The 70726-nt window shown below is 57.3% G+C and overlaps 2 long non-coding RNA genes across 3 annotated transcripts; both read right to left on the reverse strand.

Annotated features, from left to right (window-relative positions):
- Window positions 1-2544: 2544 nt before the first annotated feature.
- On the reverse strand, window positions 2545-9531 carry LOC144282918 (uncharacterized). The gene is made up of 3 exons (XR_013351332.1): window positions 9010-9531; window positions 7329-7409; window positions 2545-4252 (listed from the first exon to the last, which is right to left on the reverse strand). It is a non-coding gene; the product is annotated as an uncharacterized LOC144282918 (long non-coding RNA).
- A 13063-nt stretch (window positions 9532-22594) lies between these two features.
- On the reverse strand, window positions 22595-41711 carry LOC144283404 (uncharacterized). 2 transcript variants are annotated; one of them, XR_013351970.1, is made up of 4 exons: window positions 40854-41711; window positions 37568-38093; window positions 23783-27272; window positions 22595-23653 (listed from the first exon to the last, which is right to left on the reverse strand). It is a non-coding gene; the product is annotated as an uncharacterized LOC144283404 (long non-coding RNA). The 2 variants fall into 2 exon arrangements; XR_013351969.1 differs by having other exon boundaries at window positions 22595-27272.
- Window positions 41712-70726: the final 29015 nt, after the last annotated feature.

Here is a 70726-nt window from a genome sequence, read left to right on the forward strand (position 1 = left end):
ATGAGCCCCCTGATTTCTCCAGCTTGCTGCCTGCAGTTGGTTCTCAGGCCATGGCACAGGAAAGGGACCAAGGACAACCCAGGAGACTCTCTAGGTTGAGGAGCCGAGAGGAAGACCTAGTAGCTGGTGTTCACAGCTCAGGGTACCAGAGGGGAGAGGGCTACATGCAGGGTGAGCCCTGGCGATGAACAGCAGGTTCCCTTTGTACACTCAGTGGTCATTGTGTGCATGACAGGTAACTGCCCAAGTCCGGGAAACATCAGAAAGAATGAGGGGTAGCAGCATCAAATGCACCCAGGACTAGGAATAGCTGTTGCCACCAGCGAGACAGAAAACCTCATGATTCCTTCTAGCTGGGCAGAGCACTCGAGACTGGTCTTGTCTCAGGAGTGCAGATTGATTAGCACTAGGTTAAGTGCTACTCTGTTGATGCCTTAACAAAGGAAGACATGAACCTGTTTCCTCATAACCTGGGTCCCAGAATAAACCTAAGAATGTCTATAGGGATACAAAACATATCTAGCACCCAGCAAGGTAAAACTCACAGGGTAGTAAATTTGACCAAAAATTATGAGGCAGAGAAGTATGATCAATAAGGAAGAGAAAATGAATCAATTGGCTCACTCCAAACTTACACAAATATTAGGAAAAGCTGATAAGGGGGCACCTGGGTGGCTCAGTCCGTTGAGGATCTGCCTTCAGCTCAGGTCATGATCTCAGGGTCCTGGGATGGAGCCCCATGTTGGGCTCCGTGAGGAGTCTGCTTAGCAAGGTGTCTGCTCTTCCCTCTCCCTCTGTCCCCCACCCTTCCTTGTGTGCTCTTTCTCTCAAATAAATAAATAAATCTTCTTTAAAAAGCTGATAAGGATGTTAAAATAACTATTATACATGTATCCAGCATATTCCAAAAGTATAGAAAGTACTGAGTGTGCCAACAAAGGCATGAAAGGTACAAAAAAGATCCAAGTCACATTTCTAGAGGTGAAAACTGCTTGAGATGAAAAATACACTGTATAAAATGAACAGGAGATAAGACACTGCAGAAGCAAAGATTAGTGAGCTGGAAGACAGAGAAAAGAAATGCAAAAGAAAACAGAGGTTTTTGGTTTTCTTTAAAAGACTGAAAAATTTCACAAAGCCTCAGTGAACTGCAGGGTGATATTGAGCAGCCTGATACACGTGTAACTGGAGTCCCTGAAGAAGAGAAGAGTCAGGCGAGCATTTGTAAAACAAATGCCTGCAGATTTTACAAATTTGATGAAACTTGTAAAACCCACAGATCCCAGAAGCTCAATGAATTTCAACAAGATGCATGAAGAAAACAACACGTTATAATCAAATTGCTTAAAACCAGCCATTAAGAGAAAAATCTCAAAAGCAGTCAGAGAAAAAGGACACATCACATACAGAAGATGAGTGTGACAGTGGACTTTTTGGAAATCATGCAAGCAATGAGAGAGTGAAGCAACATTTTTGAATTGTTGATAAGAAAGATCAAAATAAAATTTTATACCCAGCAAAAATATCTTTCAAAAATGAAGGCAAGAAAGACCTCCACTTTCTGCTCGGAGATGTAAGATCTGGGAAGTGTTGCTCCCATTTGTGCCACAAGGAAAAAAAAAGAAAAGCTTGAATAAACAGAAAATCAATGACTTTTCTTAGATGTGTCAGAAAGCTGACATTACAGGACAAGCTGCAACCTGCCTTCCCCCAAAACTGAGTCACTGAGTCAAGTGAATGCAGGGACCCTGAAGAGAAGTCATTGGAGCTCGCAACTGGTAGGAACACTTAAATGGAACTTCAGGAAATTCAACATTCATTCATCACTAAAATTCATAGCGAACTGCAGAAACACATTTGATGGTTACGTGGATAGAGCATTCCTTTTGAGGCCCAGAGAAAGACATTTACACATGGCATCACTGTTCTGTTCAAGATTATGCTGGAGGCTGAGGTCCATGTAGTAGCCAAGAGAGGAAGTAGAAGGTGTGCAGATGAGCAAGGGAGAGTAAACCATGTTGGAATACTGGGGAGGTCCGAAAGAACCTGTGGAGATGTCATTAGACTTAGTATGCTCTCTTAACGGTCTTTCTAGATACAAACCAGTTATCAAAACTGATTGCATTCCTACATACCAGCAATACAACCAAAGATGTGCAAGGACTTTTTGGATAAAATTTGGAGAAATGCCTATACTTCGGAGAAAATTGAACCAGCTTCCTGCGAGTCTTGGAAGTTCGAGTATGGAAAATACCCATTACCCAAAACCGATTTAATTATTCAATGCCATAATACAAATCCTAGTAATTTTGGGGTGTGAGGCATGATAAACTAATTCTAAAATGCATATAAAAATGTGAAGAAAAAAAAAAAGAAAATGTGAAGGGCCAGGGATCACCAACGTGTCTGAAAGCTGATAACATAGATGAACTTGTCCTTTTAGTCAACAAGGCTTTTATATTCTAGGTTAGGACACGTGGCTACGGTGCACGACTGGACAACTGCACACAGAGGACAGAATGAGGCCACGGTTGTATAGACATCTCTGCATATCACCATTTTTATTGAAGACCAGAGGGCAAAAATTGGGCTTTCCAAGAAATCGTGCTGGGAAATTAGGTGTCCAGGCAGAAAACAAATAAGATTGAATCCCCATCTCACACTACATGCAAAAATAATTCTATGTGGATTTAAGACTTAGGAAATGCAAAGCTATAATGCCGTTGGAAAGTGTTAAGAAGAATTTTAAAATAAGCACAAGACACACAAACCCAAAGGAAAAGTCTTATTAATTTGCTTGCATAAAATTAAAGAATTCTCAATTATTGAATCAAATCATCAAAAATAAAATAATAAGTCACAAACGAGGAGCCCATTTGCATTACAGTTAATCCAACAAAGTCACGGTTCTACACATAGAAAGAACTCCTCTCAAACAGAAAAATCGGGCGGAAGACTCTAGGAGACATCTCATCCATGCACACAAATCCCCAAAGCCTCATAAATATGAAAACATGCCCTCGTAACCAGGAAAATGCAAATTGACCACTACATATCTCCTAGGTTGGCAAAAAATCAAAAAACAGACAATGTCAAATAATGGATGAGGCAGGGATGAGAAGCCATGAAAATCTCCCCCCGTTTTGGAAGGCAAGCCTTTTGAAAAATAACCCAGACTTCCTGGGAAATCTGAGCACGCCCATACCGTGTAGGATTGGCAATGCCACGGGCAGCTCTGGGAACTCAGAACGTGGGGCGCCCGCACCGGGATGCCCCCCCTGCAGCGTTGTTTATAGTAGCCCCAACCCTGACAACCCCAAGCTTCCATCAAAATAAAGTGAATAAACACAGTATGGTGCATTCACATCGGGGACCCGCTCTGTGCCTGGGTCACGGCTAACACAACCCAAGGTCAATCCCACAAGCATAATGCGGGTAATGCGGGGTGAAAAAGCACGTCCCCAAGAAGGCCTGTGTGGGCTTCCAGAGCAGGGAGGAGGCAGCAACATATTGTTCAGGATGCACGTGCGGACGCTAAAGTCAGGAAGGGGCGGAGGAAAACGATTTCAGAAAGGGGGGGGCAGAGGCTCCCTCGTGGGTGGGCGGGAGAGGCTGGGGTGAAGGAGGGAGCCCCCCCCTTCCGCCGGCTGCACTGAGGCGGTGATCCTCTAGAGACGCTCGCTTGTCGCCACCACGCACACATGTGTGTTTCACGCATCTCTGTGCATTAATTTTGCGATTGTTACTTCGATAAATAGATAGCATCCTCTGGAAGATTCCAGAAGAATTTAGGAAAAGAATTGCCACTTGAGCCAGAACATACTGGGAAACTGGTTGGGTTGGACGCAGAATGTCACGGAAGCACCTAGAAAGCTGGATAAGACGGCGAGCGGGGTGGGGTGGGGGTGGGGAGCACCAAACACGCCTCCTGCACCGCAACCCACGCGGGCTCAGGGGGGCCAGGGTCATCGCATCCATGTCCACCTTCAGGTGCTTCCCCCAAGTGTAAAGAAAAATCCTAACTCTTTGAGTCTTGTGTGAGAAGAGCTGGGAAGATGGAGACTAGGAACCCAAACTGCCAAAGCCTGGAAATGTTTCTAAGGAAGAAACCCGATAGCCCGGAGCAGGAGCAGGTGTCCGAAACCTCGCTGACGGCGCGCCCGGGGCCTCCGGCGGCTCTTGATCTCGGCTCAGGTCGGTCGCATGGTTGTGAGTTCGAGCCCCACGTCAGGCTCTGCGCTGGGCGTGGAGCCTAATTAAACAAACAAACAAACAAAACCTCACTGGGGAAAGCTTTCCTGGATGAAATAAGAACAGAGCAGGGAGGTCAAAAGGACACCCTTTCCCCAAATGAAATCAGAGAAACAGCTACGGGGTCTGGCAGTTATGTTTCCGTTTATTTTATTTCAAGACTGAAAATGTCATCTTTCAGCTTTCTGGCAGGAGAACATTACAGGGACAAAAATCAGGCTGTCCTCCGGTTTCTCGCCGGCAGTAATGAATGCAGAAGACACGGGAGCCAGGTGCGCACGTATTTGAAGGAAATCTAGGTTCGAGTTCGGGAAAGGTTTCCAGGGGAGATGAATGAAGTCTGGTAACCCACAGACGGGTCAGATGTTGTGGGCAGAAAGAACATGCCGGAAGCTCCAAAGCACACACTGGCCAGCGACTCTAAGTGTGGGGTGGACACAGGAGCGGTCCTGGGCTCCAGGAACCCACAGGCCAGAGGGAAGCAAGCTCAGGTCAGCATTCAGGGGGGCTTGTGACCCCACAGCCCCCTCCATCCTTTGGAGCCATGCAAGCAGCGTGCACAGGAGACCCTGCAAGGAAAGGCGCGCTCCTGTTGGCGCTGACCCCCCCCCCCCCCGCCCCATGCAGGCCCTGGGCCTGGCAGCTGGCCCCGACCCCCCCAGAGGCCCGAGGACGCTCCGAGCCACTGGCCTAGGGCCGCGGAAAGGATGCGAGGACGCGGCCGCTTCCCACCTGCTGCGTCCGGCTTTGCTGGGGGACAGAGACAGGCGCTTCCCACCTACTCTGCCCACGGAGGCCAGGCGGCCGTGCCCAGCTCAGCAGGGGACATGGCACAGCAGGACACCGTGTGTCCTGCTCCTCGGCCCCATCGCACCTCGCACATGGACCCTCTGCAGTGACTTAGGCGGGCCTGCTCCCGAATCAGGCGAGGCCCTCCCGGTCCCCGGAGGAGGGGAGGGACCCCGCTGTCGCTTCTGGGGAAGAGAGCAAGGCGGCCGGGGCGCTGAGTCATAGGACAGCAGGCTGTGAGGACGAGGAGCCCAGCTCCTTCAGCCAGTGGCCGGGGTGACCTGCCGTGGAAGGGGACAGAGAGCTGAACAGGTGTGGGGGTGGGGGTGTGCGGGGCCAGCAGAGGCTCTGGGCGGGCGGGGGCTCCAGGGAGGGGCCCTGGGCAGGGAGAGAATGGGGCGGGGCCACGAGGTGAGGTAGGGAGCCCAGAGAGACCATGCAGGGGCTACAGCAGCTCCCCTGGGGGAGAGGGAGGGGGCGAGTGGATGTGCCTCTTTCCCCCCCACACCCCGCTTTGGGGAGGAATCCAGGAGCTCCCTGAGGACCACTGAGGAAGAGGAGAGGCAAGCAGGGCCCAAGCCCCGCAGAGCACGGATGGGGGGGCAGGCTCTGGAGGTGGGATGCTGAGTGGACGGGGTACAGGGCACAAGCCAGCAGAGCCCCACAGTCTCCGGTACTCAGGGGGGGCCCGGGTGTCGCCCCACAGCGAGGACCATGGATCGGCTGTGGGGACGAGAAAGTTGTCCCTCTTCTGCGCTAAAGTCGGGGGAGCCACGTCCACGTCCCAGCCAGAGGGAGCGCTCAGCCTCAGGACAGTGTCCCGGGGAGCTGTCCAAGTGGCCAGACCGGCACAGGGGGCCACCCAGGAGTGACCCAGTGCACGCCTCATTGCAGCGACACAGACCCTGGGGCTTGTGTGGGGGACACCCTGGGTAGTGGGGTGTGCTGCCCCCTGGACCCGACCCAGGAGTAAGCCCGGGGGCTCCCTACACCCAGTGGAGCTGTGTCTCCCTAGCTCTGGGTTTCCTGCATCCCCATGCCAGCCCCCAGCTCCCACCACCACCCCATAGCCCCCAGAGCACCCCAAGGTTCTCACAGTGCCCCCATGGCTCCCATGGCTCCCCCTGGACTCCCACAGCCCCTCATGACTCCCATACCCCCCATGGCTTCCATACCCCCCCCATGGCTCCCATGGCTCCCCCTGGGCTCCCACAGACCCCTCATGATTCCCACGGCCCCGCTAGGCTCCCACAGCCCCCCATGACTCCCATAGCCCTCCATGGCTCCCAGAGCCCCCCCATAGCTCCCACAACCCCCATGGTTCCCACATCTCCCCCTAGGTTCCCCCATGGCTCCCACAGGCCCCTATGGCTCCCACAGCTCCCCCATGGCTCCCAGAACCCCCCCCCCAGCTCCCACATCCCCCATGGTTCCCATGTCTCCCCCTAGGTTCCCCCATGGCTCCCAGGGCCCGCCCATGACTCCCACACCCCCCATGGCTCCCACATCTACCCCTAGGCTCCCAGAGCACCCCCATGGCTCCCACAGCCCTCCTATGGCTCCCACAGCTCCCTCATCGCTTCCAGAGCCCCCCATAGCTCCCACATCCCCCATGGCTCCCCCTAGGCTCCCAGAGCCACCCCTAGGCTCCCACAGCCCTCCATGACTCATTTCCACCATTCCTTAGGTGATTACCATAGTTCGCTGTGGCTCCCACAGCCTCCTTGGCTCTCACCCTCGTTCCCAGCAGCCCCCCTTGTCTGGAGCCCCTTGGACTGATTTTCCAGGTTCCCTCCCCAGATTGGCAGCAGCAGACAGACTTCACTGAAGGGCTCTGGGGTGGGCAGGAAAGGGCTCTGCTCATGGACCACCCAGCTGGTGCTGAGTTCACCACCAATTACTGTGTCCGCTTGGCTGGGTTTCCTGTCCTGTGTAGTCAACACTCCCAACCTTTCCCGGGGACCAGAGGTCACAGCTGAACCAATTAATTTGAACCAACCCATTCCACGCTTAATAACTCCCCGCACCGAGCCCCTCTTGGTGTCAGCAGTCTGTCTTCATTGCGAGGCTGATGGATTGGTGATGTTCTATTTTATTTTATTTTACTTTATTTTCCGCCTGCCCTCTGCAGGGTTTGGGGTAGGGAGGGGAGCACCAATTTCCCCTGGGGGAATAATTAAAGCTCTTTGCTTCTGAGCCAGATTTAACAAGGCTAATGGTCCAAGCAAGCCAAGTCTCTGTGTGCAGGATTAGCAGAGGGTGGAGGAAGCCCGGCCATGCCCACCCACCTGGCTCAGCGCCGCTCCTGGCCGCGCTGGTCACAGCGAAGGCAGTGGAGGCAAGTGCCTTCCCTCCGAGACTCATCGTGTCTGCAAACGGGAACAATCATGGACATTTACCTGTGTCCAAGGTTACATGGAGGATGAGCACGGGAACCAGCCTCTGCTGACGCACAGCTGCCTACCGGACAGGCAAATTCAGAGAGTTTGTCCCAACATCATATTTAATGATCACTTTAAGGGTTTTAATACTAAATAACATTAATTAAAATGTTTTATTTTATTTTTTAAGATTTAAAAAAAAATTTATCTATTCATGAGAGACACACACAGAGAGAGAGAGAGAGAGAGACAGAGGCTGAGACACAGGCAGAGGGAGAAGCAGACTCCACGTGGGGAGCCTGACGTGGGACTCGATCCCAGGACCCCAGGATCACACCCTGGGCTGAAGGCAGTGCCCAACCGCTGAGCCACCAGGGATCCCTATTTCTTTAATTATTCACTGAGGTCCAGGCCCATGGGAAGGAGCCAGGCCTCAGCCAGGGACCTGTCCTGTCCCCTGTCTCGGTCACTGCTCCCGGGGTCACCCAGGCTCTGTGATAGGCGGCTGTCAGGACACCCCCAGAAACAGCACAAGCCAAAGCATAGTTCAGGAGGCTGGAAGTCTCACTCTTGATGCCTTGGATGTGATAAAGTAAAATAACATGCGCGGTGTTGTACTGTCCTAGTGCATAAAACCTGCCATGGTCCTCACAGGTCTCATTTATGCAAGGACCTAGGGCCATTTGTGCAGAATGAAAGAATGAAAATATGTTAGCATACTGTTAGAAATAAAACTTTCCTTTTTTTTTTTTTTTTTGCTTATTTCAGCAAACAGACCTTAAGCTCCGGATTTGCCCTAATTTCTTCCTTCTGTAAAACCTTAAAGATGATGAACTCATTTATTTAAGAACTGTATTCAATTTCCTTATACTGGTCCGTCGGCACATTTTCCATAACCGTGAGGGTGTGCATCCCTGTGGTTCTGTCTCCTTTTCCTCTCCTTGTTTGTGTGGTGCTCCAAGACGCTCCCTTCCTCTCTTATGCCACAGGGTGATGCATTTTACGGTTAGAAATCATGATTTTGGGGCCCCTGGGTGGCTCAGTCTGTGAAACATCTACATTTGGCTCAGGTTGTGGTCCCGGGGTCCTGGAATCAAGCCCCACATCGGGCCCCCTGCTCAGTGGAGAGTCTGCTTCTCCCTCTGCCCCTCTCCTTGCTTATGCTCACTCTTTTTCTCTCTCTAATAAATAAATAAAAATCTTTACAGAAATCATGATTTTTGCTGAGCCCACTTGCAAAGTGCTCCGCAGTCCCATGGGCTTGCACTTGCCAAAACTTATTTGGTGATTCTCAGTAAGTGCTTCTAGGCAGGACGTGAAGCACACTCCCCGGAAGGGGAAGGAGCCCCGAGTCCCCCCAGCAGGTCCCAGGAGCCCTAGACAGCGGGGTCTGGAGCATGGGGTTCCTTCCAGCCAGCATGTGAAATGGACTGACCCACTAGAAGGGCACTAACTTCACAAGATCCTGGGACCAGCCCCCAGATGCCCAGAGCCCAGGTCCTACACGGTTGTGAAGACAGGGAGGGGTGGGGTGTGTGCGGCCAGCACCCGACACGGGACCTCGGGACCCCAGGATTGTTGATCTCACCTCCTTGCTTCCTCTGCTTGTCTGCACGGGAGAGCAGGATCCAGCCCATCCATCCTGTCGTGCCCCCGGCGTGGCGGCTCACACGTTCAAGGCACTTAAGTCCTGTGCAATTACAGCTTAGAGTAGGAAACAGCCGCTTGGTGAGCTGACTAGTTACGGTTCTCCTTGTGCTGCGGTCTTTTCTCATCTTCCCTACTCAGTTCCCCGTGCATTAATTCATTGGCACGCCGCTCCTTTCTTAGCTCACTCTGTCTCCCAGCAGGAAGAGATGGCGAGATGGCTGGGGATCTGGATCCGGAGCCCCTGCATCCCCACCCGCTGCCCGCCGCGGTCCCCAGCAGACGTGCACAGCAGAGGGTCCCTCGAAACAGGTGCCCAAAGCATGTTTCCAGCTGGGACCCGACTCCAAGTGACCAGTGGAGTCTCGTTCTCTGGGTGATGGGAGGGCACCATCAAGGACCCCGTGTGACCCCTAACCCATCCTGCCTGAGCGACCTCAGTGGACGCGGCTGTGGGGCTCCCCAACCTCCCCCAGGTGCGGTCCCAGCCCTTCGCCTCAGGTTGTCCTACTCAGACGGTGAGCAGGCCAGGAGACTATGAGCCAGAGGGGAGTTTCCTCTCCAGGAAGTAGTGAATGTCCCCAAGGCCAGGGTGGAGCGGGGCTGGCCACCCCGGTGGCAGAGGCAGGGCCGTCTTACCGCAAGGCGTACACATTCAGTTTTATTAGAAGGGATTAGACGCTGAAACGGGCGAGCAGGTGCCGTGCAGGAGCTCGTGGACTTGACGGCCACCCCGTCCCGTCTGTTGGGTCTACTATTGGGGTCCCCAGGGGCATTGCCGGGGTGGACAGGTGGAGAACTGATGGCAGGTCCCCATTTCCTGCTCGTCTCCATGCTAGCCCGGGCTCCCTTTCCCAGCGCGCACTGGGCTGTTGCCCATCTGTCTCCCAGCCTCCAGCGTCCACTCGGGGGTGGGCGCAGGGTGGATGCTTGGCAAGTGCTCGCTGACCAACGTCCATCCCAGGAGGTGCCCCTGGACTTGGCTCTCCCAGACCGCACCCCACACGGCCCGGAGCATAAGATGTCCACTGTGAGCCGCCCCCTCCCTCGATGCCCTCCTGTTGGGTCTGGAACCGTCCGTCATAGCTCGGGCTACCCGAGGCAGACTCATCTGTAATCTTTTGGATGCCGGCGGCCTCCGCAATTGAGCACACGTCACGGCAAAGGCCGTTTAAACCCACAGTTAGACGGCACGGTGGCGAGGAGGCCTGACGGCTCCTTTTATGCAATTGGCGCCGAATCGCTGTTGTCGTTCTGGGAGGCTCACTTCAGCTCTGTTCTTCCTTGAACTTTATAACCTACTCTGCAGACCGCGAACACCAGTCCACGGTTCTGGAAGCGTCTCCAGGGTTTCCGACCTGCGCCCCCCTTCCTGACCTGAGCTGACGGGGTGGCTGGGGGCGGCGGGGGAAGCATGGCCCCTCTATGAGCATGCCGTGGATGACACACGCCTTGTCCCCATGTGAAGCCTCTGAGCCCTCTCCACCCCCGCCTGCTCCTCCAGGCTGTTTGCAGAGCAGCCAGGTCCCAAGCCTGCCGCTTGTCAGTACATCCCACATGTCAGATTTTCTCCCCAGAGGCAGCTTGGCAGCGGGTCGGTGCCTCGGGATCATGATGAAAACCACCCCGGGGCTTTCCGTGGCTCATGAAGGCGTCGGTGGAGGAGAAGTTATAGCTGCTCTATGTGTGTGTCACCTGCGGAGGCCTCTAATTAGAGCCCCATTGACAACCCAAGAGGTTGGGGAGCTGGGGAGGCTGGGACGGGGTTCTTCTCTGGGTTCAGGCCCGGACGGCGAGCAGGGGGGAGCGGGGGTCGTCCACAGGCGTGCTGTACCCTCCTGACTCCAAACCCTCAGCTCCGCCCTCGGCCCTGACGGCTGCCCGGCCCAGGGCGGACTCCACGCGGGCTCTGACCCCTGGTCCTGCTGCACCACCCGGGCCTGGCTGGACCCCTGGCTGCTGCCGCCTTGCTCAGGGTGAGCCGCTCCCCAGGCTTCCTGAGGAGGGCCAGGTCCTTAGACACCAGTTGCACCAGGCATTCCCGGCGCCGGGACGGCAGGTACTCTGCAGAGCGTTGCTAACGGTGCGCGTCCTTACGAAGCCAGGCAGCTGCAAGCTGCACCCGCGCCCTCCGTGTGAAGGCTCAGTGTGTCCCAGCGGCCACAGGTCCTCTCGAGGCGGGGGTGGGGGGAGTCACCTGCCCCCGATGGCGTTCCCACCCCTTCTCTGTGCACGGTGCTGCCCCTCCTGACCTGTGCCAGGCCCCAGCATCCATGTCCCTGACGGGGCTCCGCTGGTGCCAGCGAGGATGGCTGGGTGGGGGGCGGGGGCAAAGGCAGCGGACAAAGGTTGCACTGGACCTCCGGGGACCCAGCTGAGCTTCTGTTTCTCGGGGGCCCACGTGTCCATCTGGCCCTTCTGTGAGGTCCAGATGTTGGTCCCAGAGGGTCCCCGTAGGAGTCAGGGAGCCAAGGGGCCTTGGCTTGTGGGCCAGGTGTGACAGCCCGGAGGGGACAGGCAAGGCCCAGGGCGCCCAAGGCCCTTGCATCTCTCTGGCTCCGGCTCTGACACGGCCCCTCCTCTTTCCGTCCTGCTACCCGCCGTCCCCCACCTCAGGGCTTCCCAGCCCTGGCACCACTGTCTTCTGGGGCCACCCGGTGCGCGGCAGATGCTGAGCCACGGCGACCCTGATCCCGACCCGCTAGATGCTTGTAGCAAGCACTTGGCAGGACTGGGCCCGCAGAGGCGTCTCCAGACGTGGCCTGGCGATCCCTGGGGGCGCAGTCATGCCATTGGGCACCCCTTGCCCCAACAGTTTGGGTGTCGGATGGTGCTCTCGGGGCCCAGGCGTGCGTGACCCTTGCACAGAGTCAGGGGCGGTGGGCCCGCCTGCTGATGACAGGAGTAAGCGCGCGGCCGGTCCCACGAGCCGAAGCCCGTGCTGGGCGTTAATGGGCGTAGGCCTCACGCCGCCCTGTGAGCTGGGCGTCACCGTCAGCCACTTCACAGAATTTGGAACCCACGAGCCATTTTGTGTGCTCTGTGATCTTAACTGCTGAGCTCCGCCAGCCTCACCCCCCGGCGTTCTGCTTCGCCAGGTCCTGGGGGGCCCAGTAGACCCCACTGCAGGGATCGGAAGCCCAGCTCCGAGAGTCACCATCCGGGGGAAGGCGCGGGGCTCCTCATGATGTCGCGGGTGAGGTGCCCTACCCCGTCCTCCCCAGGTCCGGCCTATTCCTCCCTCTGTAGAGACGCTCGAACCTGACCCGCTTTAAATAGACCTTCCCAGCCGTGCTGCATCTCCTCGAGCAGTCGTAAAGGGGAGGGGAAACCTATTTCAGCTAATTGTAGGTTCAGCGAAAGCCGAGTTGTAGCGCGCCACCGCCGAAACCAGCTTATTATCCGTCAGAACTCCACAGACCCCGGTCGGCAGCCAGACTGCGCCGGAGCCGTTGTCACACGGCACTGATGTCCCGGTGCTGGTTTTCAGCTGCTAATTCCTTAAAGACGGAGACAATAGGCATTTAATATCGTTTGCTCAAATGAACAGTTCCCAGAGCAAATAATAATAATAAAAAAAAGTCCCCGAGAAGCCAATTAGATGCTGCAGCTTGTACCAAGCGACGGCCTTCTTAATAGACGCCCTTTTTACATGTGCAGCTGTGTCACCGAGATGAAAACCCGGACCCTCCCCCCTTTGCCACTGATATGTAAATAAATGTGGGTGATTGCATATGTAACAGCCCTCTTCCATCAACGGGGCTTAGAGACCCGGTAGGAACACTTCAGATAAAGTGGCAATTTGTGGAAGAGACTTCTCTACAGACAATGAAGGATGTTGGGGGAGGGGGGCACATCCCAGAGACCTTCTGGGGTCGAGAAACACAGAGAAACCCCAAGGAAAAGCTCATGAATGAGGAAGAAAAGACCATCCATGGGCCTGTCCTGTCAAGGACCACCGGGGCCACATCGCGGGCAGCACTCCGCAGGTGCATCAACCACCATTACGGTCGGGGGCGGGGGGGGGCACTGGCTCCCCTTTTAGGGTCATAAGCTCCGGTAACCTTCTCTCCAGACAGAGGCTGTATGTTCAGGGTTTACACACAGATCCGGGGTCCCCAGGAGCCGTGGTCAGGACCACAGGCCGTGTGGCGTGGGCATTCTCAAGCCGCGGTAGCCATGCCCCCAGCAGAGCCTGGCAGTGTTTGGAGGCATGTGTGGCTGTCACGGCTGCGGAAAGGGGTGGCTGGCATCTCACAGGTGGAGACCATGCTGCTCGGCGTCCCACGGTGCACAGGTCAGCTCTTCGTGGGCATGACCCCGGCCCGGAAGTCCCTGGATGGAGGCCAAGATCAAGAACCTCCACTGTGGGTTGACCTGCCTACAATGGAACCCATATATGTCCCCTCCAACCACCTTGCATTTGTAGATGGAGAAACTGAGGTCCCAAATGGGGAAGGAACTTGCCCGGAACAGTGGTGGAGACAGCCCAGAGTCTGAACAATTCACTGGACCCCTGCCCCAGCTGGACCCCGGACCCTGCTGGATCCCTGCCTCTGTCCCAGCTGGACCCTTACCCTGCTGGGCCCCTGCCCCTACCCCAGCTGGACCCCAGACCCTGCTGGACCCCTGTCCCTGCCCCTGTTGAACCCCTGTCCCTGCCCCAGCTGGACCCCACCCCCTGACATAGCTAGACCCCTGCCCCAGCTGGATCTCAGCCCCCACCCCAGTTGGACCCAGGCCCCACTTCTGCTGGACCCAGGCTCCTGCTCCCCCAGCTGGACCCCTGCCCTCCCAGCTGGACCCCTGCCCCTGCTGGACCACTGCCCCTTCCTCTGCAGATGTTGCAAAGCCGGGGTGACCTGTGGAGGACGCAGCTCAGTGGTTTTACAATGTCTGCCAAAGGGCCTTTGGCTGGAGATTTGCCCGTGTGTCCTGAAATGAGGTGAGAATAAGCCAATGACCCCCTTCTGACTTGGTGGCTGCGGCAAGACCAGCCTGGAGCAGGGACTGGATCTTCTTGGGGCAACTCTGGAAGGCTCCAGTGGGCCATGAACAGAGTCCACGAGAAGGCTCCACCGGGAGGGCCCTGCATGCGGAGCCCTGGCCCGTCCAGCAGCGGGCTCACAGCCCTGCCCACAGGCGGCATCCTGGCCCCGGGCGGCCCCCACCCGGTGGCCTGCGCGGTCTGGGCCCAGGTCCTCCACCCACGTGGCCCTGGGAGTCCCCCGATGCCCTCTGCATTCCTGCTCTGGGGCCACGGTTCCCAGTAGCCTCCTTCCAGCCCAGCCGGCAGTCCCCCGAGTGCCCAGCCTCCTGTCCCCGTGCTCTACCCTGGGCCCCGATGTCCCCCACAACGAACTCTGCCGTTCCTCTGCCCCTTGGTTGGCTTCTCTCTGACAAAGGTCATTTGCACTCGTAAGAATCCCGACACAACAGGCCTGTGTGCAGAGAAACCCGAATCTACTCCCCGTGCTGGCCCTGCCGGCCGCCTGCGGTGACAGAATGGCACCTCTCCAGCCTGATTTTCTCCAATCCTAGACAAACACGGCCAAGTATTTATGTTTTTATTTCATGCCGCTCCTTTTGCTTTAATAAAAAACAAAAACAAAAAAGCACACTTTTAACCTTTTTTTTTTTTTAGATTTTTTAAAATTAATTTATTTATTCATGAGACACACAGAGAGAGAGAGACACAGGCAGAGGGACTGAAGCAGGCTCCATGCAGGGAGCCCGATGCGGAACTCGATCCCGGGACTCCAGGATCATGCCCAGGGCTGAAGGCAGACGCTCCACTGCTGAGCCCCCCAGGCTGCCCTCCTTTTGCTTTTTACCTGAAATGGAATCCACGCCTGTTTCCCCGACGCTTCCCTGGTGCGGTGACCGACGGTGCCGAGGCTCCGGGTGCGGCGGCCTCATCCATCCTCGCGGCGGCGGGGGAGCCCGAGCACCTGTTCCTGCAAACCCGACTCCCCCCACCTCGTGCTCCTGGAGGGAGGGGTGGGACCCCCGGGCTCCGTCACCCTGAGCACACGCACACACAGGTGCCCTCGCACGCGCCCACAGATCTCACGTGAGGCCTGGGCATCTGACTGGTGGAGCAGAGCACAGAGGGACCACCCCCACCCCACCCCCACCCCCGCCTTCCCGTCAGAGTGACCCTGAGCAAAGGGCGAGGTCAGGGTCCCAGGAACACGGATTTTTCTCTTTCCAAAACACCCAGTCAGGCTCCATCTGTCCTCTCATGGTACAGCTCAGTCGCAGCCCCCGGAGGGGAGGCGCCGTGGGGCTCACTGCCCGGGCGAGGGGGGCCCCTTGCAAAGGTCAGACCGCCCCCCAGAGCTGTCTCCAGCCTCTCCTCCCGACGACTGACAGCCCAGGTCCCCGGGGCCCAGCACTGCCGTCACTGGCTTCCAGAGTGTCGCTGGGAGCAGAACCTGCGGCACCCACGTCCAGCGTGGCTCCATCCCGCCCGCCCACTCTCATTTTCCAGACGGTGCCCCAGGGGCTTTCGGCCTTTCCGAGCCTGCCAGAGCCTTCGGGCCTCCGCTGCCAGGGGATGGCGAGGATGCTGAGCCCACGTGGGGAGGATGCGTCCGGCCAGCGGAGCCGCTGTTCCTTGCAGCCAGGGAAACTGAGGCACAGTGGTGGGCAGGGGTTGCCTCCTCTCCTGCCCTCGGGACCCCGAGTCCTGCTGTGTCACCCACCACCCATCTGTATCTGCCGCCTGGAGTCTGCAGCCCACCCACAGCCCACTCCCCAACCTGCAGGGTGGGGTCCAGCCGTCCGTCTGCAGCCTCCGCTCTGGACACCGTCCACCCGGACGGAGAGGGCCAGACACTGGCGGGAACCTGCTGTGGTCCCCTCATGGCCAGGACTGACCCGGAACGGAGGGTCATGAGCCCTGGGAGCCAAAACATGCCTGAGGTCCCGCAGCTCGGACCTGGCCTGACCTGGGACCACAGGAGGGGCTGTGCAGGTGACCCAGGGGCTGGGACCCTCCGCCTGGGGCTTGCACAGCGGGGCGCTGCTCTGGGCCGTGCATCTGTCCACCTGTAGGGAGAGGCAGGACGTGGGGGCCTCAAGGGGGCCTCAAGTTCCAAGCCTTTAGGCTGCAGAGGACAGAGCCCGGGCCCCCGTGCTGTCCCGAGGTCTGGGCAAGCCGTGCCCCTCACCTTTGCCTGGCTCCAGGATTTGGAGGGGGCCCTTCCAGTTGCCAGGCCCAGAGCCCCCCCACCTGGCCTCTGTGGACGCGCCGGAGAGCCAGGGGCTGGACAAGAGCTCAGCACCAGCCGGAGGCCCAGAGGTTGTAGGAAGCTCTGCACATCCCAGTGCGGCTGGGCCGCTCACCTCGCGGCTCCCATGCACATCGGGGAGGGCCTGACGGGTCCCCCTCACCAGCCTCCCTCCTGCCGAAGGAGACGCCCCTGGGAGGGGCAAGCCTGACTTCCTGTGCCTGGGGACTGGCCCCTCTGCCTCTGCCGCAGCCACTGGCGGTGGGGAGAACCCTAACTGCCCTCAGCCCAGCGGCCGGCCTGAGTCTACACAGCAGGGCCCCAGCAGCCAGGGCTGGGTGGCAGGTGGAGGCGCTCAGCCCTCTCTCCCATCCTCCCTGCTCCCCCTGCCCCTCGGCTCCTCCACCCCTTGCCCACAGGGAGGACTCTCAGGCCCGAGGCAGCCCTTACAGTCACGTGGGGCTGGGGGGTCAGGGTGCATGGGGAGGGGGGGCACCAGGGGCCCCTCCCCCGGGTCCTGAGCTTGTGCCGCTGCCCGGGGTCCTCGTGGGCCTGCCGCCCGGGCTCACTGCCCGGCTCTTTCCAGCACGTCTTTCCTGGCCTCACGCGGCCCCGGGCTCCATGGGCCTCCTGTCCCCACGCCGACCTCGTCACACCATCCCTCCAGCTGGACGTGCCCCCAGACACAGGGACCAGCTGGCCTCTGCGGAGCCCGCGCCCAGGGTCAGGCTGAGGGCCCCTTGCATGAACCCTCCACCGTCGCGCCGGCCCCAGGTCAGCAGGGGAGCCGACGCTCTTGGCGGTGCAGAGGACAGGCCCGAGGTCATGCAGCTTGGGAACTGCCCAACGAAGCCGCAAAGCCAAGCCGGTTGGACCCCAAAGCTTACGAAGAGGGGCCCTGGGTTAGGGGCAGGGTTCAGAGGTCAGCAAGTAAGTGAATGAAGGAAGGGGTGGGTAGGAATGAATGAGGCTCAGAGATGCATGCAAGGAAGGAGGGGGGCACCCCAAGCTGGTTCCCGGCCTCACCATCAGCTGCCCCCCGGGGCTCCTGGGTCCCTCGATGCTCATCAGGTCAGGGCAGCCACGGAACGTGCGCCGAGGCAAGGGCGTGGGTTCTGTGTGCTGGGCCGCCGAGGGGCCTGGACCTCTCAGGCCACCCGGCACCAACCACCCCCAGCCCTCAGGCCCAGCCGGTGATGACAGCAGAGAGCATCAGAGGTGGGAGGGGCAGACAGACGTGACCCCAGCCTCCCGACCCCCCCGGGGCCCTCAGCGTCCTCACCGGTGGGTCGGCGTCCCCACGATAGAGCCCGTGCTGCGTGGAGCGCCCACAGGACCTGCGGGCTTCCGGAAATCACGGGCCTCTTTCCCCGGAGCCTGGAGGCTGCCCTCCCGGAAGGCACCTGTGCTCCTAGCTAGGAAGCCTTGTCCCCCAGAGATTTGAATACTTAATAACATGTTGAAGAGACTGAAGTGTTGGCTGCATACCCCGCATCGGGGCTACGGACGTGGGCACCAGGCCAGCCCCAAGCGCCACCCCGGGGGAGGCCGCCGCTGCCCTAGGCCAAGGCCCCAGGCTGCTCGTGGGGTTGACTCAGTCGTCTGCTGTGGTCTGGCCACGCTGGCAGGAGGGCCAGGTCATGGGCTCCCTGTGCAATGGGCCCTTTCAGCCTCCAAATCCCCCCTTCCTTAGTGTCTGCAAGTCTGTGTTCTCAGTAACAAACTCACCCCTGCCCAGAGCCATACAGGAAAGATCCAGAAGGTTCTGCAGTCGGGCACCTGGTGCTGGGAGGCGGTGCTTGGCTCCGAGGTGCCACGGAGGTAGCAGTACCGCGTTTGCACACTCACTGTGCCCTGCCGCTGCTGGGGCACCGCCGGGTGCTGGCGGGGGCAGCGGGGTGCGGGGTACTTGGCTGGAGACCTGCCCAGCCTCTGGGACTCACTGCAGGTCAGGCCAATCTATCCTCCCTTTTGTGTAAAAACAGGGAAACCGAGACCAGGCAACAACGTGCTGGAGATCACAGAGCGAGTCAGGGACCATCTGGACACCACCCTGGACTCGGAATGCGTCCAGCCTCAGGGCAGCCTTCTGGAAGCTCCAGCCCTCAGGACCATGAGCCCCTGGGGCATCAGTCTTGTTGCGGGGGCGCTGACCCCCCAGAGGGCTCCGAGAGCCCAGGAGAGCACGCAAGAGTGTGCTGACTCCACACCCAGAGTCAGCCCCCAACTCCATGACCGTGCGTTGTGTCCTGTGCCCGGCACCAGGCATGTCAGAGGGACTCACATCACAGCGTCTCCTGCTGGAGGCGGGCGGCTCTGACTCCACCGGGGGACGCACAGAAGCCAGGGATCACCTGCCTGTCAGCCATGAGGACACTGGGGCTCCGGCCCCTGTTTTAACACACATGAATATACACATGCACACACATGCCCCTAAGTGTGCATACGGATGTGCACATGAGCACGCCTATGTGCATAAGCATGCATGCACATGTGGGCACGCACATGAACACACATGCACGCGTGTGCAATCCCATATGTGCACACATGCCCATGAACACACACATGCATGTGTGCATGCCCCACATGTACATGCACATGCACATGCACACACACATGTGTGCATCCCCACAGGTGCACATATGTGCCCCCCACACATGGACACGAACACACACATGCACATGAGCGTGAGCACACAGGCACACGCCTGCACACACATTCACTCCCTCAAGTATGCTCACGTCCCCCAGGGCCCCGGGGTTCCATCCTATACCCAGGATTCCTCTGATGTTAAACCAGGCGCACACTCGGGGCTTCTCCCCGTCGGTCCCGCACACCTGCCTCCGACAGCTCAGGCGGGAGGGACCCCCGATGAGCTCCTGTTCCCTGAGGACCTGGTACCCGAGATGCCCATTCAGCCCCGCCTTCTGGATGTGCAGCAGCACCTGCGGCAGACGCCCCCCGCCACCGCCCGCCCCAGGCAGTGGGAGCACAGGTGTTTGGGCATCCATCCGGGGCGAACGGGAGGATCTTAGAAAGTTCTGGACCGGAGTCCTGGCTTCTCCGCTTCTCTCTGTGACATTTATCATCTTGGAAGCAGGGCAACAATATGCTCTCACAGGAGAAGCAGACGCCCGCCCGCCGAGAGGTGCCGTGCGCGGATCAGGGCTGGCCGTTGATGCCGCCGTCCCCCGCGCACACGCCCCTGCTCACCAGGACCCCCAGACCTGCCTCCAGAAGCCTGGGGGAGCCGTCACGGCAGGTGGCGGGAGGGAGCCCGGGGGGCCTGCGCCCAGCTGTCCTCCGCCAAGCGCCCCGCCTGCCGGCCGCCCATCCACACACTTGGCCACACCAGCATTTTGTAAAATGCCAGCTCTGAGTGGGGACCCTCGTGGGCTGTCGTTGCTGCCAACTGTCTGATTGTGACATGTTCCTTTCCACCAGGGCGAGCACACGGGGACTTTATCGCGTGTACATGAACCCAGAAAACACACGGCGGGGGGACGTGCAAAATGCCCACTAAGCCACGCTGCTCCTGAGAACACACGAGCTGGGGGTGCTCAGGGGCCCTCATCCCCTCCCTCCCAGGGGTCCGGCTCCACTTCCTGTCCCGACACACCCTCCGGCCCCCCTGGAGACCCCCCCCAGGGCGGGAGCCCAGCCGCCCCGTGGAGCAGCGCCACCTCCCTGGATTCCTTCTTTCTGCCAAACCTACGCCCTGCTGGCTGTTTCCCACGAGCACAGACCTGCCCTTCCTGCCTCGCGCACCCACATAAAGTAAGGGGCACATGGTGGGGGTGGTCAGAATGGGGCCCCGGACACCCCAGCACGGCCAGGAAATGCTCGGCCTGGGGAGGGGCGGTGTGGCTGGAGCCTCAACCAGGAGCCCGTGCCACAGTTGCTGTACTTACCAGGTGAACAAGTCAAGACTCCGTCTGCCGTAAGGGACAGTAATCAAAGTAAAACCGGCTTTCCTTGCTTCCTACACGAAGGATGAAAGGCAGGGAGGGAGGGACGGAGGGACACTGTGGCTCAGACAGTGGCTGAAAAGTCAAGGATGTCCCTCCTTCAGGCACAGCTGGCTCCAGGAGCTCAGATGATGTCATCTCCCCCGTCCCTGGTTTCGTCCTCCTCCGTGTTTGCTCCACTTTTAGGATCTACGAGCGCAAGGTGCCCCAGCAGCTCCCTCCAGGCTCACTCTTCTTCAGGTTCAGATTCAACAGGAAAATAAGTAAGAGTCTCTTCCTCTTAAATGTTTGCGTCCTGAGCCTACGTCCCTGGGGCAGCGCACCTAACCCATCCCTGGAGCAGCAGCAGGGGTGACGTCGGGGCTGGTCTTGTCCAAAGCCACGCGGACCACCCACGGGGCCCTGGTGCGGGCAAAGGGCGGATCCCAAGCTGGGCCCTTGGCAGGAGGAAGCGGGAGGAGGCCGGAGGCCGTGAGCCCAGTGGGTCTAGGCGTCAGCCCCGAGCCCAGCACACCCCGATGTCACCTATGGGCGGTGGAGTCGGAGTGGCAGGATCCGTGCTCCCGAGGCATTCAAGTCCATGTCAGGTGTCACCAGCCCAGCCGGGTGTCATGTTGAGTCTCCAACCAGAAACGCTCCCTGACGCCTCCTGACCCGATGGCCGCGTGGCCGCCCTTCTGCACCTCCTGCTCCAGACCCGCCCTGTGCCTCTGCCTCTCGCAAGAGGTCCCCTGGGACGCCCCAGCCTCCGAAGCGCCAGGCTGGAGGCAGAGCCAGAGGTAGGGCTGGTCTGCGGAGGCTCCCGGATGGCGCGGCTCAGTGAGGACGGCCTGGGACGCCCAGGGCCTGGCTCGGGCAGGTCCTGGCCTCGGAGAAGATCCCGCTGCCAGGCACGGGGGCGCAGCCTGCAACCAGAGCGGCCTGCACGGCCAGCGCCGGGGCTGAGCAGGCGGGCGACAAACAGGTCCCCAGACAAGCTGCCTGGGGCTCAGAGCCACCACCATCCCAACCATGCGCTGTGAGGAAACTGAGGCAGGACTCCTCTGGTTGGCCCGGCAGGGCTCTGAAACACCCAGAGCAGGTGGGGGAGGGACACATGACCCCAGGCCCTCCTCCTGGCCTGCAGGGTGCAGGCTGGCCCGGGGAGGGACCATGTGACAACAAGGGGCAGGGGGCGTTGACCCGGGCTGGACTGAAAGACCAAAGAAGTGGGCAAACAGGGGCACTGCCCCCCCCCAGGACCCACTGAGGCAGCACCTTCTCCGGAGACCAAAGTCCCTTGGAGATCCCAGGTGGGTCCCTGGGCGCGTGTCTCAGAGCGGTTCCAGCCAGGTCCACGCTCTGGCCACGTCCCAGCCTTCCATCTGCTCAGCCGTTCCTCTAGGGGAGGGCACCCCAGTGCCCCCAGCCCCCTGCCACCCCTACAGGGTTCTCACGTAGCTGGGACGCCCGCTAGTGACGCCGACCAGGAACTGGGCGGCCGTGGCACACGCAGGCGGGTGAGCTCACAGGGAACATCCAGGTGGGTGTCGGGGCTCGGCCGGCCATGCCCTCCGCCCTGCGCACCCCTGCAGACGCTCAGCCTCCGGGCTTACCAAGCCTCTGACTGTCACCTGGCGGCCGACGGGGTGGCACATATTCCAGTGTTTCTGGTTAGTGGTGCTCACTGCCGGTTCGTCCCCACCGCCCAGCAGCCCCCCACCCCCGCCCTGGGAGCATCCTCTCCATATCCGATGCCCATAGTCTCCTGCGTTTCCCATCCTTTGCTTCTCGCCCGTCGGGACGTCATAAAGCACCTTGACACCGCCCCGCGTGTGGCCCGTGCTCTGGGGCCGGCCTCGCCAGTGGCCGCCAGTGTCCCCGCTGTCGTTCAGGGCAGGAGGCAGTTCTGATGTGAGGGAGCTCATCAGTCACTTCCCTCACGGCTTCTGCTAGGCTGGCCTTGATTAAAAGCATGCTTCTGCCCTCCAAGGCCACAAAGATATTCTCCTGCATGTTTTAAAATCATCATTTTACTGTTCTTATTTATGTACTGAATTCATCTGGAGTTAATTTAGTTAATATGGCGGCAAGTGGGAGACCTAGCTTATGTTTCCCCATAAAGAACTCCCATATTTCTCATGCTATTTAGTAACCGACCTCCCCCTTCCCAAATATGCCGCCTCCGCCAGCAGCTCGCCCACGCTGGGGGTGTCCTCCGCAGCCCCCACGCCCCACACGCCACAGCCCTGCAGCCCACATGCCTCCCCCCTGCTCCGTACCCTGAGTGCCGGCAAGTGAGCTCCCCTCATGCTCAAAACTTCATCATCCTTTTCAAAATGTGTTAAGCTATTCATAGGGTTTATTTTTCTAAATTAAATTTAGAATCCATTTTCCAAGTTCCAAAAACTCCTATTGAGGGTTTTGATCAGATAATGTGTTGAATCCATAAATGAATTTAGGAAAAGTCGGCATCTGTGCAGTCTCTGGTTATCCCGCTCCCGAGAACGGCCGTATTGGTCAGCAAAGGCTACGGCAGGTGTGCATAACGAGCGGCCCCGGCAGCTCACAGCAACAGGCCCTTCACATCCTGCTCACGTGGGGAGCCCGGGGCTCTGCTGGGCTCACCCTGCCTGGGCAGCCTGGGCCTGGCCGCTGCTGCGTTCAGGGCTGTTTATGGGTCTCTTTATTCTCTCCGCACCTGTGGACAGTCCTGGGAGGATGGAGAGAGGAGCAGGACCCCTGCGCTGCCTCTGGAGGCCTCGGCTCAGCAGGGCAGGTGCACCGTTGCTCTGCCCGCTGCTCCCGCCAGCCGAGTGGCCACGTCCACACCAGCCAGAGGGGGCGGTGACGGCAACCCTGTCCGATCTCACTGTAAGGAGCCAAGATCTGAAAACAGCCATTAATCTCCTGCACAGGTGCACCTCCTTATTTATCCAGATCATTTGCAAGTTAACCACGAGAGCCGCCCGTGACTCCTACCCTCCAGACCCTGCCCATTGCTGAAATGGCTCACCTGCTGTGGGCAGGGGCAGAAAAGCCAGCTGTCCCTGTTCCCGGCGGCTCCGGAGGCCACCTCACCTACACAGGGAAGTGAAACCCGGGTCCCTGCTCTGCTCCGTCAGCTCGGGGCCACGTTTTCAGGACCATGAAGTGAGCAGACTCGCATGGAGCTTGGTCCTGCAGTCAGGCCGCGCCCGTTCCAGGGCTCACTCTGCTCTGCTGTGCGTCCCCGCACATCCCACGTGAGCCCTGGGCCTCCAGCCCTCCTGCATGTGAGTGCCAGCTCCAGACCCGGCGACTTCCAGAGGCCCTTCCCAAATCTAGGACACTTCATGCATCTGTGGTTTCTGAGTCTTTGGAAGGAGAGTCCCAGCGTGGAAAAGAGTGAGGAAACGTGCTGCTGTGGGGTGGGGGGTGCAGAGATGAGGGCCGGCGGGGGCCTGGTTGTGCATCCAGGGAGTGGCGTGTGTGTGTGTGTGTGTGTGTGTGTGTGTGTGTTTGGGGGAGGTGGACAGGCAGGAAGGCTCACCGTGTTCAAGTTTTTAAGAGAAGTAATGGGGCGGAAAGAGCAGAACGGTCCTCTGTGGCTGGAAATGTCAGAACTCGGAACCAGTGTCTGGAAGACGTGCTGAACAGACTTCAAGTCAATCCGGGGAGCCAGTTCTCCCAGGCAGGGCTCCCCAGCGATGAAGCGGGCTCCCTCGGCGTGCGGCGAGGGCTCCGGGCCTGGTCAGGGCACCTGGGCACTGGCTCTGACCCGCAAGGTTGGTCTTATGACAAAATGCACCCTCTGGGTGACTCTTCTCCTTTTAAGATTGTACTTATTAGAGAGAGAGAGAGAGAGAGCACAGGCAGAGGGAGCAGCAGAGAGGGAGGGAGAAGCAGACCCGTCGCTGAGCAGGGAGCCCGATGATGCAGGACTCGATCCCAGGCCCCCGGGATCATGACCTGAGGGGAAGGCAGACGCTTCACCCACGGAGGCCCCCAGGCGCCCCAGGGTGACTCCTCCTTTAGGTCCAGCAGCAAAAGACATCCCGGCACCTCTCCTCACCCTTTCTCCCCTTGAATGCACCCCCAACCCTGCCAGAGGGGCCCCGCGGTGGAGTCAGCCTGATGGATCCCATGTCCCAGACACCTGGGCATCAGATTCCCCCGCACGGTCTGCCTCGAGGGGCTGCAGAGAGGAGCTCCGGGGCCAGGGCGGGCAGCAGGGGCAGGAGGGAGGTGGCAGAAAGGAGAGGGACGGAGGAGGAGACCCTCCAATCCTTCCAGCCCTTGCTGGGTTCTTGGATCTGAGCTTTTCCTTCTGGCAGGGACTCGAGGGCAGACGAGCTCTGGGGCCGACACCCTGGGACACACTAGGTGTCGGCGCAGGTGATCCGAGGAGATGCCACAGCACGAAGTAGACGCGGGGAGTGGGGGGGCGGGGAGGAAGAAGGCCTCTCCCCGGAGCCAGAGCTGGCGGGCAGAGTGTCCTAAGACCCCAGCCCGGGGCGCCTCCACGTCCTTCCCCGGCCCCGGGGTCTCCCAGGTGGGCTGGAGCCAACGGTGGGTGCGGGGCGGGGGACTCCCAGGACTTGGCCTCTGGGCCTTCCCTCTGCTCTCTGCTCCCTGCCCTCGCCGGCCCGGGCAGGTCAGTGAGCTGCGGACTGGCCTTCTGAAGGGCAATCAGCAGGGAGGGCTCAGGGCAGGGGCGCCGTGCTCACACTGCTCCATCCCCTGGACTCCCCACCCCAGCGCACGCCACTGGACTCCGCCACCTGTGCTGCCTTACCTGACCCCCCCTCTGGCGGCCAGGGGGTCCCGCCCACATGCACAGAGGCCAGAGGTGCTGAGGAACCAGCAGCCTGAGGACCAGCCCTGGGCGACTGGCCAGTGGCCGTTAGCATAGCAAAACCCCGATTCTCTGGCCCTTATGCTGAGCTGATGTCACAGTGTGTGCAGGATACCGTGGCCCAGAGTCGCGACTTCCACGGCCCCTTGCGTGGAAACACACCCTTGGCTGGCCGCTTCCTTCCCTGCCTCCGATCCCCTCTCCCAAGCTGGTTCCCAGACTGTCTCCCAAAGAAGGAGTGTGCACCCGGAGTCCTCGTCTCGGGCTCTGCTTCGGTGGAACCCCAACCAGGACACGGGCTGCCCGTGCACGAGTGTGGGTTGGACATGGACCAGTGCCCCCGCCTCGAGGGCAGCGACCCCTCCTGCCTCCTTACAGTGCCAAGGACAGAGCAGAGGAGTGACGCCAGTCCAGGGGCCCCTGAGCCTCGCTCCTGGCCCAGCACGTTCTCCTGAGCAGGAAACCAAGTGCTCTCTCACTCATGCTAAATGCTCAGGCCCCAGGACCCCCTGTAGGGTGCACCTCTGGGGCAGAGCCTGGGGGATGCCGCCCCCTTGGGAACACTGGGGTCTGATGCCAGTGTCATTGCTCTGGCCAGCCCCTCACCAGCCACAGCTACTGGCGTGGCCCCTGGGGAACCTGGGGAGGACGGGGTCAGGCTTACGGCTCTCTCTTCTGGCCCAAGGAGTTAAGGTGGTCCCATGAGAGCAACCCTGAGCGCCACGAGAACTCTCCACGCCCGCCCCCACGGAGCTCCCCGCCTGCCTCTGCTCACGGGGGCCCAAGCACAGCACGGCCTGGAGGACCCCATCCTGACCCTGAAGGAGTTCAGAGCCCCTCCCCACTGGCAGGGGGAGGTCGTGGGCCAGAAGAGGGGAGCCCTGGGGCTGCGGGTGTGTTTGTGCGCGGGGTGGGGGAGCCAGGGCAGTGTCCCCTGGGCTGGTAATGACAATGAGAAAGGGATAATGATTCTTCATAAGAAAGATGCCCAGCTTGTACTGAGGAGCCTGCGTGCCAAGTCTCCTTCGACTCCCTTAGCAACCCTCAGGAGCGCGTGCGAGTACCCGCCCGGCGTTCTCCACGAGAGACCGGAGGGTAAGGGATGAATTCCGAAGCTCAAGATCCCCTAAATAGCGTCAAGAGGCCAGCATTGTGTGGAAGACAGAAGGGACGTGGGACGCGCGCCGTCCTCCGGTGGCTGGCCTGGGACTTGGGGCTGCGGGCCGGTGCTCACACCTGAGGTTCTCGTGGGCTCTGCTTACCCGCGACTGGCGCTCACGTCCTCTCTTGATTCTCAGAGAAACCCCTCCGGATGGATGCCCACCCACCGCAGCGGGGATGTTCCCCTTCCGCCGCCCAAAGGTCAGTGCCCCCCCCCAGCACCACTCATGTTTCCATGGTAACCACATTTCCCTGGGAGGACTCACGGGCCTTTGTCCATCGCCTCTTGCATGCCTGCAGCCCAGCGCGGGGAAGGTGCCCGCCGACGGCCACAGCCCAGCCATGTGCACAAACAAGGTCGCTCTCGCCCCGCAGCTGCACGAGCACCTCCTCCGCGCCAGGCCCCCCGGCTGAGGTTGGATTGGCCCAGCCCCTGCCAGCAAGACAAGGACGGGCCCGTGAAAGCAGCTAGGGAGAGAGAAGGGAGGGGAACTGGCACCTGGGTTGTGCTGGTCACGCCTTATGCTTTGCTCATGGTCCATTTTATCTCCATGACCAGCATCCGAGGTGGGGACAGTCATTCTTCAAGGAACCAATAAATAAACGGGCACCTGGAGACGTTTGGTGGCTTCTGCAGAGCCTCTCAGGTCAGGACGGGAATTCAAACCAAGTGTGTCCCACCTCCAAGCACCCGATGGCCTTGATGAGGCTGGAAGGACAGGCCCATCGTGTGATATCAGCAGCACTTGGCTGTCTCACGAGCCCATTCACTCACCTTGGATGGTGACGCTCCTGCTTCTCGTCAGAGCCACCTCCTGGGACTCCCAGCATGGGGTGCACCGGAGCTTGGAGAGCCTGGGGTGCCCACACACGGGGACGCTCATCTTCCCGTGAAGAACAGAGCCAGCCAAGTGGAGCTCGTGTGCTGTTGGCCGTGATGGAAACTGAAAACATTTGTGTGTTGTCCGCACTCCAGGCTGCTGCCAAACGAGTCCTCACTTTCTCTGCACTTGATGCAGGCAGCCTGGATAAACACGACCCAGACGACTTTTACTGAAATTATCCAAGTAATTGCTCTCGTTTTTGTTTTCTACATAAAATCATGTTTGCTGGACCCCAAGAGGGTGCTCAGGACCAAACTAGGTTGTGTGAAATTGAAAATATGGGAAAAACCAGACCATGGAAGCATGTAGGCTGGTTATGGGGAAACGTCAATTATAGGAAACAGATGCCCTCTACTTACAGAATATGTTATGCCAGACCAACTCCCACAAATAATGGCCATTAGGGCTGGATGAGAGGAAGATAAACTGCTGTTTGAAGGCACTGGCACATGACCAAGACGGCCAAGATCTCGTCTCCACGAGGAGGAGCAGAGCAGGTAAGGGAAAGCTGCCCCTCCGGGGACATTGGCGATTTGCTGGGCAGGGAGCTGTGGAAGGGGGTCTTGTGGGTCTGGAAAGGTCAGAGAGGAGTCGAGGACTTTCCAGGCCATCGTCTCTGGAGGAGCCAAGGTCCACGAGAAAAGAGAAGCTCACAGAAGTAAGCCCACCACTTTGAACAAATGTTTCCCTTGGAGAATTTGCAGAACCCCAGCCTCACAAGGTCGTGAGAGGGCACAAAGCAGTGGCTCCGGGCCAAGAAGCCAAGGAGCAGAGTCCCCTAGAGCATAGGAGAAAACGCCAGAGGGAAGAGCCCGCCAAGCACCCCACGTTTTCTATAGGGGCCCCTACGGTGCAGGCTGGGACCAAGGACCAATTAGAACGAGGCCACCTTGCAACACCTGAGATCCAGCCTCGTGTCCCTGCTTGGCCAGCACGGCATCCTGCTCCCACAGCTGGGAAGGAGGACATTACATCCACTCGGGTAGAAGACGGCCTCACCCAGACCCCGCAACGATGTTGCAATGTGTCAGGCATGACAACACAACTGGAAAGAAATACAAGGCCGTAGACACTGACCTACGTGTGGTCCGTGGTCCGGACACCAGTGTTCCCAGATGCTCAGTGGGGAGTCTGCTTCAGAGATTCTCTGCCCCTCTCCCTCTGCCCCTCCCCCTGCTCATGCACACACTCTCTCTCACATAAATATTTTAAGATTTTATTTATTTATTCATGAGAGACACAGAAAGAGGCAGAGACACAGGCAGAAGGAGAAGCAAGCTCCCTGCGGGGAGCCCGATGCAGGACTTGATCCCAGGACCCCAGGATCACGAACTGAGCCAAAGGCAGATACTCAACCACAGAGCCACCCAGGTGCCCCATCAAATAAATAAATAAATAAATAAATAAATAAATAAATAAATAAATCTTAAAAAAAAGAGAACTCTAGAAGTTGAGGCTCAGTCAGGAGACATAAACCATGAATCAGAACCGAGAAATCTTAATATAGACAGTTATTCACTGTTTCCAGGGGACTAGCCACCAAGATGCCCAGAGAACACTAATAATAGGGAGGAAGCTCTGGGGACGAGGACATGAAGGAGCGGCCTGCCAGCCTGTGGCCCCGAGCACCCTGGAGAGGCCGCGGCCGAGGTGTAGACGTCCACGGAGGGGCCACAGCCACCAGCGCGAACCACCAGCATCCACTGAGCTACCAACAAAGCCGCCGCGGAGCTTCACGCCAGGAGTTCTAAATTCAGAAGGAAAGGTTCTGGAGTGGAAACCTGGTAACTCAGGAAGGGAAAAAGCGACACGGAGGAGAAACGTGTGGGGGGCGATCATGAAAACTGTGTGCTTAGTATGTACGGGAAATAAAAATAGGAGGACTTCCCAACTTCCCCCAATGGCAGGATAGCTCCAGTTTGACTAACCCTTCTGTCCTAACAATGATAAATCTTAGAGAAAATATGTAAGCAACTGTTTCTCTAAAAGTAAAAATAAATAAATAAAATCAACACACAAAACCCAGTTTCATTTCCATACACGATGAACAATCTGAAAAGAACGTCACACAAACAATCCCACTTAAAATGGCATCAAAAGAATTAAAACCCTTGGAATTGACTTAACCAAGGAGGTGAAAGTTATGTACAATGAAAACTTTGGAACTCTGCTGAAAGGAATTAAAGATCCAAATAAGTGGGAACACATCCCTAGGTCATAGGATCACAAGACTAAGTACGGCTGAAATGTCCGTATTACCCAAAGTGATCTGCAGATCGGGTGCAAAGCCTACCAAAATCCCAATGACTTTTTTTTTTCCAGAAATAGGAAATCTAATCCTAGAATTCATACAGAATCTCAGTCAAAACAATCCTTAACAGAAAAAACAAAACTGGAGACTCAGACTCCCTGATTTCAAAACTTGTTGTAAAGCTACAATAATCAAAACAGCGTGGTGTTGGCATAAAGACAGATGTATAGACCCACGGGATGGGTGAGCAACAATGATTAAATCCAGGGAAAATACAGAAACCACTGTTGGAGGGCACTGGAGAGGCACCCAAAGCAGAACCGACCAGACACAGCCCACAGTAAGGGCATCTACCTGGACAGGCTCACAGTCCATCTGGCTCTTCTCCTGCGGGAATGAATCCCCAGCCCTCAGGGCACAATCACAATCGGATTAGAGCTCAAGAGGAAATCCTAGGTCTTACTGGGCTGGGAAGTCAGACGTCAACATTTAGGCCTGCCAGGGAGGCTGGAAATTGAAGGAGAAAATCCTAATTGATTTTCTCTGTATGCAAACTCCCATCAAATCCTTGACTCCTTCACCGCATGTCGAAGGAGCACCACCTAAACCAGAGGTGCAAGGCTGGAGGGACTGAGCGCCCGGCGCTGGACAAGAACCCTCTGAGGGTCTTGATGAGCATCTTGAGCTCTCGCCCGAGACCCCAGCAGGGGCTTGGGCTTCAGGACCACATCTTACACTGACGTCTGTACCCAACGGCACAACCATAGGACCAAGATGGTATACCAGTAATTTGATTACCTTCCAGAAGAAAATTTAACACTCTTAGACGAGATAACAGAATCTGGAGAATCTACGGCTCATCATCCATAGTGTCAATTATGAAAACAGATTACCAAAGTGGGGGGCAGGGGAGCTGCGGAAATGGGGGAGCTGTTGTTTAAAGGCACACACACCTGGAGTTGGTAGATGAGTAGTCCCAGAGCTCAAATGCAGAGCACAGGGGTCACAGTCAACAATACTGTATCTTAAGCTTCAAAGTTGCTAAGAGACTAGATCTTAATTGTTCCTGGCACAAAAAAAGAAATGATAATTACGTGACATGATAGAGGTGTTAGCTAATGCTACGGTGGTAATCATATTGCAAAGCATACATGCATCAAGCCAAGAGGTTGCACACTTCAAACGTACGCAGTGTCACGTGTCAATTGTATTTCAATTAAAAAACAAAAGCAAACCAAAGTGATCAGACATGAGATGAAGCAGGATTTTGTCATACGAGGTCAAAAGGAAAAAATCGTTAATAAAAACAGATCCATGCGTGGTCTATATGTTGAAGCTAGAAAGAAAGAGCTTTAAAATATCTGTGATAACTGTTAAAATATCTGTAGGTAAAAGTGTATCTAATGAGTGAAGAGATTGGGAGTTTTTAGGAGAGCTATCGAAACTCTACAAGCCCATGGAAAAGTTCACCTGACTCTAAAAACGGGGCAGGGGGGATGGGGGGAAGACCATCAAACTTGAAGTCGGGTTATTGTTTGGAATTTTGTTGTCGTTGTTCAGAATTGCTATGGGTTTGAATACACTAAAGTATGGTGGAAAACAAAAATCGGACCGCCATTCACCTACAGGGCAGCAGGAAGTGAGGCAGTGTGGGTGACTGAGAGTGGAGAAGAAGACATATTGGGTCCCTAGTATCTGAAATTTTCTAAATGCAATTAAGACATCATTCTATCCAACCAAGAAGCTGCTCAAAACCAAGCAAATTAAACACAAAGGAAAACGCAGTCGGGCACGCTGTGGCGAAGAGCATCATGGCAGAAGGGAAGGTGGAGAAGGTGCCCGACAGGAGACAGTGACACTAGAGACAAAGGCAAAGACAAAAATGCTGCTGGAGCATCAGCAGAAACACTGGGGCCAGAGTTCATGGGGATGCCACCTTTGAGTGGCAACCAAGAATTCCAAAGCTTTCCAAGGTGGGGGTCAGAGAAAGATACGTTCATACAGATGAAAGCTGAGCGTCTCCACCGGAACGAAGAGAAGCTGTCCTCCCGCTATAGGAAAGGAGGTCACGCTGCAAGTGGTCAGCGTGTAGGTAAATAAGGCGACTGTTTCCTTAAATCCTTGGAACGTCAGTTGGCAGATAGTAAGCAAAAGAGACAACAGAATTAAAATATTATCCTTTGCAACTCAAAATGAATTACTGGGCACAGGCATTAAGCATCTGTGGCCGCTGACGTGGCGAAGGGAGATACCATCAGAAATCATGGACCTTGTGTCTGTCCAAACACCAAATAATGTCTTCAGACAGAGATTAAGCCTGAGTCTGACCCCATCTCTGAGTCCAGCAGTCAATATGCAGCACGTACAAAGGGCAGGGCCACGTGCTGGGGATGCTATCAGCAAAATCCAGACTGCGGGAGAGTCTGGAAGTCAAAGGGAGGGGAATGAGAAAAATAGGAGGGACTCACGGAATAAAAGGAACACAAAGGACATGTCACATTTTAAAAATTCAGCAAGACTCAGCTATAACATGCAGGGTTTCACCTTTGAATGATAAAACTGGGTTTTATAAAAGATGTCATTACTATGAAAATCAGGGTAGTGGTTACTTGTGGGAGCAGGAGACGTGGCTGAGGCGGGGCTCAGGGACCGGGCTCCCTGCGGCTGACCACGTTCCGTCTCTCAGCCTGGCAGGCGGTGGTGACCGGGGCGCTTATCTAGGAACGCGTTGTGAACTATGCATTTCTTTTGTGTGATGTTCTGTATCTGTATTTTGTTTGACAATAAAACTACCTTTATAAAAGTACTAACAGGGGATCCCTGGGTGGCTCAGCGGTTTAGTGCCTGCCTTCAGCCCAGGGTGTGATCCTGGAGTCCCAGGATCGAGTCCCATAGCGGGCTCCCTGCATGGAGCCTGCTTCTCCCTCTGCCTGTGTCTCTCTGCCTCTCTCTCTCTCTCTCTCTCATGAATAAATAAATAAAATCTTTAAAAAAATAAAAATAGAAGTACTAACAATCTAGTGCAGGTTTAAACCCTGTGTACAAGTAAGATGACATGCATGCATGCAATTAGGGGAAATGACCGAAATGCAGGCTGAGGCAAGAATGGGAATTAGAACAGCTCCTAGGGCTCACCCAGGGCAGGGGAAGTTGGGCGTCTTTCTTGTTCCAACAGTCAGCCTGCAAGACCTCGTGGTTCATCGGTGTCCAGAAATCTGACCTCAGTCATGGAGAATGATTATCTCTAGACCAGATGTGACCGACTGGTCCAGACTAACAAAATAAAAAACCCGAAAGTATGAAACTACTTCTGATAATGCAACAAGGACAAAGCTCAAAAATGTTTATAGAAACACCAAAATATTCAGCACCCAAAACCTGAAATCCACAGTGAGACCAGGAGAAGATTGAACATAGCAAGTCATGATGTAGACGATATGGAAGGACCACACTGAGCCTCTAGAGGTGTAAACCGCTGCGTCGAATGAGGGTGGGAGAGGGGACACAGAAAGCAACTGCAGAGAGACAGCATCCTTCAAAAGGCAGATTAAACCTAATATTATCAATAACTAAATGTCCTCAACACCCCCATGAAAAGGCAAGGATTTTCAGATTGGATAAAGAAACAGACCCAACCTCATGCTGCCCGCAACATGCTGCCCGGTCTAAGTAGAAAGAAGCAAAAGGACGAACAAGGTGATGGAAGATGGCATGCCGCGCTGGCACCCGTCCAAACAAACGAGCTGCAGTAGCCGCCAGCATCAGACGGAGCAGATTTCAGAGCAAAGAGTGTTGCTAGCGATTTAAAACCTCATTTCAAATGATAAAGGGGTCAGCTCATCAAGAGGACATAACAGTCCTGCATGTTTATGCACTTACTCACAGAGGTTCAGAGTGCACAGAGCAGAAACCGTTAGAAACACGGGGAAAATAGACAAATCCACAAAAACGGTGCATTTTAAACACCTGCCTTTCAATTACTGGTGGAAGGAGCACAGTGAATCGGTAAGGACACGGAAGACTTGCAAAGCGAAAGACTTGGCCCGAGTGACATTTATCAAATACATTCTCAAGTGCGCATGGAATGTTTTTACCAAGAAGGACCGCATTCCGGGCCGTTAAAACAAGACCTCGATGCATTAAGAGGGTTCGGGTCATATAAAGTATGTGCTGTGACCACAATGGACTTAAATTAGAAATCGATAGTAAAAAGATTTCTGGAACGTGCCCAAATATTTGGAAAGCCAAATAACACACTTGCAAATAACCCGTACATCAGCGGAGAAACCCAAAGGGAAATTAGGAAGTATTTTGAACTGAATGAAAGCTAAAACAGAGCACATCAGAATCTGTAAAATGCCACTAACATGTTAGGAGGAGGGAAATTTATAGCTTACAGACCAACATTAGAAAAGGAGAGGGCTTTCGAATCAAAGCTCTCTGTTTTCACCTGAAAGAGCCAGCAGATGAGCGTGGAGGAGACTGGGAATTAGGGAGAAGTCAGGCAGTGAGGTACGGAAAGGAATCAACCAAGTTGGGGGCAGGAAGAGGGTAGAGAGTGTCCATGGGACCAAACACTGATTTTTTTTTAAAAGAAGATTATTAAAATCGGCAAGGCTCTAACCAGACCGATCAGGAAAATAGAGAAGGCAATTATCGATACGGGAAATGAGAAAGAGGACATCACTACAGATGTCACAGATATGAAAGGGATGATCAAAAAATACTGTGAACAGGATGCCAATAAATGTGACCACTTGGATAAAATGCACAAATTCTTTAAATACACAAATCACACAAATTCTCTGAAGAGAAAATAACTGGCACAACCCTTTATCTCTTTCTTTAAAAAATGAATTTGCAGGTCAAGAGTCTTTTCACAAAGAAAACTTATCATTTTGGACCAAGTGCCACATTCAGTGTGGGAAACACAGTCTTTTTAAGAAATGATGCTGGGCCAATTGGATGCCTATATTGGGCGAAAACGCTGGCCCTCCCCTGACATCGTTTTGAACATTGTTTACAAACTGCATCAGAACACCAGCTCCAGTGGTATCTCGGGCATAAATGTGAAGAATGAAGCAGTAAAACTTCCAGAAAGTGACATAGGGCACTTTCTTCATGACCCCGAGCAGCCACTAACCATAAAAGAAAAGATGAATGCATTATATTCTGTTAGAATGAAGAATTTACGTCCATCAAGAGACTTATATTCAGAATATATTTAAAAGAGAACATCTATAAATCAAGTGGAAAAACACAAACAGCCCAATTTTTCCTTTAAAAAAATGGCACAAATAGCTCCAACAGGAACTTCACAGAGATAGTACTGAACTGGACAATAAACCAGTATACTCGGTCTCATTAGTCATCAGGAAAATGTACGTTAAAATCACAAAATAGTACCACTACACAAGATGGCCAATTTTTTTAAAAAAGATTTTTATTCATTTATTTGGGAGAGAGAGCACAAGCAGGGGGAGGGGCAGAGGGAGAGGGAGAAGAGGTTCCATGCGGAACAGGGATCCCGACCTGGGGATCCACCCCAGGACCCTGAGATCATGACCCGAGCCGAAGGCAGACGACGCTTCACCCCCTGAGCCACCCAGGCGCCCCTGAGAATGGTCAAATTTTTAAATACTAAATGTTGGCAATGATGTGAAGTAACTAAAAATACACAGCCCGTTGGAGGGTAAATCAGTACAGCCACTTTGAAGAAGTATCTGCTGGTGCCTACGGCAGCTGAGCCTACATCCTCTGTGACCACACTTCCAGTCCTTGATATCTACCCAGCAGAGACGTTGTGTATATTTATCGGAAGATATGCACATGAAGATTTATAGCAGTTCTAATTATAATAACCACAAAATAGAAATGATAATATTGTCCAACAGTAGGCTGGATAAATAACCCTCTGTGTAGTCATATATGAGTAACACAGTGAAACAAGGAAGAGCGTCTGAATGCACGGATGACTCACAAACATAATGTCGGGAGAAAGAAGCCAGTACAAAAGGCTACATACTATAGGATTCAATTTATGGGAAGTTCCGAAGTTCTAACTTAGTATGTGATGCCGGCGTGGTGGCTGCCTTTGGGGCGGTAATGGGAAGGAAGCCTTCCGGGTGCTGGTGAAGCTCTATTTCTCCATCTGGCTGGTGGTTACCTGCATGAATTTGCTTTGTGAAGTCTTACCAACCTGTGACTCACTTGTGATTCACGCATTTCTTTTTTTCTGAATGTGTGTGTATTCCACTTACATAAAATGCCAGGTAGGTGTGCGAAATAGACGACCGTGGAAATCCCATCTGGGCAGCGCTGGTGCCGCACCAGGGGCTGCGTACTGCCATCTGGAGATTTGAGTTCAAACTCTGGTTCTGCAGTCGCTAGCCCCAAACTGTGGGGACGCCATGGGGGCTTCCTTGATCTCAGGGGCCCGTCTTCCTGCCCCATTTCAAGGTGGTTTGAGGTTGAGTAGATAACCTTCAGTTTTGCTCCAAATGCAACGCCTGGTGTTTAGACGTGCTAAAATAACAGCGGGGCCAAGACGCACCCAGGTCGGGTGGCTCCTTCTCTGCTCCCTGAGCACCTGGAGCCAGCCCCCTGCACCTGGAGCCAGCCCCCCGCTCCCAGCCTGGACAGAAGCTGCTGCCTGGAGAGTCCTGTTTCCTCAGTTTGCTATAAATGCCTTGGAGCAGATACTGGTCTCCTCGCCAGGTGCAGCATCCCACCTCGCGGAGGCCCCCTGATATGTGGGGTCAGCGCATGCAGGTGACAGGATAGATCCCAACCACTTAAACCCAGACGACGTGTCTCCTCCACCCGAAAACATCGATCCTCACCCGCCTCCCCGAGACTCCTCTTTTCCACTCAACTTTGCAGCAGAGAGCATGGGAGCTAATGGGCTTTTGCAGCTTCACATCCAACATACTAATTATAGTTCAAAGAACCACGTGCCGATTTAAGCATTTTTCTTTTACCACGTTTCCTGATCTTCAGGAAGGACTAATTAAAAACTTTTTTCTGTTGTTGCTTGTCTGACAGTTTTGCCAATTTGCAGTCTGACGTACGGAGCTAATCAGAAGAGAAGGCCGTCAGCAGATCCCCTCTGTCTGAAGTTCTGGGGCCCGGGGATGCCAGGAGGACGTGGTGCATCAGAGATAAATCAGCCCATAGGAAAAGATTCAGTAAACATCGACAGGGCCACTCACTGCTGGGCAGGGTGCCAGCCGTAGACAGGGAACGAGACGTGGTCTAACCAGTGACGCCTCACTTACCGTCTGCAGGCAACGTGCACCAGCAGGTGTGAGTGTGATGGGCCTCACCCGCCCCTGCCCCCAGGACACGGAGGCCCTCTGAATCTAGGGACTCAGACTCAGTCTCTCCAGCACCTTGCAGCGAACCTCATTTCCTACACGGAGAACCCAAAGCCCAGAGCTCAGGTGGCACATGGGGCCCTCGCGGCCACAGAGAGCAGAGGTAGATCGGACTCTGCTCAAATTGGAGCTCAAACTCCATGATGCAACATCCAGTGAAGTCATAGGACTGGGGAAGGGGTCACAGATCTTTATCACAGGAGCACCAGATGCGGTTCTTTCTACCCGAGGACGGTGTCCTCTCCCTATAAGTAGGGTATGCATGCACACACACACCTCCCAACTCTCTGCACACACACACACACACACACACACACACACACACAGACCTCCCATCTCCCTACAGAAAACTGATTCTGACCACAATATGAGAAGAGAGGAACAGAGTGCAAGCCCTTCCTCTAGGAAACATTTCCACCACATAGTCAGCCCCAGCCTAACCCTCAGTTAACAGATTCCAGGCTGATTTGGAGGGTTCAGAGCCCCTATGAATCCCTCCTGCAGCTGACACCTGATGCCCGACTCTGTACCATCTGCCATGTACTCCTGTAGCTTCCCCTCCCCTCGGTCACCTGCACGTCCACGAGAAGGGCTGTGCTGGGAAGGCGGCCACTGGCTCTGCAGTGCTGGGGGTGCAGCCGGGGAGCCACGGTCTTAGGGCCGGGGCAACGACACAATAATACCCACTCACAGCATAATTTCTAGAAGAGCTCGTCTGTGCTTCTGCCACTGAAAGAGCTTCTAGAAGCACAAAGGCTGTAAGAATGGCCCTTGCCCTCAGTGTTTGTTCAAGAAGGGAAGCACTTACATGGACACAATGATGACGGGTCATGTGGAATCGGGTTCGAGATGCGGGAGCCTGAAATGCCTTCGTGGGGAAGTCCTAAAGGACGAATGAGAGCCAGCCAAGGAAAGTGAGGGAGAGAAAGAGTTCTTTGGGAAGGGGGATCAGTGGTCCCAGGAAGGCAGGGAGGCAGGAGAGCGCACCGTGCCCAAGAGCTGGGGCGGGTGAGACGGGAGGCCGGAGAGCAGGGCCACAGCTGCCATCAGGGTCCACGACTTAGCCTTTGTTCTGGAAGCAGGAAAAACTGTAGGCGTTCATCGGTGTGAGGGCACAGTCAGAATTACCACTTGACGGCCACACTGGCCTTGGTGTGGGGAGTACTCTTCTTGGGAATAAAACTTGAGGAGGGGCGGTGAGCAGGCCGTCGCTGTCGTCAGGACGGGGGTCAGTGGTGGCCTTGCCCACAGTGGAGGCAGCGGGTGGAGACAAGCAGACGGATTCCGTGCACAGTTCAGAGGTCGATGTGATGAAATCTGGGTGAGAAGCCGACCTGGGGATGAGGGAGAAGGAAGAGACTTGGGTTTCTGACTTGACAAGTGGGTGCGTGCGTGGGAGGGGATGAGATTGGGATTCAAGAGGAAGAATGGAGACAGGGGCTTCTGGGGACTCGGTGGACGCAGGAGGAGTGGTTTGGGGGAGCAATCCTGGCCCCTGGGGCGAGGGGCATGTGTATGCAGTTGATCCTTCCCCGCCTCGCCCAGGCTCCTCCCTTTTATTCCTCTGAATCGAGGCTTGCCTTTGTCCCTTTGGGTACCGCCTTCTGGCATAGTTAGGAACGTCCTCAGGAGTCTCACAAATGCCCTTTTATTTTAGAAAACATCTGGTCTTTTTTGTGATTGGAATTTAGGAATACAGTGAATGCTGAGTCTTCACCGCAGTGGGTGAGTAGGATTTGTGCAAACCTGGTTGGGAAAAGATTGATTTGGATGATATTTGCCAGTATTAGGGCCAGAGACCCAAGAGTGTCTGAATCTTGCCATGCCAACCTCCTCCTCAGTTCATTCCCCCAACAAGATTCTCGAGGAAGACACCACAGTGAGCCACAGGAAACCACTGCATGGACTGCAGCCTAATATATGCGAGGAAACAAAGTGATTTCTTATAATTTATAATTAACTGAAGCCACTGCAGATTCTCTGGTAAAAGGCAGATATAGAACATCACATAGGACCAGATGCTGACGCCAGGCTCCTTCTCGTCCTAAGCTCTTGGGGCCTCATCCCTGTGTCCAGCCACATGGTACGGTATGCTTGCAAAGAGAGGGAGCTGGTCAGGTGACGTTCAACATTCTGCACATGTTAGGCCCGATCCTGAGAAGTAGAGACCTCTGAGTGACATTTTTAAAAAATATTTTATTTATTTATTCATGAGAGACAGAGAGAGAGAAACAGAGACACAGGCAGAGGAAGAAGCAGGCCTGGAGGGAGCCCGACGTGGGACTCAATCCCGGGTTTCCAGGATCATGCCCTGGGCCAAAGGCAGGCACAGATGGGGTGGTAAGAGGTCTCTTTCCTTATGATCACCCAATTATTGCTGCCATATAATGGGGAGGCCCATTTTGGTAATTAGTGGGATGCTTGCAACACAGATGCTGAAAGAACCTTGATCTAGAATGGGAGTCCCTGATTGATCAGGGGTGTGTATGTGCACACATGCACAACACGACACACAGAGAAAAAGCCATCGAGACCTCGATAACAAGCATCTCTGGGGTAGCAGCCCCACTTAGAGGTTAGCTCTACTTGTCAGAGCTTGTTTGGATCCATTAAGCAACAGGCACCAAGATGGGGTTAGATGTGCAGGACATTTATTGGGGGAAACATCTGTGAAAGATCTTTTTGTTGGCCAAGGAAAGGTTAGAGAAGGGGTACAGAAGCTCTTTTGCAGATTTGTCACCTGTAAAGGAAAAGGGAGATGTGAAAGGATAGGGCGCCTCAGTGCAAATGCAGTGGGAAGAGGGAAATTGCCGGATGCATCACTCATGCTTCATGCAGCAGGACATCTGAGCAGCACAGTTTATGGCCATCACCCCATCTCCCCTGAAGAAGTTCACTGGTCCCCACAGAGGATGTGAGTGGCTGATGAAAAAGCATTCAGCTGGGGGAAAGCTATTGATGATGTTTAATGTGCAAAGGGACTGAGCACATTTGCACTTTATGAAAATTGATTCTTTCGAGGTGAATTTGAGGCCCTGCATTAAACCTCCTTCCATGGCACCCAACACAAAATGGAGCTTCCCCACGTCTCTTCCAGCTGGGCGGACTGACCCCTGTAGTTATCTTGTTCCCTGCAGAGCTCAGGAAAGCCATTAAGGAAGGGGGCGGGAGAAGTGACCTTCCTGTAGCGGGTGGTTAAGGTCTTGAAGTGCAGAAGGGCACGAAGGAGACCTGGATTCTAATCCTGACTCAGCCCCTTCCCCTCACGGACTGCTCACACCTGTATGCACCAAACTCCCCCGAGTCACGTGGAAAGAATGGCATTCCCAGCACTCACCTCCAGGGTGGCCCTGATCACTAGACCCGATGACCTATGAGCACTGCCTCGCAGCGCACCTGGCGTGTGGTGAGCTCTGCGTGGAGAGAACTGACCTCTCCCGTCCTCCCATTCTCCTTTCCCCTATATTCCATTCTGCCCAGTATAGACGACATCCAATAAATCAGGTGATGTTCATGATTTAATGGGTGATAAAATAGCAATTAAATATACAGACTGATGTAGTTAAATGCCAAGCCATAAATCGTGAGTTGAACACCTCCTCTGGGCACAGGAGTGTGGAGTGTAATCTCAGCGGGAGCCAAGTCGCGTCAGCACCATGGACAGCGCGCCCGGGCGGTGCCAAGGCCCAGGTGTGCGACGGGGGGCCAAGGCAGGGCTACATTTGACTGTCCTTGAGCACCAGCCCTCTGTTTCTTGGGGCCACCCGGCCATATCTTGCCTCTATCCTACCGCCATCATCATCATCACATTTCTGCACCCGACTGAATCACAAGATTCTGTTATAAACGTCTTTCTTATACACGGAATGAGTGTGTGAATGTGGAATACATAGGAATATCCCCGTGCACATGCACACCAAGATGGGCCCTCCCTCCCTCCATGTCCAGGACGCCCCTCGCCGATCACCTCTATTTGTTTCCACTCCTCCTCCTTCCGTTATCACCTGGAATCCACCCGGAGTTTGCTCCCCCCATTGGGCCAGAGCAGCCCCTGTGACGTCTTCATGTGGCGAAATGCAAGGATGGTTTCTCACCTCCGCTGCAGGCAGCCCGCCTCTTCTCCTCCTATGGCGGCCAGGGCACCACGCAGACTTGCCCTCCTCCTCCTTCCTTGGTCTCTCTCTCACACCGTCCTCTCCTGCTTTCCCTCCACTCTCCTGCCTGTAGGTACTGCCGTTCTCCTGGATTCACCGTCAGGTCGGTTCTTTTCTCCAAACTCACTTCCTAACCAAAATCATCGCCCCAGCCCAGTTTTGTTTTGTTTTTTTTTCTCTAAATGCAATTCCTATGTCCAGATGTCTAACACTTCGGTGTCTTAAAAGACACTCAAACCCAAAGTGACCGTGGCCACACAGTGTGTCTCCATCACCAAAATATCTGTTCTACATTCTTTCCCATCTTTGTAAAGGGCAGCTACGTTCAACATTTTCTTATCTTAAACACCGTAGAGGTGGTTTTGATTCCTCTCTTCACATCACACCTTATATCCAACTCAGAAAAAAATGTTTCCACCTTACTTTTAAAATAGATCCCAAATGTGAAATCACTGCCCATTACTTGTCTGCCAGCACATTTGCCCATCCCACCATCACTGCACCTGGATTATGGCATCTGCATCCTCTCCTCCCATCAGTCTATTCTCCACACAGGATGATCACGTCTCATCTCACTCTACTCAAACCCTCCAATGGCTCCCATTTCACTCACAATAAGACCCTAAGTCCCTACAACTACTTAAGAAGTTCTACATGGTCTGAAATGCCGGCTCCTGCACATGTAATTTCTCCAAAATCATATCCTATCACTCTTTCTGTTGCCCTCTCCTCTCCAGCCACACTCCCACCTCAGGGCCTTTTCCTTGCTGGCCTCTGTCTTGAACGTCCATGGCTCCCTCTCTGTCTCCAGAGACAATGTTCAAACGTTCTCTCCTCAGATGCCTTGCCTGAGCACCGTATTGTGACATAGCACCTTCCACAATTATTCTCTTTACCTTATAGCATTTGTCACCTGGCATATTCTTTACTTACCTTTTGCTCTCCCCACTTGAACGCAAACCCCATGAGGGCAAAGACTGTCTTCCTTGTTCACTATCCTGGGCTCAGCACTTGGTCCATAACACTTGTTGGAGGAGAAAAAAAGAAAGAGAGAGAGAGAGAGAGAAAGGGGGAGGGAAGAAGGAAGGAAGGAAGGAAGGAAGGAAGGAAGGAAGGAAGGAAGGAAGGAAGGAAGGAAGGAAAGAAGGAAGAGGAATAAATGAATTTTGGCATAGGTCGACTCCGATATTTGGTATCAAATACCAGGAAATCAGAGACCAATTCTGACTTATTTTCACATCCCCTTGGGACCTGCTACATGATATATAGTATAGATTTGGAAATGATTGCTCAGTGAGCAGACTGTGGGATGGATGGATGGATGGAAGGATGGATGGATGGATGGGTCGCCAACCCAAGCAGCCAGGATGGGGAGGGGGGGTCTAGCTCAGGTCCTTCTCAGGATCAATTAAGAGGTCAGAAAGCACAACCAGGTAATGCACGGGTCATGGGTCCAGGTTCCCACAGAAGAGTGTTGATGTCTAGGGGCCCCTGAGCCTCTCCACAACCGCCCCCCACCCCCGGCCCAGAACAGCATCTGGCAGGAGGCAGTCAGTAGAGCCACAGGCAGGGTCTCGTTCTGTCCAAGGCTCTCATTCCTCTCAGTGTGGAAAGAGTGTGTGGAACAGAAGTGATCTCTGGCTGATGCCAGAGCGGGATTTCTCTACTGGTTTTCCAGAGCAGAATCATGGCGTGGGGTGGGGGCATCCCCCACTTGGGTCCTTGCCTGGGGCCCTTGTTTCTGAGCTCTGGGCGCCCATTCATGACCAATGGGGTGTCGTTTATGGAAGTCATTACACAGAAGCTGCCGTCCGCAGAAAGGAGACCGCTGCTGGGGGTTCCCGCTGGTCGTTAAGTGCCCAGAGAGCCCTGATGGAGTTATCAGCCGGACAGCAACTGCACGGGTGTATTAGTTTGATCAGAGGGCAAATGCATGGGCGCGCACACACACACGTACACACACACACACGTTCTAAGTGGTCGTAAACAACCAGTAAACCCACACACGGACACACCGTCATCCAGACCTGGAAATGCAGTCAGATGTTGGCAGTGGCAACCACGTGTGAGAGGAGTGCATGGAGGGCAAGGCGCGCGTGCGACAGCCCGCAGCCCCGGGCCCGCCCACCCCCCCACAGAGACGCGCTCGGTCACCATTAATCGTGAGCAGGATATTTATGAGTTTGCTTGGCTGCTAACAACTTGGCCCTGCGGCGATTAATATTTATATTTGCAATCCCCGGCACCGATAATGGACAGCTAACAGGCTCGGTTAATTGGTTTGCCACCCCCACCTCTTCCTGTGTCTTCCTGACCAGTGGAGGCGTCCTTCCCAGGGAATCTTATAATGGGCTTTTCATGTGTTGGTGATTTTAATTACCTTTTTATTGCTATGCAAATCTCCCTTCATTTAATCTGCCAACTAACAGAAGAGGCCAAAGTAACCAGGGCAAGGGGAGACAGAGACAGAAGCAGGTTGGGGTGCCCAGGTGTGCAGGAAAAAGCAGGCTGGTCCCGCTGGAAATGGGGAGCGTCCACACCCCGCCATGTGCCAGTTGTTCTGGAAGCAGCAGCAGCGTCTTGAGTCAGGCCGAGAGGTCTCCAGGCCGTCTGTCCAGTGCTGCTGGGGACTCTCCTGGGCCAGCCCTCCCACGCCGCCCTGACCTCAGTGGGGCCGTGGAGGCCAGGACAGGGCAGCAGGCAGGGCCGTGGCTGTCTACTGTGACCCTTGCTTGGGCCCCGGCTTGATGCTGTGCAGGCTTGCTCCTTCCAAGGTACTGGGGCCACCGTCAGGCTTGGAGGTGGGGAAGGTCCTAGGCCGACGTGCGCCTATCCTAGGCCCACCTCCTCTGGCTCAAGAGAGCACCCCCGGACTGCTATATAGGGGCAGATGTGCCTTCCTGACCACTCAGGGCAGCAGGAGGGGCGGCCTGCCAGCAGGGGTGTGTCCTTCTGCAGGAGGGCCGAGGGGCTCCCCAGAAACCTTGGGCAGGGGCAGGAGCCCTGGTGTCTCCACGGTCCTGCCAGGAAGGCTTCAGGTGTGGTAGGAACTTGGGAGATCTTAAAATGAGGAAGCTGAGGGGCGCCTGGGTGGCTCAGTGGGTTAAGGATCTGAGCCTTCATTCTGGCTCAGGTCATGATCTCAGGGTCTTGACCTCAAGGTCGTGAAATCGAGCCCTGCATCAGGCTCTGCGCTCAGCACGGAGCCTGCCTGTGCCCCTCTCTCTGCCCCTCTGCCTCCCCAAATGAGCACTCACACTAGCTCTCTCTCAAATAAATAAGTAAAAAAAAAAAAAATCTTCTTTAGAAAATAATAAGACAAGAAAGCTGAAGGTACAACAGAAGCACAGAGAATCCACCTGTCAGGGCAAGAAGGATGGGGTTCGGGAACTGGACGAGCCGGGCGGGCCCCTGAGCCAGCCTCTCTGCCCTGGTCGCCCCCGGCTTCCTGCTTCAACAACTGTGTCCACTGCTGTCCTGTCCTGTCCCCAGTGTCAGGAGGGTCGGGGGACAGGTTCACGCCTTTCAGTGAATGGTTACACGATCATTTTAATGCATCCAATCTAAGACTTAACAGATTTTTTTTTTTTTTTTTTTTTTTAGTAAATATGGCATCTCTACATACTTAATATAAACAAGAACTAGGGGTGGTGGAAGGGGAGGAGGGCGGGGGGTGGGGGTGACTGGGTGGCGGGCACTGAGGGGGGCACTTGATGGGATGAGCGTTGGGTGTTATTCTGTATGTTGGCAAATCGAACACCAATAAAAAATAAATTTATTATTAAAAAAAAAGAACTACAAACAAATTTAAATAAAACTAAGGGGATCCCTGGGTGGCTCAGCAGTTTAGCGCCTGCCTTCAGCCCAGGGCGTGCCCCTGGGTCCCGGGATCAAGTCCCATGTCGGGCTCCCTGCATGGATCCTGCTTCTCCCTCTGCCTGGGTCTCTGCCTCTGTGTGTGTGTGTGTGTGTGTGTGTGTGTGTGTTTCTCTCATGAATAAATAAATAAAAATCTTTAAAAAAAAAAAAAAAAACTAAGGGTCTGGATACAGCAGTGCTCTCTGAGATGACATGGGACTGAGGTTTGAGCAGCACGGAGGAGGTGCCGGACGGGGCCAAGGCCACGGTGTTTGTGGGCGAGCTCACACGCGTGCACCCCGCGGCCCCCTGGATGGGCCTCAGCTTTCCATCCAAGGACGACACCCGCCCACCCTCCCTGCCCAGCCCTGCAGACCGGCCCGGCCCAGGCCGCCAGCAGCCACTCCTCTCCTCCTCCCCAGCACGAGGCAAAAATCCACAGAGCGTGAGCACCCACACACACACTCCCCCTTCCACCCGAAGATCAGTGAGCTCCTCCCACGGTGGGAGCCGTGGGGACACATCCAGCAGCTCCCCCAGCCATGCCATCCGGGCCCTGGACGGCTCATTAGATCATACAAGGTGTGGGTAATTATCCGGAAAAGCAACACTACTTGCCCATGATGCCTGATTTCCCACCACCCTCTTAGCTTCCCCTTGTGGCAAAGGGAAGGATCTGGGCCCCAGGGCCCAGGGTAGCGGCGCGTGTGCTGGGGGAGAGCTGGCTCTGGGGCTCGGGGGCCCTGTGTCACATGGATGGAGGGATTTCGACCACGCTTGGGAAGAGAGCCAAAGCAGGCTCCGCCCTGCAGGAACCGCCTGGCCTGGGGGACACCCCACCCCAGCTGGCTTTGCTTCCCCTTCGTCAGCCCGAGTGCGGCCCGGCCCGGCCCACGGCCGGTGAGTTCTCAAGGTCCTGGGACAGGACAGGGCTGCCCGCCTGCCCGGATTTCCTGACGGTGTCTCCATGGCAGAGCTGAGGAAAGGCCAACGAGCCAACAGGACAGCCACGAGGTTTCCGGGCGTCACGAGACTCCGCGCTGACGTCAGGGCACACTCCGCGACTGTCCTCTTCACGCTGGGAAGCCAGGGAGGGCTGGTGTCCCCCAGCGGCCACAACCTTCACTGACGGCTCACCCACCCCAGGGGCCCCGTGAGCCACCCCACACTTGCGTCACTGGGCTCTGAGGACCGGAGCTGAGAAAGATGGGAGCCCCATTTGGCAAGTGGGTAAAGGAGGCTTGGTCGGCCCGGCCACCTGCCGGTTGTCCAGCTCACGGGGTGTTCAGGGACACCCAGCGCCACGCGGCTCTCCGCCCTTTTCCCATGGCCCCTCTCTTCCTGCCTCCTGTCTGACTGCCCGTCTGTCCAGGGAGCCTGAGAGCGTTCGGACCCTCTCCAAGCCCCCTGGATGATGCAGAGGCATGCAGCACTTCTCCGGGGCCTCGGCCGTGGGCTCTTGCTGACTGCTGGGGGTGGTGCATGGGAGCTGGGAGGCTGCTGCCCGGAGTGGGTGCGGGCTGGGCTGGGCTGGGCTGGGCTGGCCCGGGTGCCTGTGCTGGCATCTGCAGGGCTCCCTCGAGCCCAGCTGGTGGGGCCCACAGGCAGGGGCTCAGATACTTGCGTTAAAACCACAAGGCCACTGGGCTGCGTGTGGGGTGCACACACATGGGCCCATGCAGGGGCTCCACAGGGGAGCCTCAGTAAAGTGGTTCCCAGGCGCTGTGCCTGCTGTGGAGCAAGGGGGACAGGTCGCCGAGGAAGGGGGTATGGGTGCACGAGGGCAGCTCGCTCTGGGAGGCCAGGGAAGGGCTTCTCTCACCTCGGGCTCTGTCCATGGAGGAGGAGCGCACACCCTCTGTGGGAGACGCAGCCCCTCTGAGCTCGTCGTGCCTGAGCAGCCAGCTGTGTCTCCACGCTACTCAGCAGACGGTGAGGAGACCTCATTACTTGGACGGTAGGTCCCTTCTCCGAAACAGGAACGCGGAGGGCATAAGCAGAGTGTGGAAGTTTCCAGACTAAGGGGTAAGAGACTCAGGGCTGTCCCAGGGCTGCCACGATGGTGGGGACAGTCCCTCTCCGGGTCCCAGCCCCTTGAGGGTGTCCAGGACTGAAGGACGTCCCCCCAAACGCATGTCCCCTCAGACCTTCAGAATGTGACCTTGTTTGGCAACAGGGATGTACTGAGCTCAGGTGAGGACACCCTGCACTAAGGTGGGCCTGGGTCCCGCCACTGGTATCCTAGGGCGGCCATGGGAAGACACGTGGGGAAGGCCGCCGCCAGTGGGGACGGAGGTCACAGGGCTGCGCACCCCAGACCAGCAATGCCAAGGACTGCCGGCCACCGACGGAGCCATGGGGGCCGAGCCCCGGGAAGGAGCTGGCCCTGCCGACCCACGGGCTTCCCGAGCCACGACAGGACACGTGTTGGTGCCTGCAAGCCGCCAACTTTGTGGACCTTTGCAAGGGCAGCTGCGGGAGACAGCACAGGAGGCCGAGGGGATGGGGTCCTGCTCCCTCCTTTGCCTCGGATTTCAGGGGAGGGCCTCAGGCACCTTTGAGGTGAAGGAAAGATTTGGGGTCCAGAGGAATCTTCCGGCCACTCGGCTCTGCCCCCTGCACCCAGGTTTGCAGCATATGCTCATCCCTGCACGTTCAGGACATGTGTGCAGTGGGGCCGGTTCAACGAAGCCAGAGGGAGAGGTGGGGTGAGCCTGCGTTGGGCCCCCAAGGTGGTGGGGCTGGGCGGTGGGCACCCCTGGTACCCAGGTGCAGGTGGAGCCGGGCGCCCGAGGCCCTGAGAGGGCAGCAGGTCCAGCCAGTGATGCCCCCGCCGAGGCCTGGGACGCTGCGTGCACACCCACCTGCTGGGAGAGGCTGCGGCTGGTTCATCAGGCCTCACACAGGGGACTGGGCGGCAGGCAAGTGTCTGGGCTTGGAGCGGGAACACGAGCAGGGCAGGGGTCAGGACAGGGCTGTCAAGTCCCACTACGTGACCCCTCGAGGCCTGGCTTCCTGGTTTGTGTGATAAGAATTCTCCTTTCCCCTCACAGCCGTGCCTTAGACCCCACGTGCGGGTGTGCCCCGGGCGCCTTGCATTGGAGCTGGCCCACAGCAGGGGTTCCTGGGAGAAAGGTGGTGGCTGTTGCCTCATGTCCAAAGGGGTGGTAACAAGTCCCGCAGAAGCTGGGGACCGCCGGCATAGACGGGGATGAGACCAGAGACGGGCATACAGCGACGAGGAACAGCGCCTGGGTGCCGGGGAGGAAACGTGGGCTGGCGCAGGAGAGCGGCTGAGGTCAGGTGCCCGGTGGGGATGGGACGAGGCCCATGGCCAGAGGGGTCCAGCAGCTCTGCTGTGACCTCAGCCGGGCTTGGGCAGACGGGGCACCAGGGGGGTGGTCTGGCCGCCCCGTCCAACACTCAGGTGAGCGAGGGCCTCGGGAGTCCAGTAGTGCCATCCGACTCCCTTGGGTGTGGCCCTGCAGGCTGCCAGCTGGGGCCCGTGGGTGCCAGTTGTCTCTTTGGACGGCAGCAGGCTCCAGCACCTCCGAGAAAGGCCCCGTGTAGCTCCTTCACCAGCCACCACCCACTGAGCAAAAAAAAAAAAAAAAAAAAAAAAAAAAAGCAAGAGAAACAAAGGATGCTGGAAGGTGGAAGGTAGCCCTGGGCTCCGGGGCCTCCAGCTGAGACGGACCCAGAGGCCATCTGGTGGACCCGCGCCCCCTGCACGCAGGCGGGTGTGTCTCCAGGGAACCGATCCAGAGAAGGAAGGGCATTGAAGGGTGCTCTGGGAGCCTCTGTCCGGCTGGTGGGCTGCTTGGACTCCGCTGAGCCTAACTTGAACACCTCCGGGGGCTGGGGAGCTCACTCCCTTGCTGGATGTGCTCCTCCACACCGAGCTGCTCGGTGCCCGGTACCTTCAGCCCACATTCGCTCCTCGCCCATCAGACCCTGCTTTGGAGACTAAGGCATTTACCGAGTCCCCAGTCAGTCCATCGAAGGGGCACATGTGTTCCCATCTGAACAGCTCTGAAACCAGGGTGCATCCACCATCAACGATGTCTTTCGAGATAAATGGCAATCTTTTTTTTTTTTCTTCTTTTTAGTAATGCCCCAAAAATAACAGTGGGTATTAAAATCGACAGTGTCTTAGATTAGATGCAACGCAGCCTGTGCTGGCAGCTGGCCTCCGTGATGTCATGCACAGCTGCACACCCCCAGGTGGGAAACAGCAGCCCCCAAAGCCAGAGAGGTTGAGCATGTGCCCAAGGGCACACAGCTGAGATGCCACAGACACCGTGTGCGACCCCCGCCCCCACCGGACTCCGAACCCGCGCCTCCCACTGAACCCGAGCTGCTCACTGTGCGTTCGGCCAGGACCCCCCAGGCTGGGTTTCAGGCGCTGCTCACCGTGGGCCCCAGCCAAGCCTTCACACCCTGACCTGCCCCCCACCCCGTCCTCAGCTGCTGCGGACGCACCAGGCGGGCAGCAGGCTCTGCCCCCCTCAGAGGCCAGGAGAAGCCAGTACGGCTCTGAGGCTCCCGTCGGCCCCTCATTGTCCCCGTCATCTGCTTCTGCGTGAGGTGAGATCTGGGAGCAGGCATGTCCTGCAGGTTCATCCATCAGGGGCTGCGGGCTTGCTGGGCTGTCCGTGTTCCCGCCACTGAGCTGCAGGGCCCAAGGCGGCGGCCGTCCCCAGGGGCCAGATCACAGCACCCCTCGGGGGACCTCAGGGAGGGACTTCCGGTCCTCGAAGGGGTCTCCCTCCAGAGGCTGAGGACACGGGCCAAGGTCGAGGCACCCCTCCTCCCCCGCAGAGCTCTCATGATGTCCTCCCAGCAGCGAGCCTGTGGCCTCTCTCCGCTCAGCCTGCACTTCTGTCCCACGTGAGCATCACAGGTGCCGCCCGCCTTCCTGGGGCTCTTGTGAGGCCCAGACACAGGGCAGGTGGAAAGGGGCCCCGAGACCCTGGGAGCTCTGTGACTCGCCCCAGGTCGTCACTCAGGGTGGTCAGTGTGCAGCTGCTCGTCCCCAGGCTTCAGGGGACTGACTCCCCTGCGGGCCTGGGCCCCGGCTCCGGGCACCCCTCACACGTGACACCAGGCCTCCCCCGGAGGTGCGGGCAGTGGCGGAGGCCTCAGTGGGTGAGCCGCGACACCCATGCCGCATGCACCCACCCTCCACGTGCCACACGTGGATGGAACGGCGAGCGGCGTCCAGGATCCCACGGCCTGCTGCCAACTCCCATGGTGGGCCGGTCGCTGCAACATCCTGAGCCGCCCCCGCGTCCAGCTCACGGGGCTGGGGTGACGTCTGAGTCAGGCACCCCGGTCGCGGTCCTGCCCCGTGCCTGGCATGTCACGGAGTAACTGGAAGCCACTGCCGTGACCTTCCCGCCAGGCTACTCCGTGTCCTAGTGAGACTTTCTCTCGTCGTTCTGTGTCCCCCCAACAAGAAGGGGCCGCAGGGAGATTACACGGGGTCCCCTTGCAGTACTGGGCCTGGGGCACAGGGCGGGGGGTATTCCGGGGACCTGTTTGCACACCAGACGAAGGAGGTGTGCTCTTCTCCTGGTGACCTTTCACCTCGCCCCAAGAGAAGCAGGCATCTGTCCACGACCCCCACGTGCCGCCGGCTGGAAATGCTGGCAGCACGCGTGGACTCGTGACAGGACTTGAAGATTGAGGAACGAAGGTGAGGTCTCCCCAGGGCCACATGCACAGGGACAATGGTCAGACACAGGACCCTATTCTCTGCGGGGCGTGGGCAGGAGGGGCCACTACGGGAGCCTGGGCTGCAGGTGCACAGCGGCTTCTGCGCCCCCGGAGGCCAAACCAGGATACGAGCCACCGTCACGGTCAGGCCAGAGGAGGTGAGAAGCCGGAACCCTGCCGCATGGTGAGCCCTGCCCAGGGGGGCTCCTTCCGTGACATGGGGCCACTCGGGCCTGGGGCAGGGTCAGGGCCCATCCACTGTCTGCCCGCGTGCACACCTTGGCCGCCCCAGGCTCGCTCGTCTCCATCTGCCTCGACACCTGGGCCTCTCCCTCATCCAAGCCACAGCCAACCAGCTGCACCCCTGATGCTCCCAGAGTTGTTGAGATGCCACAGCATGGGGGTGGGCAGGACTGTGCCTGGGCCCTGAGGGGGACGATGCCCCAGGTGTGCACCTGCACCAACCAATGGGAGGCAGGACACAAGGGAGACATGGGCACCCCTCTCCCTTCCTCCCAAGGGCCCTGGCTCATGGCTTCCCCAGACGAGCTGACTGGAGGTGCCCCTGGCTGGCTGGGCTGCCTGTAGACCGACCCACCCAGCCTCCTTGCAGCTTGTCCTGGAGCCATGGCAGGGGGACAGCCCAGCACCACGTGTTCCTTCCCATCTCGTGCTGACTCACATCCCTTTTCCCTCACCCTGGCTGCCTTAAGATTGCAACTGCCCAAAAAAGCAATAGTACGTAACCCTTGCCTCAGGCTCTGTTTTCTGAGAAACAGGACCAAGGGCCCTGAGAGTCCTATCTGATGACCTTCATCTTAGACACTAAGATGTTTCTATGGTACAGAAACAAAGGGAAATTCCTTTTTTCCATTTTGTCCTCTAAAAGAAGGGAACAGAAAGCAGACACAAAACCTTAGGAACATTTGTTCACGAAGGAGGTTTTGAGATGAGATGCAGAAGGGGCATTTAAAGAGTTTTCACACTTGAGGGAGAGCTAGGAGCTCTGCAGGGCAGGGCGGTCCCAGAGTGAAGAGGGGAACCCAAGAAGGTGCAGGAGGCACAACCCAGGGTTTGCACGCGCACGCCCAGGAACATTTTCCAGAGGGGGAAGCCGATGGCTCCGCTATGTTTCGAGGCATAGGCGGTAGCTCCTCTGGGTTAGAGGAGGAACGTCAGGAGAGGCAAATGGAAGACCAGGTCTGAGAGCAGGAAGGCAGGCTTCATCCTTGCCCGCAGGAAGCCTCAGGCCTTGAGGCAGAGCTGGGACGTGTTCGGAGACAGGAGGGTCAGCTCAGTGGGTGCTGGGGTCCTGGGTCAGTGTAGACACCCAGGAGAGTGAGGGCGGCCAAACGCAGGAGGGCATGGCCGTGGGAGGGCAGGCGAGCAGGTGCAGGAGGAAGGAGGCAAGGACGCACCCGCCTGGCCCCCGTCGCCGCATGGAGGGGCTGTGGGTGATGCACAGCGCGGGGCTGCGTGTGACTCCAGACTCCGGCTCGTGGTGCAGGGATGGATCATGCGGCCCTCCCGGAGGTGGTGCCTCTGGGAGAGGAGCAGATTTAGGGCGACTAATACTACAGTTTGGACACTTCAATTTTTGTTTAAAGATTTTATTTATTTATTCCTGAGAGACACACAGAGAGAGAGAGGCAGAGACACAGGCAGAGGGAGAAGCAGGCTCCATGCAGGGAGCCCGATACGGGACTCGATCCTGGGTCTCCAGGATCATGCCCTGGGCAGAAGGCAGGCCCTAAACCGCTGATCCACCCAGGGATCCCCTGGGCACTTCAATTTTTGATGCCCTTGTGACATCTAAGAGAAGACACCCGACAGGCGGCAGCTCCGGGCTGTGGTGGGCACAGCCTGGAAGAGAGGCTGAGGCCGCAGGGAGGAATCCTTAACAAACAGATCGACCGAATTCATGGGCAAGAGGATGCAAAAACGATGAGCAGAGACTCACGGCGAAGAGAGGAGAGGGCGGGAGGGGGAGGCAGAAGGAGTAAGGACAGAACAGTAGCAGCGCCAGAGGGGTAGGCGAGCGGGGAAAGACTCAGATCCTTTTAGTTCCAGAATTTTAAAAACTTTCTTTAGAAATGTTCAACATTTGTTTTCTGTATAGAAATGTCTTCAGCAACCCCATGTTTCTGTAGCTTCTGCTTGAACACCTCCAGCGATGAGGAGCTCACTCCCACGACTCAGGATGGCTCTTGTGCTAGAATGCTGTTCTGCATATTGTGACCAAGTTTGCCTTGCTGGGTTCCCATCCTCTGGGGCTGGGTTTGCCCTGATGCCCTAAGATGCGTCTCTTTTCTCCGGCAAAGGATTGACTCTAGAGTTCAGAGGCAGTGACCATGTCCCCCATGACTTCCCTCTTCATATTGATGGACCACGGTGCACAGTGACCGTCCATACTGGCTATCCGTAGTCTTTATGGATCCCACTGACTGTCCCTCCCAGGGCCACATTGACCATCCACACTGACCATACATAGTCCATATGGACCATCCATGGTCCACAGTGACTGTCCACTGTGGACAGTCTGCTCCATCCTGGATCTGCATTGATCTTCTATGGTCCACATGGACCACCCATGGTCCACATGGACCATCCACCACCCACGTGAATCATCCATAGTCCACATGAACCATCCACGGCTCATGTGGACCACCCACGGCCCACATGGACCACCCACGGCCCACATGAACCACCCACGGCCCACATGGACCACCCACGGCCCACATGGACCACCCATGGCCCACATGGACCACCCATGGCCCACATGGACCATCCACGGCCCACATAGACCACCCACGGCCCACATGGACCATCCACGGTCCACATGGACCACCCATGGTCCACATGGACCATCCACCACCCATGTGAATCATCCACAGTCCACATGGACCATCCACGGCCCATGTGGACCTCCCATGGCCTACATAGACCACCCATGGCCCACATGGACCACCCACAGCCCGCATGGACCACTCACAGCCCTCATGGACCATCCACAGTCCAAATCTCTTATCTTGATCGTTTATGGAAAAATCCAGCTTGCTTGGTCAACCTCATAGCTAGTGACTTTCCCCGGCAGGTCAGAAGTGCAGAAGGTCAAGCCCCGCCCCGTGTTCGTGTCTGGGGCTGTGGGGTAAGGCTATGACTGCCATTCTGCTGATGGCAGCAGACAGCATCTGCTTCTGTGTTCCCACAGATGGGGCCTGGGGAGGAGTCCAGCCCCTCAAGGCTGGTCTGGGGCCTCACCTGACTCCCCAAGATCCTCCAATGAAACGGTGGCACCTAACCAGGCTCAATACCAAATTCCCACCTTTCACTGTGCTAAGTACCCTTTTCAATAAAGGGGGGAATTGGGCCCAAAGTCCCTTCCCGGTCTGACTCATGAATTGTCTGCTGTCGTGAGCAGAGGGGCAGAAGGGGAGGGGATCCTGCGGTCAGGTGTTGGGCTGGGGTCACTCAATCATGGATCCGTCTAGTTCAGGGCAGCTGCCCCACCCGCCTGCCCTCCAGCCCACCAGGCACACATCACCTGCCCCTTCCTCTGGGCGCCGACTCCAACGCTGGCCCATCCTCAACCGGGTGCCTCATCTCTACCATGAGCAGCCAGGTTTGAGCCGTATGCTTGTGCAGTGATGTGTGACATGTCTGGTGGCTGTGTCTACAGGAGGCCAAAGCACGGAGCACCCGGCGCTGTGCTCTAGACAGGGCTTCCTCCTGCTCTGGCTCGACAGCCCCAGGGGAGGGGAGGCTGGGGGACGAGAGAAGCCCTCAGGTCTGGGCCGAGTTGCCGAGCCAGACCCAGGAGGGCAGAACAGGATCTGCTGGAAGGAACAGCCTCAGCCAGGGCGCCGTGTCCAGGGCTCCACACCCATGATGTCAGGTGCTCCCAGCCAGCCCGTAAGTGAGGAGGCTCATCCCGTTTTCACGAAGACACTGAGGTCCAGAAAGGTGAGGTGACCAGAATCCAGGACTCCGGTCAGGAAAAAGAGGGTCCCCAGTAAGTGACTGGTGCGAGGCCACGGCTGGACTTGCCAGCTGGGGCCGGGAGGAGGTTGGAACTGCCGGTCTGGACACACAGGAAGCGTCGCCTGGATGGGACATCCGCCAAGTCCCCTCTTCTGCTCCTCCCTTCCGGCCAGCACCGGGGCCCTAGAGCTGCCCCTCTCTGCCCCCCGCCTCTCTCCACTCCACGTGGCCAGCCCCTCCAGAGCCCCCTAACTCCGCTTGGAGCACGGTCCCTCACGAAACCATGACCATGGCCAGGTAGAGGTGGCCACTGGTTCTGCAGCAGGGGGCGTGTGGGGCCTTATAATTGGGTCCGATCAGCACCTCCTGTACTTCAAACTCACACAACGTCGTGTCAGTTGCATCTCAGTGAAGCTGGAAGACATCCCTGCAAAGTGTCCTTGCTGCACTGCGTGTGCCTGCCTGGATGAGCAGAGCTGATCACCGCCTCCATGAAGCCTCCCCTCTGACCTCCAGCCCCCCGCAGCATCCTGTACCTCTCTCCCGGGGCCTATCACGGTGATGCGGGCCAGGGCTCTCGAGCTGGCCTTTTCCTTTTTTTTTTTTTAAATTTTTTTTTTAATTTTTTATTTATTTATGATAGGCACACAGTGAGAGAGAGAGAGAGGCAGAGACACAGGCAGAGGGAGAAGCAGGCTCCATGCACCGGAAGCCCAACGTGGGATTCGATCCCGGGTCTCCAGGATCGCGCCCTGGGCCAAAGGCAGGCGCCAAACCGCTGCGCCACCCAGGGATCCTGAGCTGGCCTTTTCCTAGAGGACCCGGGAGCGTCCCTTCGCTGGAGCAAGAGCAGCTGCATGCACGGAGCCCTGCTCCCGACAGCGCGTCCCGCGCCCGGCCAAGCGGTCCTCCCCCCGGGACTCTCCCCGCTTCCCGGGAGCCAAACGGGATTTTTGGCCGGCCTGATGGAGGAGACATTCAAAAGCCCGGGCTGCCGCGTGAAATCTTCGCCTGGCACCTCCTTTGTGATTTTCAGGCTAAAAATAAAACACCCGGGGACCCCGATGGCTGCCATTGTTGCTGCTATTGAAACGTGATGAGCGCCTGATCAGAATTATTATGCATTGTTGACAGGGAGGCAACCGGCACTTATCTCCCAGTGTCTTTAAAAATAGAGCCTCTTCCTTTTGTGCCAGGGCAAAGCAATAATTTAGATAATTGAAACTCTGAAATGAGTTGGAGACGAATCACTGTGGCTTTGGGCCTTTTATGATACTTTTTCTTTGTATAAAAAAGAATGGAATCAGAAGAAGAAGTCTTGGCGCGCACAAAGACCCCGAGAGGACGAATGTCGGCGGCGTGGAGATCCCCGGCTCTGAGTCGGGATTACTGTCCTCCCCGGGCCACCAGAGCAGCCACCGCTCTCGGAGTCCAGGGTTGGCAAGCTTCTGGCTCTGCCGGGGCAGCGCTCGGGGGAGGAGGGCGCTCCCAGGGGCAAGGGCTCCCTGTGGGCAGGAGCTGCCCCTGGTGGGGAGGGAGCCGTCACCTGGACCAGCCCTTCTGCTCTCAGCACTGGCGCGTGGCCGCCTGGCACTCGTGATGACAGGGCTGGCTTTGTTAGGGTTTGAATCCCACTTCAGTCACCAATCAGCTGTGTGACCCTGGAAACACGTTGGACATCACCAGGTCAGCTTCCTTAACTGTAAATTAGGAACCACAATGACAGGTGGGGCGCAAGGAGTAAAGCTGTTCATTTATATAAAGCATCTAGTTCACAGCAAAGTTGTCAGTAAATCTATTCATCATCCAGCCGCCCAGCCACCCAGCCATCCACCTACCTACCCATCTATCCACCCACACATCTACCATCCAACCATCCATCTATCCACCCCCTCCCCACCCATCCATCCATCCATCCACCCAACTATCCATCCCCTACCCACCCATCTATCCACCCAACCACCATCCATCCACCATCTACAATCCATCCATCCATTCATCCACCCACCCACCCACCCATTGATCCACCCATCCACCTGCCCATTCATACATCTACCCAACTGCCCACCCACCCATCTATCAAATCACCCACTTATCAATCTCTCCCCCACACATCTGTCTACTTATCTTTCTTCCCCTCCTCAATCTCTTCATGGATCAGACCTAGGCCAATTTGCACCAAAGGTTGTGACAAAGTTCATTAGAACCAGGATTAAAGTCATCTGACTCTAACCCCATGCTCTTCCCACAGTCCTGAGCTGAGACACACAGGTGAAAGTGGCTCAGGGCTGAGTGGTCCTGAGACCAGGCTGGGGTTATGGTGATTCAGTCCTCATCAGGGATTCCCAGGTGTTCTCTCCTTCTGGGCACAAAGGAGATCTGCCTTTTTCCTATCCCCTCGTGTCTGGCTAGAGCCACGCAGGTGGGGTATAGACTGGAACATGGACCTGCTGGTGTGAGACACCCTCCTTGCCTTCCTCCAGCTGGAGTAGGCAGGATCTCGGAGGCGGTGGCTCTTCTGTCAGCTGGGGTACCAAGCTACTATGGTGAGCAAAGCACCCTGCTGGCCTACGCGGGCATGAGAAGGAAGCCGTCGTGACGTTAAGCCGCGGAGATGTGGGAGCCGTGGCACAGCACAGCTCAGCCTGTCCTGACCGAACTTCCATCTGCAGGTCTCGGCCTCCACTTACCCTCTGTACTAGTCTCCTGGGGCTGCTGTCACAAGAGGTCACAGGCGGGTCACCTAAAGCCACCGAAATGCATTCTCTCATAGTTCTGGAGGCCAGAAGCCTGAAATGTGTTGTCTGTGTTAAATCTGGTCAAATCTGTGGATTCTCCTAGCTTCGGGGGTGGCCCCACAGTCCTTGGTGATCCTTGGTTCGTGGCCACACGGCCCCGATCTCTTCCTCGGTCTTCACACGGTCTTCATTCCTCTTCTCACAAGGACACCAGTGACTGGATTAAGGGTCTGCTCACTCTAGTTGGCCTCATCTTCAGGAATTGGCAAAGATCCTATTTCCAAATAAGACCACATTTTGAGGTTCCAAGCGGACATGACTTTGGGAATCACCATTTGACCCCACACACCACCCCCACCACCTTTAAAGAAGACTCTTTATGTGCCAGCACTTCAGTGGCATTCGCCGAGGAGACAGGGATGAAGCATTCCGTGACAGGCGGAATGCTGGAGATGATGGGCTTGGATGAGTTCATAGTCTGACGGCAGAGGCAGGAGAGCCCCCAGACACTCTCTAAGGGTGGAGAGTGGGCATGGGTGAACCACCGGCTGCTGCTGGTGCCTCTTGAGCCTGGGGGTACATGTGTCTTGCCCACCTCTCAGCCTCCAGCACCCAGTTCGGGGCTGGCATGAGTGGGTGCTTGGGTTCTGTTGGGGGATCCATCCCCCCCTCACACACATCACCCGCTTGCCTCCTGCCACCCTCACTATTTGCAGACCATCTGTGAGTGATAATGCGCCAGGCCAGTGTGGCGGCAGCCCAACTGGAAAGGCCCTGGATCTGCTCAGGAAGGCTGGCCCAGGCCCCTGGCTCTCTCGCAGTCATGGCTCTGAAAAGGCACCCACAGGCCCGTGCATCATGCCAATTCCCCGGGCAGGTGTCAGCCCCACTGAGCAGGAGACTGCACAGAGCTTACAGTTCTTCTGATTTCCAACCTGATTTTCAGGGTGACGGCTTCAACCCACCACCCACAGTTCTTGATGGGCCAGAGCTGGGGGCTGCAGCCCCTGCCCCACCTGGACCGCACATACTCTCCCCTCCACTCCTCCTGGCGATCGCCACTGTCCACCCTCCCGTGACCTCCCAGAGGAGGTGCCAGCCTCTTCCTGTCCGAGTAGAGACCATGGCTGACCCCCAAACTGCCCAGGCCACTTCTGAGACCCAGCACTTGGTCTGGGACCCAGAGTTTAGGGGGGACATGAACAAATGGGTGTGTGTAGAGGACACTGACCAGAATGCCGAGGGGCCTGTGAAGCATCACTGGACACTAAGGGGAGGTGGCAGGAAGAAAGGCAAGGAAGCTACATCACAAGGCAGGGGTTCCTGGGCCCTCGGGAGCGGGGAGGGTGAGGACCACTTCGCTTAGGTTCACCACTGGCCACTGTGTCCGCGTCTGCGGGATAGAACATGACATGCGGTCCTGGTGCCCTGGGAACCAACACACATGGCGCGGCCCTCAGGTGCACCCGGGCTCCTCAAGGGCTGAGGGTTCCAGGGGGACCTAGGGCAAGCAGGCGGCCGTTACAGAGACGTGAATGCAGGACCCACTGGGGACGGGCTGTGATGGCTGCTCATGGGCAGAGCCCGGGATGCTCGGCCCCTGTGACGTGCTGCAGTGTGCCTCACAGGGCTTGGGCCTCGTGGCTATTTTCCTGGTGAGCTCCTGATTATTTAGAGGATTCTCTGCTTTTATTCCCAGTTCACAAAACTAACGCTGCCATCCACCAATCAGTTAGAAACAAGTGGGTTTCCACCTGCTACTCTCAGGGGACCTGGGAGCCCCGGCTCCTTCCTGAGGGGCAGTGAGAGGGGTGACTAAGGTCACCTAGGATTTGCTCCTTCTCCAGAGCCTCTGGTCCTCGGGGAGTCCACGGTCCCCACTCCCCTAGGGCCCCCGCTGGAGGCCCGTACTTTGGGGGATGGAGGCTGGGGGCTTCGAAGCCTGATTCTCCAGGGCACTTGCGAGCAGCAAAGCAATCGATGCTGCTGGGGCCTCTGGGTCTCTGGCGAGCCTCGGGGGTGTGAGTGCAGGGTGAGCGGGGTGGCCTGCCTGGCCCTCCAGGGACCCAGCGGGCCTGTTGGCCCACCCCCGGAAGGTGGAAGGTGGAAGGTGTCGGCGGGAGGCGAGAAGGGCATGCGGGACTCTGGGGAACACGATCACAGCTTCCCCTCCAGCCTTGGCTCGGGTGCACATCAGCTGTGTGACCCGAGCCAGCAAATTAACCTCTCTGAGCCTGTTTTCTAAGGGGCAGATTAGGGATAATAACGGGAGTCAGGCACAGAGCAAGGATTAAGTGGGATCATTCATTTGGCAGAGTTCCTGACTCAGCAAGGGGAACAGTCATTGCCGAGGCCCGAACCGCCGGCCTCACGAGGCCACTCCTCACTCCCAAGGTCCCCCTGGATCCCCTGCGAGCCAGCGTGTCACCTGGGCCCTCCCTGGCCTAGCCTCTCGCCCATGCGCTGCCCACGCCAGGCCCACGGCGCTCAGGCTTGCTCAGAGGCCTCCCGGGCACGGGGGCTGGCCTCTCCTGGCCTCTCCTGCAGCCTACAGGTGGACTCCCAGCCAGGAACCGCGGGGCCTGTTTGCACCCTAGGTCAGCATCCGGAACGCGTGACCACAGTGGGGGGCTCACAGCAACACCCCGGTCACCATTCTGCAGGCCAGAAGCCTGGGATCAAGGCGCTGCGGGGCCGCACCTGCTCTGAGGGCTGTAGGGGAGGCTCCAGGGTCCCCGCGCCTCTGCCTCCACGTCCCCCGGGCCATTCCTCTCCAGCCCTCCGCTCTTCCGCCTCCTGTAAGGACGCTTGCCATTGGGTCAGGGTCCCCCGAGGCGCTCAGAATGATCTCACGTGGAGGCCCTGACCCTAATTCCACCTGCAAGGACCCTTTGTCCAAACAAGGCCTCGTCCACGGGTTCCTGTGCCGCCGTTCCTGCCTCCTCCGCCTGCCCACTGTCCAGCCAGTTCACACCCGACCCGGGTGGGGCCAGGCCTCGAGTGAGAATCTGCCCAAAAGGGGGCTGAGGGCTGCCCATGGCTGCCTCCGCTCAGACACCAAGGAAGCAACAACACACCGGAGCCTGGTCCAGGTCCCGTTCGACAGTGCATCATGCCTCCTGGACCCTCAAAGTCCTTAGATTCTCTTAAATGGTCAGAGAACAAATTGCCTCCAAGAGGGTTCTCCCAAGGCCACGATGCACGGCCATCAAACAGTTGCCATGGGGCCTCCTTCCTTCCTTCAGGAGCTTCTGGGGTCACGGCTCTGCCTCCAGGATGACACGGCAGGTGGGTCTGGGCCCGGGGTCCCTCTACATCTCCGGGTCCTGCACAAACATCTAAGACAACAAAACCATTCGGAGGAATTTACGCCGCGGGCCTTCCCATGAGGACCTCTGTCCCCAGCACAGATGAGGTTCTAGGTTACATTTTTGCAAAGCATAGAGGGACAGCCTTCAGATGGGTCTTTCTTATTACATTCCTCTATGAAAGCTGGGGACGGCCGTAGCGGGGAGCGCCGGCGTGGTGACCGCAGGGTGTCCTGCAGCTCGGGCCCGACCCCGGGACCCGGGCACCAGCACCGGGCGAGATGGAGGCTTGCGGGGGCGTGACACGACCCGTGTCAGGTTTTACAGCACTTCCTACGAGGAAAGGGACTGGGTGATTTGGTCTAAGGGCTGTATTCACTTGACGTTGAAATAAAAATAAAAGCATTTTTTTTTTTTTTACTGTTAGGATTTTTTAATTGAAGAATAATTACTGCACAATGGTGTGCTAGTGTCAGGTGTACGACACAAAGCATCCTACGCCCAGACCCAATCCTCCGGGGCCTGCCCCACCAGGCAGCGTGACAGGTACAGTGACCCGTCGCACAGCCTGTGGGGAGGAGCACACCCCGTTAAGAGGAAAGGGGAGCCGTCCATCCCCACATGCTCACTCCTCCGCCCACTCGGGGAGACACCCGAAGGCCCTGGCAAGGACGTGCCTGACGGACACGGGGCCTGTGGGCACCCATGAGGACACCAGAGCGCAGGGGGGCAGCAGCTGCTATGCCGACCACGGGCCTCGGGACCTGGTGCCATGGCTCGGCCCCCAGAGAAGCCCCGTGAGCGTCCCGCGTGCAGCACAGTGGCTCCCGCAGACAGAGACAGTGACCCAAGTGCCCACCGCCTGGCCTTTCTGGGGCACTGGCAGCGGTGGTGGCGGAAGCGGCCGGTCCTGGGCTCCACGGGAATGGGCCGGGGGACACGAGGACGGCGCTCTGGACGGGGGCCTCGCGGCCAGAGCATGGGGCCGCGCTTTATCCAGGAGCTTGGAGTGACTCGCGGGGAGATGGTGCCCCGGGGACGCAGGCCGCAGGGAGCCTGAGGGTGTAAAGGAAAAGGAAGCGCTGGGTATTTCCGGAACACCTGCCCGATGCCGTGTCCTCGTCGTGCTGGATCTTACCCTGCAACGCCCTGGACGCGGACCCTGGGGCCCAGTTTACAGGAAGAGGCCCTGGAGCACACACGGGCCAAAGACACTCCAAGGTCACACGTCGCGTGGAGCACAGAGCCTTCGCCAGGCAGGGCCTTGGCCTCTCGCATCCGTACCTTTCCTCCATAACAAGTCCATTGTTATTCCAAGGAACTGAAATCCCCCCCGCCCCCCTGCACACGTGCCCACACGCTCACACACGTGCACACGCGCCAGAGCTCTGGACTAGCTACAGGAACCGGGAGGCCAATGCCAGGCCTAATACAAATTTGGAAAGCGGAGTGACCTGGACAAACGCGCCTTGGACTGTCGGCCTCCCAAACGCCACATGTCCCAGGCGGACTTGTGGCAAACGCCAGATGACTGTCGGCGTGTGGCCGGGCTCCCTGCTGAACGCAGGGGTGTCGCCTCTCTCCGCAGCTGATCAAAGGGCGCGATGATCTGGGTTAATGACAGAGCAATTGCCTGAACTATCAGAATCAGTTAGAAGATACAGGAACTGACCCAATTCCTTCAACCGCTCTAACCACAAGTCGCAAGTGCGATGACAGGGAAGCGGGGGGGGGGGGGGGGGGGGCGCGGGGCCCCGACTGCGCGCTGGGCCTCTGGCAGCCGTCCTGTCCGTTCTTGGAAGCAGTGACAATAAAACACCAGCAGTGAGGAGCCACGCTGAGCCTGCGTGGGCCCCGGGCCCGTGCGGCTCTCGGCCCCCACCACCTGGGGACTCAAGCACTCCACGCTGGCTCCCAAGGGGCCCCGAATTCGCAGGGGCGCGGGACGGCCAGGCCCCGAGGGCCCTGGGACCCTCCCCCTTGCTGGAACCGGGAGGGAGATAAGTGGAGGCTGTCAGTGCCCTGCCGCCGCCCTTGGACTCCTACAGCATCTTGCACACGGGAGGGTGCCCCCCCCAGACGCGCCCCCCACCCACAGCCTCTCTCTATTCAAGTCCACAGGCCCCATGGCAGCCTGACCCTGCGGGGCTCTTGCAAACATCTCATGACCCAGAAGCACATGAAAAGAGGCTCCGATTCTCTATTAACAGGATGCATTTGCTTTTAAATGAGATATTGATACCAATATTCACTTAGTAAATCCTGGTTTGGGTGAAGATAAGTCAAGATTAGCATTTGTGTCTGTTGACTGGCAGTAAATGCGCTTCAAAGTGACCACAGGGGTCGCCGCGACGTCCGCTGGGCTGGGCCGGGCTGCAGGGCCCGGACGCATGTTCCAACACCGGCGTCAACACCGCCGTGAAGATGCCCTGAAGGTAAGACCGAGTCCACAGCTGGTGGGCTCTCAGGAAAGCGGGTTGCCCTCTGGGGTGTGGTGGGCCTGGTCTCATCAGGAGGTGGCCCTACGAGTGAAAGGGAAGTCTCGTGGGGAAGACACGAGACCTCAAGACTGTAATGGAAGCCCTGCCCGGGTTTCCAGCCCGCCGACCTGCCCTGCTGATGCCAGAGCCAACAGCTCTATGGCCCTAGAGCCCGGGACCCAGCCGCCCGCGGCCCTGGCACTCACATCCCATGCCTGGCATCCTGCGGTTACGTGTCCAGCAGTCAGCCTGTGCAACCGCGAGGGAGGTGCAAGCAGTGCAGAGACGCGTGTCAGCACGGAAGTCACAGAGACTGGCGCCTGGAGACAAGGCGGTGCCTGAGCGCAGGCGGGCAGTGGGCACGCCGCGGGGCGTCCTCCTGGACAGCAGTCACCCACGTGCCCTCCGACCCCCAGGTCTGGATACAGCCCTCCTTGGGTCGCGCGGCCTCGTGAGGGCACCACAGGCTGAAAGTGCCTCCTCTCGCAGCCCCTTTGAGCCGTGGGCAACATGCACAGCTGTACGGGGCGGCCTAAGGTACTAACGCCAAGCTGGGGTGGGTTATGAGTCATTGCTGTGCTTTTACTTACACTCACAACGTTTTCTAGGATTTATGTCCTGTTTGCTAATTTCTTATCAGAGAAAAAATTAACAGCACGGAAAGCAAACCGGCACCCCTGGCTCGCACTGCCCCTGGCTGCGGCTAGAGGGCGGGTCAGGGCTTCCCCCGCCCAGCCTGTGAATGGCCAAGTGCCCCTCGCTGCCCCTCTGCCATCCGCCCCCAGGCTCTACGGCGTCTCTGAAGCCAAAGATTTTAGTGCCCTGAACCCACGACCAGGGCTGTTCCTTCACGGGGCGCTGAGCCCGGACGGCTCCCCGAGGACGGCAAGGGCCCAGGGTGATGCGTCTCCCAGTCCAGCTCGGGGCGGAGGGGGCCGACCTCACTCCCGGCTTCCGGCGGAGGAAGCCCCGTGGACCCGGCTGTGAGCGTCCAGCAGCAGCACACACATCGCACATGCACATGGGTGCACAGCACCCACGGCCCAGACGCACAACACACACACATGTACTGTAACCCAGACGCGCACATGCCTGATGCACACGTGCACACACATGTTTACACACATGCTGGGCCTAATTCCACTGCTACCTTCATTAGGAAGCTCTGCTTTGACTGTAGCATAAGTGCCCCCACCGCCGCACACCGCCCCCGCCCGATCTTGCCTCTCCATCTTCTGGATGCTCAAGGACACTGTGCACTCCTCACCTGACAAAACTCCCTCTTTCCCAGAAGAATCAAGTAGTTTTGAGTTTAAATAACTCATTCACTCACTCCTTTGTTCCTGAGTTTGTACTGAGTAGTGCCCAGTGCCTGACCCCTGGGATGTCCTGCAAGCAGGATGGACATGGAGCCTGCCCCTTTGGTTTATGATCTCTCTGGGAGGACCCAACAGAAGGACAGTGTGATAAAGTATGATAATTGTGATGATCGGAGACTCTCAGACTCATCCATTCAAATGACAGTATGAGATACCACTCATAGGTAGCCCCGGTCTCGAAACCAGAGGACCTCAGAATGGCCAGACCAGGAGGGGACTGTGGTATCCACGACAAAGTTCTCGTTTTGGAGGATTAGGGCTCAGGGTGCAACCAGGGTCAGGGCTCAGAGTGTGACTAGGGTCAGGGCTCAGGTTGTGACCAGGGTCAGGGCTCAGAGTGTGACCAGGGTCAGGGCTCAGAGTGGGACCACGGTCAGGGTTCAGGGTGTGACCAGGTCAGGGTTCAGGCTGTGACCAGGGTCAGGATTCAGTGTGTGGCCAGAGTCAAGGCTCAGAGTGTGACCAGGGTCAGGGCTCAGAGGGTGACCGGGGTCAGGGCTCAGTCTGGAACCACCATGAGACTGAGTAAGTGGCCAGGATGAAGGCTCAATCTTTAAGAGGTCAGCCCTCCAGCTGTGAGTAGGATGTGCCCTCCATCTCAGACCACCCAGTGACCAGCTCAGGGATCCATGTGTGGCCGTAATCAGGGCTCAGTGTGTGGCAAGGATTCTGGAACTTGAGCTCAGTGTGCAGCCTTGGTCTGGGCTCAGTATGTACTTGGGATCAGGGCTCAGTGTCAGCCATGGGCGGGCGCTCCGGCCCTCCCTGCTGTAGCCCTGCTCGTCCCCCTGAGAACGGCCTCGCATCTTGCCCCGGCCTCAGGGTGGCCTGGCCTCCAGACCTGTGCACATTTTCCTGTGGAAATCCCCTTAGGTTCCAGCATAATCATGTTTAAAACCCCCATTTTGTCTGGGGGATTTCATCAGAGAGCGGGAGCTCAGAGCCAGGGTGCTGTGGAGAAACTGAGGGCTGGCGCCCGGACAGCTCCCCCGCAACCCAATCAGGGCGCCTGCACACTCGGATTTGCATAAATCTCTAAGCCGATTAGAGGGACATTCAGAGCAAGCGGCGCAGGTACTGAGCCAGCAAAGCAGCAAAGCGCCCGCCCTCTCCGCGTGGATTAATTGCTCCCACCCCAGCTGGCTCCAAAGCCAAGTTCATTATCTCCCCCAAGCCCGATCCTCCACGAAGCTCCTTCCCTGCTTCACTTAGTGGCACTAACTTGGAATCTGTGTCACCCCAAATGCCTCCTGTGTCCTCCATGTCCATCCCCTTGGCCCTGTCCCCACCCTGCCGGCCACAGGCTAGCCTCTCCAGCCCAGTGTCTGCCTCACCTCATCCCTGATCCAGCCCTCCCCTTCATCCCTTCCGGCTCTGAATCCTCATGACAAATGCCCTGTGGCGCCTGGCTCCCCAGGTCCTTGCACCCTCTAGAAGCAGTCACTGTGCTCTCAGCCCTCCCCCCGCTCATCAGAGGGAACCCTGAGGCCTGAGGCACACGGTCAGTGACAGCCATGGTCCACTCCTGGTCTCCCTGTCTGTGACTCCCGTCTCCTGCAGGACGGGGTCCCCTGGCTCCTCAGCCCTTCATGCAGCCTCCCGACAGTCAGGAGCACACCAGCCCGAGCCAGCTTCTACTCTGTACCCCTGCCCCCTGCACCTGCTCTTCCATCCTCAGGTGCTGGGGAGAATGCCCAGCGGGACAGGTATCACTCACATATAGAACATGGTTACCCCAGAGGCTGGTCCCGTGGCACCTGGCCTGCAGCTGGCACCCTCTCTCCCTTCTCCCCTGGCCCCTGAGAAATGCGCCGTAAGGGGGCTCACATCCCCTTAGCTCTCCCTAAGCAGCAACAGCAGAAACAGTAGGTGGGAGGGAGGTTGCCTGGGACCTCTGTGCTGGGCCTTGCTGGGCCCCAGTTGGCTGTGTGACTGGGTCAAGCCTGTCCCTCACTGAAGAGTAAGAGGTTACTTTGACTGATTTCTGAGCTTTGTCCTGGGTGCAACACCTTCTGTCTGTGAATAAAGGATGACAGCTTCAAATGAAATGATGCGTTCACGGGCAGTCCACAGAAATTCAGGTGGAGGAGTGGGTCCCTGCTCCAGGCCAGCTCTGGTTTGAGCACACGGTGTGAGTGAAGGCTTGTGGGGCACTGGTATCCCTCACACATAACAAAACCCTGCTGGATGTAAGGGATTTGGGGGTTGCCCTCATCACCATCACCCCCACCACTATCACTACCATCATCACTATCATCACCATCACCATCATCATCAACACCATCACCATCACCCCATCATCCCGATCATCATTGTCAACACCATCATAATACCACCATCTATACCATCACCACCACCAGCACCATCAGTACCATCACTATTATCACCATCACCATCATCACCATCATCACTATCAGCATCACTCCCATGACCGTTACCACTATCATCATTATCAACACCATCACCACCACCACCATCACCCCATCATCACCATCATAAACACCACCATCTACATTATCAACACCATCATTACCACCATTACCACCACCATCATCATCACCATCATCACCATTGCCACCATCTGCACCATCCCCCATCACTACCATCATCACCATTATCATCACCACCATCGCCATCACCATCAGAACCACCGTGGGCATCACACTATGATGCCATCATCAATGTCTGCCCCAACTCTCCTAGGTTCTCCTAAAAGAAGAACAGAGAAGCTGACTCCCCTGCCTGGGGCTTCTGAGCGCTAAGGACACGGTTCTGGGCAGGCTGTTCCAAGTGGTACCAGATGCCTCATGTCCCACATTAGAATCTGCATGTTGAATGGACCCTGCTGCAGTCTCTGCCCTGCAAAGGTGCAGATCTCAGACATCTCAGACATCTCAATTCCCTTGATGGGGGCGACAGAACCAAACTTCCAAGTGCAGGGCCTCTTCAGGGGCACAGAGCAAGAGGTAAAGCTCACACCTAAGCCAGGTCTCCGTGTGTCTGGAGTCCAGGCTCATGGCATGTCCCCCAGTCTCCAGGAAGCCCTGCTGTCCCTGTCTTGGGGTCACAGGGCAGCTCAGAGCCTTGAGAGTGTTGGACGTTGGAGAGCCTGGCTCCTCCCCACTGTAGGGTGGGTGTGGGTCAGGGTGGGGAGGCCCTGCTTCTGGCCCCAGGGCTAAGCCTCTCGCGGTGCATCCCTGGGCACACCCCTGGGCACACCCCTCGACCCTCTGGGCCTCTGATGGGTCCTCTGAAAAGGGGAAGAGAGAGTTCCTCCCTCCTTCATGAGACCCTGGGTTTAAAAGGAGGGTGTGAAGGACCCCCAGAGGGAAGAGGGGGAGCACAGGCTTGGGGCTCAGCCGGCGGTCTAGGAGAAGCCTGGGCCCCCAGGGCTACTGATGAGGCCAGAGCGAGCGGCTACCATCCAGGGGTCAGCTTGGCCTTCCTTGAGTCGCCAGAGCTGAGTCCAGCACGTGGCCGAACTCCTCACGCTCTGGCCTCTCCATCCTGCTCCAGCACCTGCCGCCTCCAGCCCACCCACCCGGGCGCCCGTCCGGCAACCTGCCGGAGCCCAGTCTGCCCAGATACCCATCCAGCACCTCCCATCAGAGCCTGGTCCACGCGACGCCCGTCCAGCACCACCCGCGGGAGCCCTGTCCCCCCGGACACCCGTCCAGCAACCCGCTGGAGCCCAGTCCACCCAACACCCGTCCAGCACCTGCCTCCTCCAGCCCCGTCCACCCGGCCACCCATCCAGCATGACCCGCCTGGGCCGCACACCTCTGGGGTGCTCTCCCTCCCAGACAGCCGCCTTCTGCTTCCATCGGGCAGCAGAGAGCCCAGCCGTGGGGGCCACCCAAGTTCCTGAGCCGGGACAGAGCAGGCCCTGGCCACAGCCCGTGCCCCTCCCCGGGGTGAGTACCCACACAAGCACTTAATACCGCACCCCCCCCACCGCCCCTGCCGCCCGGGACCCTTGGCAGGGGGCACGCCTCCGATTTCCAGGCCTACATGGCAACTGGCTGTGGCTCCCGCGCCCCGGGCCTGGCTCTGGCAGCTCTCGGGCTGCTGACAGCTGTCGCCCGCTGTGGCAGGCATATGCTTGCCCAGGCTCACCCGCCAGCCAGAGCCGTCTGGAGCCGTTGACAGGAAAGGAAGCCCCGAAGCCCTGAGCTGTGCCCGCCGTGTGTCTCCCACAGGCCCGCTGACACCCGGGGCGGCTCGGCCAGCTCCGCACTCAGGGACTATGGCCTACGTGGCACCGATGGGCCCTTCTCTCGGGGGCTCAGTTTCTCCTCTGCTCACAGGCTCGGCCTGGTGGCCCCTAAACCCCTCTCAACTCTGTCCCAGCAGAGACACACGAGGCCCCCCCGGGACGGCGGGTACAGACGAGGACGGGGCCCTCATTTCCACAGGGACACCCCCAGTCTTGAGCATGTTTGGGTTTGAAAAACCCTAGTCCCACAGAAAGATGCTCCCTCCGATCCTGGCTGAGCAGGCTCAGGTCTGAACCCAGGCCTGAAGGGGGACCAGGCCATGCTGGGTCACCACCAGGTCAGGTGGCCGGCAGGTGACCCTGGGTGACATGACACCCGAGGCCATCACTACCCACATCTCCTCTGGGCCTCGGGGAACAGACTTCCATGGGGGGATTTTGTGATTTGGGGGACAAGTGTGCAGGGTTGCAGGGGGCACCATGGCCATGAGGGTCAGAGGACCAGACTCGACTGGCTGTGGCTCGCTGGGGATCTGACCAGGCCAGGGAACGTGGCCAAGTGGTGAGGGACACAGGCAGCCCTGCCGGGACCCTCCCCCAGTGGACAGAGGGGAGTGTCTGGGGTCAGCACGGGTGGTGCGGTCCAGAGAGGGCTGGGGCAGCCTCCACGTATGGTGGGAGGGGGCAGGGGAAGGGCTCGGATAGGGCGGCTGGTGGTAGCATGGAAGGGACATTGGGGCTGGAGCAATGTGACCGGCCCCTTGCTAGGCTGGGGGCAGTTGGAGGGGGGCGGAGAGCAGGGGAGAGGCCCCCAAGTGAGGCAGGCACAGAGCAGGGGAGCCGGGGGTTACCGGAACAGTGTGGATGTCCCTCTGCCCCCAATACCAGCAAGTCAGGGAATCACAGGGGATCCTTGACATTTTTAGAGATGACCTTGACCTTGACGTCCAGGGTCCTGAACGGCTCCCGAGGGCCTGCAGATCTCAGTTAACATTTGTGCTGGGAATTAACTGGGTCACATCGGAGGCCAGAACCGTGCCTCAGAGAACCCTTCTTGGAGGTCACCGCAGGACATTTCCTCCCCGCAGGCCTCACGACTGACCTCCTGGCGTGGACCTCGGGGGGGCCCCAGGCACCCCCATGCTGCCCCTCTGAGTCCCCAGCATGTCCCCAGCAGTGCAGGGGCCGTGCGGGGCCTTCCCCAGGCTGGCCTGCCCACCGAGGCCCGCCCGGGTTTCGACCACCAAGAGCCTTGCAAACTTTGCCCCCAGGCAGCAGGCATCACTTGCCCTGTCCCTGGAAGGTGAGAGGAGGAGCTATGACAACTCACAGGAGCCACCAGAGACCCTGAGGCCCCTGAGACCCCGCATTGGACCCTCGTCTCTCGGCCACACAATGAGCAGCCCCCACCATGAGCCTCCTCTGCTGCAGGCACCTGAGCAGGGTCCCTCCACTGCCAGAGTCGGGGTGCTGGACACTGCCCTACCCGACCCCATGCAGGCCATGGCTCGGGAGCACCCCTGGCACCTGGCCAAGCAGCATGTCAACCCACGGAGAGCCTATGCCTGTGTTGGCATTTCCAAGTCCCTACCATGCAAACCCAAGGGGCAGCTCATCAGTTACCCCTCAGACACCCCTTGAGCAGAGCATGCAGCCTGGGCCCACTGGCACCCCGCTGGCCTGGGTGCCCCCATCCAGCCTAAGGAGCAGGTGGGAGCTTGGGACCCCTGGGTTCCAGGTCCTGGAGAAACCAAGGCAGCATCCATCTGCCCACCCCAGCCCTCCCCCCATGTCATCTCCAGCTTCACGCAGGTGTCACTTGGAACCTGCCCCACCTCCACAGTCCCCCCCTCACCCTTCCTGCCCTGGGAGGCTGAGGCACAGCCCAGGGTGCCCAAGGGGCACACCCAGCACTCGGCACACACAAGTTGGACTTGCCCGGGAGTGGGGCAGCCTCCAGCCATGAGGACAGGCTACTGGGTCTCCCATCCCTTGTGGGCGATGGGGGCGCCTGACCCCGGGCTCCTCGGAGGGAGCCCCACTGCCCACAACACAGGCTGTCGTGATGGTGCATCCACATGAGCTTTTCTTTCCTCTCTGCTCTTTTCTCCCCAACCTCTGATGTCTGTGCTTCT

The sequence above is a fragment of the Canis aureus genome, chromosome 14 (assembly GCF_053574225.1).
Source record: "Canis aureus isolate CA01 chromosome 14, VMU_Caureus_v.1.0, whole genome shotgun sequence".
NCBI lineage: Eukaryota > Metazoa > Chordata > Mammalia > Carnivora > Canidae > Canis > Canis aureus.